This window comes from Rhinopithecus roxellana, chromosome 12 (genome assembly GCF_007565055.1).
Source record: "Rhinopithecus roxellana isolate Shanxi Qingling chromosome 12, ASM756505v1, whole genome shotgun sequence".
Classification (NCBI taxonomy): domain Eukaryota; kingdom Metazoa; phylum Chordata; class Mammalia; order Primates; family Cercopithecidae; genus Rhinopithecus; species Rhinopithecus roxellana.
Genome location: NC_044560.1, coordinates 121,490,666 through 121,558,534, shown reverse-complemented (window position 1 = coordinate 121,558,534; position 67,869 = coordinate 121,490,666). Strand labels below are relative to the sequence as shown.

The 67,869-nt window shown below is 50.4% G+C and overlaps 4 protein-coding genes and 1 long non-coding RNA gene across 6 annotated transcripts in view; 1 reads left to right on the top strand and 4 right to left on the bottom strand.

The window, feature by feature from the left end:
* Positions 1 to 2,037, bottom strand: part of ZNF446 (zinc finger protein 446) — a 7,268-nt gene extending 5,231 nt beyond the window's left edge. The window contains exon 1 of one of the 2 annotated variants that reach the window (XM_030941946.1): positions 343 to 2,037. The gene's annotated coding sequence lies outside the window, so the exon portion shown is untranslated. Of the gene's footprint in view, positions 173 to 342 lie in introns of those variants that run through there. The other variant, XM_030941945.1, reaches the window with a different exon arrangement.
* A 714-nt stretch (positions 2,038 to 2,751) lies between these two features.
* Positions 2,752 to 9,292, bottom strand: LOC104680870 (zinc finger protein 324A). The gene is given in 5 exon segments (XM_010386951.2): positions 2,752 to 4,368; positions 4,370 to 5,652; positions 6,540 to 6,656; positions 7,076 to 7,202; positions 9,168 to 9,292. Coding segments are annotated over 4 exon segments (1,776 nt in total). The 5' UTR covers positions 7,197 to 7,202; positions 9,168 to 9,292; the 3' UTR covers positions 2,752 to 4,113.
* Positions 9,293 to 17,408: 8,116 nt separating this feature from the next.
* Positions 17,409 to 23,595, bottom strand: ZNF324B (zinc finger protein 324B). The gene is made up of 4 exons (XM_010386953.2): positions 23,486 to 23,595; positions 21,382 to 21,508; positions 20,863 to 20,979; positions 17,409 to 20,019 (listed from the first exon to the last, which is right to left on the bottom strand). The coding sequence occupies exons 2-4, from the start codon at positions 21,500 to 21,502 to the stop codon at positions 18,623 to 18,625; spliced, it is 1,635 nt and encodes a 544-aa protein (XP_010385255.1). The 5' UTR covers positions 21,503 to 21,508; positions 23,486 to 23,595; the 3' UTR covers positions 17,409 to 18,622.
* Positions 23,596 to 39,447: 15,852 nt separating this feature from the next.
* Positions 39,448 to 48,960, bottom strand: LOC115892394. The gene is made up of 3 exons (XR_004052285.1): positions 48,372 to 48,960; positions 40,244 to 40,515; positions 39,448 to 40,111 (listed from the first exon to the last, which is right to left on the bottom strand). It is a non-coding gene; the product is annotated as an uncharacterized LOC115892394 (long non-coding RNA).
* Positions 48,961 to 49,183: 223 nt separating this feature from the next.
* On the top strand, positions 49,184 to 57,180 carry ZNF132 (zinc finger protein 132). The gene is made up of 3 exons (XM_010387066.2): positions 49,184 to 49,594; positions 52,147 to 52,315; positions 54,731 to 57,180. Exons 1-3 carry the CDS (start codon positions 49,532 to 49,534, stop codon positions 56,620 to 56,622), a joined length of 2,124 nt encoding a protein of 707 aa, XP_010385368.2. The 5' UTR covers positions 49,184 to 49,531; the 3' UTR covers positions 56,623 to 57,180.
* Positions 57,181 to 67,869: the final 10,689 nt, after the last annotated feature.

Here is a 67,869-nt window from a genome sequence, read left to right as displayed (position 1 = left end):
TGAGCGTCCGCAAGACAGGCGCGGCCGTGGCCCGCGGACTAGCAGTTGCCGCAGCCTGAGGCCTGAGAGGCGCTCTGTTCCTCTAGGAGGTGCCGGAGAGTCCGCGTTATATGGGCTCCCTCCGCCCTGGGAGCAGCTCTCCCCATGCTCTAAACCCGCGCGTCTGTACAGTGGACCGGTTCCTATTGGCAGGTGAGGGGAGAGGCGGGAGGTTTTACCCAATCAGAGGGGGCGCTTGCTTGGCGCCGCCCCCCCCCCCCCCCCCGCTCCCACGCCATTTCCCGCGGGCAGCCCCCAGAAAACAGGGCATATCCGCCCGGCTCCAGCTGTTCCCATGGCAACCTTCAGGCGCGTTGCCTCGACTTCCGAAGAGGCTGGAAGTGGCCCAGTGGTTTCCAGGGTCGAGTAGCTCGCTGGCGCTTGCTTCCAAGTGGTCCCGGGAGAGGCGGTGGAAGACCACCCTGAGCCTGGGCTTTCTCCCGGCGGGAGGGTGCGAGGGCCTTCTTTGACCTGTTAAGCGCCCTGAGGAGGTACCAACGGTTGTGACCGCAGTCTCTGACGTCTTCAGATGTCAGTCCAACAAAGTCGGGGGCGGAAGTTTCCCTCCAGGCTGATGGGACGTGCTCAACTGTTTACCTTTAATTTGGGGAGCAGAACTAGACAGGGTGACACTAGCGTCTCCCAATAAGCAGTGTTTTCTGTATCTGTGGGGTCAGTTTTGCTTCCACACTTTAGTGGCCGAGCCACGAATTATTCAGTCCTAAATTACACCGCCTGTTTTGGTTTCTTTGGATACCTGGGAATCCCTGCTGCCTGCTCCGGATGAAAAGCAATGGCCTTAATCGCTGACTGGAAGCACTGAGCATGTGCGTGGGTCAGACCTGTCAACTCGGAGCTTTCCAGAGGCCGCCTCAGGTTGATTTTTGGGGATGAGGTGCTTAGGTCTTTTCTCTGGGACTATGCGGAGTCTCAGAAAACAAAAAAACTTTCACCCTCCACCAGGTGGGGAGAGCAGTGGGGCGTTAAGGGCTTCTCAATAGCTGTTCCCCAGGCAGCTTTGTTATAGGTCTCCCGTCTCTGGGCTGCTGGTTCTCAGCCTTCTGCAGTTCTGGAGTCAGCCTGTGGGAACTCTCTCCACTTCCCCAAGTCGCCACGCAGTATTTGGCCTTCCCTAATGTAGTGACAGCTCTCATCCATGTCTAGCTTAGGCATGCCCTTGCTCCTGACTCCTCTTTCACCATCCTCATACTTGTGGGTTTGTGTGTTTTAAATACTCCCCTCTGTGGTTTCAGTGGATTTCTGAGCGCACTGAGATACAGGTGTTCAGTCTGACCTTTTGACCTAGAAGCCCAGGGATACTTTTACAGTCACTACCTACTCAAAAGTAAGAGCAGAGGGGGAGGTTGGAGGGAGGTCAGCTGAGGGGCCAAGACCTGCGTGGAGGCGGGAGCCTAGGCTGGGGGCCACTGACCAGTCATGGGTTTGGGGAGGGGGAAATTGGAAGAGGGTGGACAAACTGAGGGACAACAGGGGAACAAGCAGATGTGGAAAGGAGCCTGATGGAGGGAGGAGGCTGGTGGGACGACAAGGTAGGGCACTGAGCCCAGCCTGAGGGGTCAGGCGGGCTCAGGGCAGACACTTTGTTCAAGAAGCATCTATCAAAGGCACAGAAATGATTTCATGTGACTCTCTGGGTATCTACTTGTTTGACAGATGCTTTTGCTCCTGCCTCCCATGGGCTCCCCAGAAAAGTGCTCCTTCAGGCAGGGAAGGGTTATTGTCTGCATTTCACAGCTCTGCAGACTTAGTGGAGGACAATGGTTCCAGGGACCTACTGGGATTCTGGTGGCCCAAGTCTTGCAGGCTCCGGGGGAGCTGGGTCCTGTGTGTCTCCACTCCCTGCAAGAACCTGTGAGGTCGGCCGGGCGCGGTGGCTCAAGCCTGTAATCCCAGCACTTTGGGAGGCCGAGACGGGCGGATCACAAGGTCAGGAGATTGAGACCATCCTGGCTAACACGCTGAAACCCCGTCTCTACTAAAAAATACAAAAAACTAGCTGGGTGAGGTGGCAGGCGCCTGTAGTCCCAGCTACTCAGGAGGCTGAGGCAGGAGAATGGCGTAAACCTGGGAGGCGGAGCTTGCAGTGAGCTGAGATCCGGCCACTGCACTCCAGCCTGGGCGACAGAGCGAGACTCCGTCTCAAAAAAAAACCTGTGAGGTTTCACAGGTAGAAGAATCTGGCCCCAATATCAAGTAAGTGGAGCCTGAGTCTCTGCTCCTTGTGTATAGGGCAGGATAGCTGCAAGATTTTGGAAGCCATGGGATGGAGTGCCCACTGGTCTGGAGGCAGCGTTGCAGGGTCACCACATGGCCACGCCCTCTATCTCAGCAGCAGAAGGGACACAGCCCTGCTTTGGTGTCTCCACCTACCATCCTCCCATTGCCAGGATCCACCAGGACTCGTCTCCTAGCCGAGCTGCTGCTCCAGCCAGCCCCACTCTATCCCATTTCATCCAGCTCCTGGCTCCCCCAGCCCACCTCTGGCCCTGAAAAGGATACAGGTATCCCACTCCCTCCCGGGGTCGCAGACAGGCTGCATCTCTACTCTGTGGCCTCTTGAGGGTACCCAGGTTGAAGCCAAGTCCAGGAACTTCTGTGATGAGAAACGCTGATGGCATGTCGGTATGTTCAATACCATCTGCATTGTATGAGGGTGAAATGGGTGTCAGGTTGCTATTGTTCACACAAATGTTTAAAAAGAAACCTTTATCAGAGAAGCTCTTTGAACTGTTATTAAAAACTGAACCATGCTCTGGAGGTCCCAACTGCTGTACAGGAAACTGCAACACCTATTCCGAGTTGCAGAAGCTAGTCGTTTTTTTTTGTTTGTTTTCATTAAGGAGAACATGAATTTGCTTGGAGGTGAGGCTCCAGGTAGGGACACAGCCTGGTCTGCTGAAGGCCACAGGAAGCAAATGGCCCCCCAGTCCACCCTTCTGTCCCTGCCATGCAGGGCCATTACACTGGGGTGGGGAGGTCCGCAGGAGGGTGTCACACATTGCCTTAGGTAATAGCAAGTCCTTCCTATTCAGCTCTCTGTCCAGCCTCCAAATGAGGAGGGATAACAGGGGATGGGGGGGAAGTGGCCACCAAACCCAGCAAAAATGAGCAGCTCCATCTTGTCTGAAGTTAACATCATCCCCCTCGGGTGTAAAGGGGGACCTTGGTAAACGAGTCAGTGACAGGCCTTGGCCAAGCTGAGACTTGGGCGAACACCTGAACAAGTGCCACTGGAAAGCCATCATCCTAGCTCTGTCCTTCCAAAGCTGAGAGTCACATGTTCCCCCATGGGCATCCCTCTCCTGAGTCGGCTATGTGTGTGAAGCCAGGCCAGGCCCTCATACCTGACCAACCAGAGTGCAGCCCCGGAGATGAGGCATCTGGATGCTGGATCAGTCCACCCGGACTTGGGTGCCAACTCCACTGTGTGCCATGGGAAACTCACCTTCCCCTGTGTCTCAGTTTCCTCATCTTCCAAGTCAGGATACCAGTGACAGCAGCCATCTCACAGGGCTTCAGGAGAAATTTCCCAGCACTCAGGACAGGAGCTGGCAGTGAGCACTTGTTGGCTCTCATTAGGACCCCACCTGTCAGCGTCTGCAAACATGATGTTCAGTGGACCCAAACCTTTTCTTTTTCCCAGAGGAGGTGGCTGACACTGAGAGCCCACACCCTGATTCCCAGTCCCTTGTGGTCTCTTGTCTGCTAGGCTGGCCTCTAGGAAGCCTTGGATGAACAGAGGCAGTGGTGGGTTGAGAATACCCTCAGTGGGCATCTATCCAGCGGCCAGTTTGTGTGCCGCTGTCATAAGTTTCTCTAGGCCACCCCCAACCCATGCCCGCATCCCCTCACCTTAGCACCCACTGTCAACACATGAAGCAGCACCACAGTGCAGTGCTGTGACTGTCCGCCTCCTACTGGCTCTGAATAGTCTCGGCCCACTAGAGTTCAGCCACCACATCCTCCCCAGGATGCTTCTGCAGTGCTACCTCTTTGGGGATGGGTGTGATCTGTGGGTGAACTGGCAAATCCTGTCCCCAAGTGCAAATGAAATCACAGCCAAAGCCCTAACAAGCACGGGGCTTTTTCTCTGCTGTGGATCTGCAGAGGACATACGCCCTTTAGCTGTGGACGGGATTCACACAAGGCCAGGGCTGCACCTGTGACCTCAGACCTCCCCTGGCTCCGAGACGGCGGCTGGGCCCGAGGCGGGAGTGGGCTCGGTTTCCTTCCCCGGCGCACCTTCTGATGAAGTCGCGGAAACAGACCTGGCCTGGGTGTGCAAGCTGGCCCTGGATCGCCGGACGGGCTTCTCGCCGGTGTGGATCCTCTGGTGGTGGAAGAGGGCCGGGCGCTCACGGAAGGCGCGGCCACACTGCGTGCACACGAAGGGCTTCTCGCCCGTGTGAATGCGCCGGTGGCTCAGCAGCACAGCGCCCTTGGCAAAGGCCTTGCCACAGTCCCCACAGCGGAAGGGCCGCTCGCCCGTGTGCAGGAGCTGGTGCTGGGTGAGGTTGGAGCTGTGGCTAAAGGCGCGGCCGCACTGTGGGCAGGCGAAGGGCTTCTCGCCTGTGTGCACGCGCTGGTGCTTAAAGAGCGAGGAGCCCTGGCTGAAGGCGGCACCGCAGAGCGCACACACGAAGGGCTTCTCGCCCGTGTGCGTACGCTCGTGCTGGATCAGGTGCGAGTTGCGGCAGAAGCGGCGGCCACACTGTGCGCAGGCATAGGGACGCCCGCCCGCGTGGATCTTGCGGTGCTGACTGAGGTTGGAGCCGTGGCTGAAGGCCTTGCCGCACTCGGAGCAGCTGAAGGACTTCTCCGCCGTGTGGATGCGCTGGTGCCGCACCAGTGAGGAGCTGTGCCGGAAGGCCTTGCCGCACACGGGGCAGGCGTAGGGCGTCTCGCCGCTGTGGATGCGCTGGTGCTGCGTCAGGTGCGACGTCTGGCTGAAGGCCTTGCCGCACTGGGCGCACTCGTAGGGCCGCTCCCCGGTGTGGGTGCGTAGGTGCTTGAGGAGGTCGGAGCTCTTCACGAACACTTTGCTGCACGCCCTGCATTCGAAGGACTTCTCCCCAGCGGGGAGAGCCTCGCCCAGCTCATCCCAGGTCGAGGGCTCCTGGCCACCGAGGAGTCTCTGAGGATCCTGCCAAGTTGGACCCATTCCATGATGCCCCCGGCCGCTGGCGGCCTCCAGATCCGGGGCATTCCCGAAGGCTCTCCCAGGGACCTCCTGTGCACATGGTTTCTGCCGCTCAGGGGTCCTGGGCTGCCTCCCAGGCACCGAGTGCTCTGTGAGCGTCTTTTCCCTAGGCTGGCCGCCCTCGGGAGGCCTAAGTGGGGAGGTCAGTCGCAGGCTGACGCTGGCTTGCCCACTGCCCGAGCCTAGCAGGAGTCTCTCCCAGTAGATCACCGACACCCCTGTGGGTTTTCTCTCCCGACATGGGGAGGCACCCCGTTGTCGCTGCAGGCTTTTTACACTGTGGCAGGCACCGGCAACTGGGAAGACGCTAGTAGTCATCCCAGGTGTGGTATCTGGGAAAGCTGGTGGCCATTCTCCAGAAACATCTCCATCCTCTGCCAAACTCCAGGAACCTAAAGGCAGAGAAACAGTGGTTGCCGGGGGCATCCTGATTAGGAGAGGACCAGGGCAGGTTGAGTGAACAGGCAAGAAGGAACCAGGGGGAGGCTGACACAAAACTTAGGGGAAAAGTAGAGGCGAGGCCGGCCCTCCAGGAGAGGGCTGGGGTTTGGAGGAACCATCTGCCCTGACAGGTGTGGCACTGACTACACTGGGGACTCCCATGAGCAAGACGGCAGCCCCCAGACACCCAGGATGTGAAGCTGAGGAAAACTGAGCGGCTGCTGTATGCCATATACATCTCCGCACTGGCTATTCCGCCCACTTCCTGTCCATTGCTCACCCATGGTCCCCCCCCCCCCCCCCACCGCCCTCAGGCACCCACTCCTCAACCTGCTCTTGCAATGACTTCCATCCAGTGCTCTAGACTATACTCCTGAATCCTGCTTACTGCCTCCCTCTCCCACCACACCATGAGCCCCAGAAAAGCAGGACCAGGATCATCCTGATTGAGCCTGTGCCTACATTGCCTGGAATGGGCCTGACCACTGTGAGCACTCAGGAAACGTTTGCTGAACACAAAGATGAATGATGGGTGAAAGATATGACCTATTAATTATGGCAGTGACTAGCCATGAAGGGTTTGGGGCCAGCCCAGGTGATGGCAGGACTCTGAGATGGTCTCACCACAGCCTGAGTACCCTTCTGTGTCAACCCAGCTCCTGTGCCCTTCCTTCAAGGGCGGCTAAGGCTGCAGCCTCCAGGAGGGGCTGATGATAGAAGGCAAGGGAATCAGGTGGGAGGCAGGTGAGGAGGGTGCTTCTGGGGAGTCTGGGAAGCAGGCACAGAGGCGTGGCCACAGGTTGGTCCCGAGTTCACCCCACCCTGAGCTCCCACTCACCAGGGTTGCGCCTCCTGTAGGTGTTCCTGGACAGGACCGTGTCCGTTCCACTGGGAACCCAGGGCTCCTCGCCACGCTCAAGTTGGATGACCACACGAGGTCGAGAGGTGGAGAGTCCTGTGAGGAGGAGGTACAGGTTAGAGTCCAGCCCCAGCTCAAGACAACCGACCTCCAAACAGAGGGCAGGAGTCAGGGCTTCATGGAAACAGAAAATGTCATCTGTGCAACAGGAGAATCTAAAGATGGCACAGGGCAAGGGGCTCACAGGAATAGCTCATTCACCCCAGGGCAGCAACTGTGCCCAGAGCACCAAAGGAAGGGGACTGAGCCCAGGCTTGGAGAAGCCACAGCTGGACAGGGCCAAAGGAAGTGGTTGAGCCAACCAGACTGCATGTCTACAGGACCAGACTCCTATTCCACATGACCCCCGGCTGCAAGGTATGGGCCTGCTCGTCAGCCACCAGGGAGGTGAGGGGCAGTCCCGGCCAGTCAGCTTCTCATCAACAGCCTGTTTCATGGAGTATCCAGGACCTTACCCAGCGAGGCCACAAGTGCAAAGTTGTCCAGCATCACACGGCGGTACAGGGCCCTCTGGGCTGTGTCCAGGAGCCCCCACTCCTCCTGGGAGAAGTACACAGCCACATCCTCGAAGGCCATCTGGTCCTAAAAGAGCAGGGAGGAGGAGACAGGCATGGTCTAAGGCTGGGTTATCCAATCTTTTGGCTTCCCTGGGCCACACTGGAAGAATTGTCTTGGGCAACACATAAAATACACTAATGACAGCTGATGAGCTAGAAAAAAAAATTTGGAAAAACATCTCATGTTTTAAGAAAGTTTACGAACTTGTTCTGGGCTGCATTCAAAGCCATCCTGGGCCGTGGGTTGGACAAGCTTGGTTTAAGGTATGGCTGTGAGCCAGGACCAAGCTCCCCATCCCAACAGCCACCTCCCATGATGTCCCTCAGACATTCACCCTCCTTCCCTGGGTTCTGCCCCCACCATCTTCAGATGGCATTTCCCTCACATGTCTGGGAACCCTCCCCTCTGCCCTCCCTAATCAGACCCCAGATGCCTTCTTGGCCTACCCACTGGCCACGCCATACACAAGCAAACTAGAGCAAGCCCTGGCTAAGCCCTCAGCTGCCACACCAAGGGCAGCCCCAGGTATCCACTCATGACTCAGCATGACCAGATGCGCCTTTCCTGCTCTTGGAACAAGAAACTCTGTAAGTCCCAGCTGGGGCTTCCCAGGCATACCCATCACTGGGACCCTCCCCTGCTGAGCCTGCTTGCCAGACATTTCCAGGCTGCTCATCCAACCTGAGGGACTGGATGATTTTCACCAGTCACCACAGGGGAGCAGCCCCAAAAACCTGTGAACACAGAGGAACTCTATCTCTTCCTCTTTCCACGGTGTCCCCTCTTTCCTCCCCTCTGTTGCTACCCTCCCCTCCTCAGCTCGGTGCTAGGCTCTTCCCAGTAGCCCCAGTCATCCCAGCTGGTCTTCTTCACGCTCAAGCCATAACTGCCCACACCTGGCTGAGTCCCTACCCATTCCTCAGTCCAGTTCATAGGCCCTGTCCTCAGCCCAGGTCACCAACAACGTCAGGTCCAGTGACATGACCAACCTGGGACATCCCAGACTCCTGATCTTTTCCCCAAAGGAAACCTGCTTTCCCTTCAAGTCTCCTTTCTGTCTACAGCAGCTCCCTTCTTCCAGGCGCTCAGGCTGAACAACATGAAGCAGTTCGTTCTTCAAACAGCCCACACCTGATGCATCCGCAGATCCACCAGAATTCACCTGGCCGCTCACCTCCACTGCTGCCCAGACTGTGGCAGTCGGTTCTTCCCTTCATGCCGACACCCCTGCATGTCTGTTCTCCACGCAACAAACGGTGGCACCGTTTTAAAGTCCCAGCTCAGAGGATGTCCTGATTCTGTTCAAAACCCGACGCCCTCGAGATAAAGCCCACCTCCTCGCCTGCTACTGCAGCCATACACGTCCCCTCTCCCTCAGCTCCACATCGAGAGCGCTCAGGCCCAGAAGCGCCTGGGCTCCGGCTCCCCTCCCAGGTTTTGCATACGAAGGACTCTCCCCTCGGAGCTTCCTTCAGGACCTCAGCCCCCTGACTGCCGGAAGTCGGGAGCCCACCGGTGCCCTGGACACAGGGGTTTGCATTGACCCCCGCAACCCCCCAGAGCGGGGAGAGGAAAGACGACGAGGCGAGGTCTAGGAAGCGGCCTCCCTCCGTGGGGGCGCGGTCTGAGGGAGCAGGGGCTCCCCTGCCTCCCCGGCGCGGGCTTGTCAGCGCCGCCGCCGCCAGCGGAACCCGCAGCTGGGAGGAAAGAAAGGAGTGAACCACCCGGCACCGCCATCCCCGCCCGCAGCGTCCCAGGGCCGCCCCGCGCCTCAGCCTCCCCGCCAGTCATGGACGTGGAACGCCCAGCGCGCAGCCTCCTGGGCTGCCGCACGGTGGGAGAGCGCATGGCTCCCGCCGCGGCCCGACAGTCCCCGGGACGCCCACAACGCACTCTGAGAAACAGAGGCTTGGGGGCGCGGCCGGCGGCCGGCGCCCTTGGTCACGACGCGTGCGCAGGGCAGGCCCGACGCGTGCCCTCAGCCAGTACCTTCCTCGCCGCCAGCCTCGGGCCCCGGGAACCTCCTGGAAACTGGCCCCGACCCGCGGGCCCCAGCCCAGACCACCGGTATGGCCTGACGCGAGCGGCCAATGACAGTCCCACCGCCGGAACTCCAGCCCTTCGCTTCTCATTGGCCCAATGCGCGCCGCGGACGCTTGCGCACAGCCTTCCGGGTCATGTGGCTCCCGCCTGTTTCCCTGCGTGGAGGCGGGGCCACTGCCGGTCTCCTTGGCAACGTCCAAGCCCCCGCCGCGCGCGGTGTTGGGAAATGGAGTCGCGCGGCGGCCTCGGGTTTTCGAGGGTTTGGTGGCGCTGGTGCACTCGCCCGGTGTGTAGTCCTGCCTTCGGCATTCCCAGTGTCCTCCCAAGCAGCCCGAGACTAAACCCTGCAGGTGCAAAAGCAGAAACTGCCGAGGTTCCAGAAGGCAACACCAGCAGGCAGCACGCAGGAGAAAACGCACCGGGTAGGGCAGGTGTAGGTGGAGGCGCCAAAGCCTGGAGCTCAGGGTTCCCTTCCCAGCTCCGCCTCTCACTGACTGTGCGTCCTGGGCGCGGGTTCGACCTCTCTATGTCAGTGTCCCGTAAAGGTTTAAGGTCAGGTTTTCAACCTTTACACCAAGAATTCTCAGCCCGTAACCCTACATTTGTCTCAAGTCTGTGATTGTTCTTGGACTCTTGCCCAAAGCATCTGTTTTCCTTGTAATTTGGATGGGCCGAAGGTACTTCCCTAGCCTTGCTTGTCCTTAGACCATCTAGTTCTTGTCTTGCCCCACACATCGCAATATTGATTCTTTTTTCCTTTTTTCTTGGGACCCATTTAAGTGTTTTTTGTTTTTTGTTTTTTTTTGACAGGGTCTTATTCTGTTGCCCATGCTGGAGTGCAGTGGCACGATCTCGGCTCACTGCAACCTCTGCCTCCAGGTTGAAGTGATCCTCCCGCCTCACCCTCCCTAGTAGCTGGGACCACAGGTGCGCGCCACCACGCCTGGCTAATTTTTTTATTTTTAGTAGAGACGGAATTTCACCATGTTGGCCAGGCTGGTCTTGAACTCCTAACCTTAGGTGATCCGCCCGCCTCGGTTTCCCAAAGTGCTGGGATTACAGGCCAATTTAAGTGTCTTTGACACATAAAAACGAAAGGCAGAGCAGTCTCAATAGACTGTCCCTCTTGGCAGAGAATAAAAGGTTCTCTCTGTCTTGTTTTTGGAACCTGTAGACAGTTCTCAGGTGTCCAGTTCCTTAACTCTTTTTGCCTCCCTCCCTCTATACCTACCTCCATCTATAACTATCTCTCTGTCAAATGTCAGCTATAACTGTCCACCTAATTGATTCTACTTGTAAATCCTTGTAGAGCAAGGGAGCTCATCATGTTTCGAATGTTTTAATATAAATTTTGCTACTTTGAAAGAATTTAAGAACATTTCAGGACTAGGTGCAGTGGCTCACACCTGGAATCTGAGCACTTTGGATGGCCAAGGTTAGCGATCACTTGAGCCTAGGAGTTTGAGACCAGCCTGAGCAACAAAATGAGGCCCCATCTGTATAAAAAAATAGAAAAATTAGCTGAGCATGGTCTTGCAAACCTGTAATACCAGCTACATGGGAGACTGAGGTGGGAGGATTGCTTGAGCTCAGGAGTTGGAGTGTTCAGTGAGCGATGATGGAGCCACTGCACTCCAGCCTGGGTAAGAGAGAGACCCTTTCTCAGGAAAAAAACAAACAAAAACCCTGAAGAAAAAAAAAAACCCAACACTTAGAAGTATTAAAGTTGTGATTTAATCAAATGCTTAGAGGCATTATTACCATTTCAAGCAGTGTATGCATGTTTGGAGGCATTTTAACTCTTCAAACGTTTCATTTTTTAATTTTTTATTTAATTATTTATTTGAGACAGCATCTTGCTCTGTCACCCAGGCTGGAGCAGAGTGGCACAATCTCGGCTCACTGCCATCTCTGCCTCCTGGGCTCAAGAGATTTGTGTGCCTCAGCCTCCCGAATAGTTGGAATTACAGGTGCATGCCACCACACCCATCTAATTTTTTGTATTTTTAGTAAAGACAAGGTTTCACCATGTTGGTTGGGCTGGTCTCGAACTCCTGACCTCAAGTGATCCACCTGCCTTGACCTCCCAAAGTGCTGGGATTATAAGTGTGAGCCACTGCACCTGGCCTGAGTGTTATTTTGATATTTTCTTTTTTAGTTTTTTTTTTTTTTTTTTTTTTTTTTTTTTGATGGAGTCTTGCTCTGTGGCCCAGAATGGAGTGCAATGGCATGATCTCTGCTCACTGCAACCTTTGCCTCCCAGGTTCAAGTGATTCTCCTGCCTCAGCCTCCCAGGTAGCTGGGATTACAGGTGCCTGCAACCATGCCAGACTAATTTTTGTATTTTTACTAGAGACAGGGTTTCACCATGTTGACCAAGCTGGTGTTTAATTCCTGACCTCAGGTGATCCACCCGCCTTGGCCTCCCAAAGTGCTGGGATTACAGGCATGAGCCACTGTGCCCGACCGCCTGAGTGATATTTTCTAACACATTTTCTACTTCTCATGCTGGTGTGACCTATAAGATGACTGGTATATGGTATGCTATCAGTCATAATGATGATTATTGAGTTCTTGGCCACAAAAAATAAAATGGCCAATTTTTTTTTTTTTTTTTTTTTGACAATCACATCTTTAACCATGCCATTTTAAGTTTTGTCCTCTTCCTTCTTGGGGAATGGGACTGCCTCAGTTGGAGATCTGGAATGATTGAAGATGTCTACTCAAGCAGGGCGGCATTTTTTAAAAATGAAAAATCTGCGAGTCAATGCTTTTGAGTTTAGCTTGCACAAGGATTGGTTAAGAATACCTGATATAGGCCGGGCGCAGTGGCTCACGCCTGTAATCCCAGCACTTTGGGAGGCTGAGGCGGGCGGGTCACGAGGTCAGGAGATCGAGACCATCCTGGCTAACATGGTGAAACGCCATCTCTACTAAAAATACAAAAAAATTAGCCGGGCGTGGTGGCGGCGCCTGTAGTCCCAGCTACTCGGGAGGCTGAGGCAGGAGAATGGCGTGAACCCAGGAGGTGGAGCTTGCAGTGAGCCCAGATCGCGCCACGGCACTCCAGCCTGAGGGACAGAGCGAGACTCCGCCTCAAAAACAAAAAAAAAAAAGAATACCTGATGTGCCTCCCCCAACTTTTTTTTATTTTGAGACAGGGTCTGGCTCTTCTGCCCAGGCTGGAGTACAGTGGCACAATCCACCTCACTGCAACCTCTGCCTCCTGGGCTCAAGTCATCCTCCCACCTCAGCCTCCCCAGTAGCTGGGACTACAAGTGCATGCCAGCTAATTTTTGCTTTTTTTGTTGTTATTGTTGAGATGGGGTTTCATCATGTTGCCCAGGTTGGAGTTCTCTTCAACATGGTTGTAGGGAGTCCTTTATTAGATGGCATTTCTCATAAACAGAATCTCCAGGTTGGAGCCCTTGATCTTTGATATTTTGTCTCCCCGGAGCTCACATTAAGGAGAGTTGGTTTGTAGGCTCCTTCATTCAGGACCATTGGAAAAGCCTTAGGCCACGGAGGGTTAAAAGTTTCTGTAAGCTTTGTAAATTGATTTTTTAATTACCTTATTTGTACATTCCAGCAATCTGGAAGACTGAGAGTAGTATGCAAAATCGGAATTCTAAATAACCAGTCATATGTTAAAGTAGATTGAATTGTTTCATCAGTGAAATAGATTCCTTGGTTGCTGTGAAGCTTCAAAGGAACTCCCCAAGAAGGAAGAGGACAAAACTTTTTTTTAAATTTAATTTCTTTTTTTGAGACAGAGTCTCGCTCTGTCACCCAGGCTGGAGTGCAGTGATGTGATCTCGGCTCACTGCAAGCTCCGCCTCCCGGGTTCACGCCATTCTCCTGCCTCAGCCTCCCAAGTAGCTGGGACTACAGGTGCCCGCCACCCTACCCGGCTAATTTTTTTGTATTTTTAGTAGAGACGGGGTTTCACCGTGTTAGCCAGGATGGTCTCGATTTCCTGACCTTGTGATCCACCCGTCTCGGTCTCCCAAAGTGCTGGGATTACAGGCGTGCACGCCCAGCCAACTTTGTGTGTGTGTGTGAGAGTTTTCCTCTTATTGCCCAGACTGGAGTGCAATGGCTGGATCTCGGCTCACTGCAAACTCCACCTCCTGGGTTCAAGTGAGTCTTCTGCCTCAGCCTCCTGAGTAGCTGAGGTTACAGGCATGGGCCACCACGCCTGGCTGATTTTGTATTTTTAGTAGAGATAGGGTTTCTCCATGTTGGTCAGGCTGGTCTCGAACTCCTGACCCCACATGATCTGCCTGCCCCGGCCTCTCAAAGTGCTGGGATTACAGGCATGAGCCACTGTGCCCGGCTGAGGACAAAACTTAAAATGGCCATGGTTAAAGATGTAATTGTCAAAAAAATTTTGGTCAATTTTTTGTGGCCTAAAAGTCAACATAGGCCAGGTACGGTGGCTCACGCCTGTAATCCCAGCACTTTGGAAGGCTGAGGTAGGCAGATCACAAGGTCTGGAGTTTGAGACCAGCCTGACCAACATAGAGAAACCCCATCTATGTAAAAAACTGGCACAGTTGAAAGGCAGAGCATCTAGAGCTTTAAAAAATTAAGAATTCCAGGCTGGGCGCGGTGGCTCACTCCTGTAATCCCAGCACTTTGGGAGGCTGAGGCTGGCAGGTCACGAGGTCAGGAGATCGAGACCATTCTGGCTAACACGGTGAAACGCCATCTCTACTAAAAACACACACACACAAATTAGCCGGGCATGGTGGCGGGCGCCTATAGTCCCAGCTACTTGGGAGGCTGAGGGAGGAGAATGTTGTGAACCGGCGGGGTGGAGCCGAAATCGCGCCACTGCACTCCAGCCTGGGTGACAGAGCAAGAGTCGGTCTCAAAAAAAAAAAAAAAAAAAAAAAAGTCAAGGATTCCACTTTTAAATGGAATCTTGAGGCTCCCACAAGATGGAAATACCAAAGGACAGGTCTGTGTTTCCACAGCACACCTCACAGCACACCTGGACATTCCCTGAAGCTGGTGGGAGACCCAACACCCATTAGCCCACTCTGTGATCAGCCCATCTCCCACAGGATTCTTATCCCTTGACGGCCACCAGCCACCACCAAAACCCAGCCCTTGCCAGGAACTTGCCAGCCACTGCACACCCAAAGATCATGTTCTTTCATAGAACAAAGTAACCCCCGGCATCCCCCAAGCCAAAAGGTCGGAGAACTCAGTGTAAAAGAGATCAGAGCTTTAGACCTAAGATAAACTGCCTGATATTCTTAGGACTCCATGAGGAAGACAGAACTCCATCAAAGGTATATGTGACACTTTTTTCTGTGTTCCTCAAAGGGTCTCAGAGACATCAGAAGACTCTTCTAGATTTCTTTATGTGGTACCAAAGATAGCTAAAGGAAGAAAGAGTGGAAGAAAATGGGAGAACTCTAAGCCAATTTGGAAAGATTTTAAGTTTTTCAGAAGGCCAATAAAATTTTACATCATACTAACAAGAAAAGAAGCAAACAAAGGGATCAGACATATTTAAAGAGGAGTTTCAGTCAACTGAAAAAAAAAAATTCCCAGAAACAGGATCCAAATGAGAAAAAGCAGAAAGGTATTTTTTCTTTAAAAGAAAAAAAAAAAAAAAAAAAGCCTGAATATCAGCTTTTAATTAAGCTGACATCTGACCAAAGAGTTCATTTTATTTACTTACTCTTGTGACGGACTCTTACTCTGTCACCCAGGCTGGAGTTTGCTGTAGTTTGATAGTTCACTGCAACCTCTGCCTCCCAGGTTCAAGTGCTTCTCCTGCCTCAGCCTCCCAAGTAGCTGGAACTACAGGTGCACGCCACCATGCCTGGCTAATTTTTGTATTTTTAGTAGAGATGGGATTTTGCCATGTTGATCAGGCTGGTCTCGAACTCCTGACCTCAGGTGATCCGCCCGCCTTGGCCTCCCAAAGCGCTGGGATTACAGGCATGAGCCACTGAGCCTGGCCTATAGAGCTCTTTTTAAAAAACCTTTAAATATTATCAGAGTATAGCCTGCACAAACAGAAAGTAGGGCTCCCATCCAATTTGCCTGATTTTAGAACAAACATATTAGTTTCCTATTTTGCACACAAATATATTAATTTAGGAATTTCAAAAGATCTCCATTTTGGCCACTGCGTTTTAGGGTCATCTCGAGTGACCTGGGTCCATTTACCTAAGTATTTGCAAATTGGAGCTCCACAGGTATTATACACACATCCAGGTGATGTTTCGAAGGGTGGGTGGTTTGCTCCTCAAAGGAAAGCTCAGTTTTGATGAGCAGTTTCCCATAATTGTAGAAATACCTTTTCAAAAGTGACCAAGGTTAGTACAGTGTATTCAGACGATGTGTGTTGCTTTGTGAGCATCACTCTTCAAGGAGTCACCAGTGAGTCGTGATTTACTCTTTGATGTGTCTTGGAATCTATGATCACCTGTGTTGGCAGAGTGCTCAGGGTGCCAGATGACCAACCTTTATGTGAACCTTCTGGCTGAGCTGAAAGTCCCTGAAGGTGTTCTTCTTGAGGAAGAAGTAGGGAGACCCTATGAGGCCACTACACATCATGAACAAACATCCCGACACCTTCAGAAATCTCTAGTCACCTAGAATTGGGTTCAGAGGGAGCAAATGCCTCTTCACTTAGGGACAAGAGAACTGATATGGTGTGGATGTGTGCCTCCTCCAAATCTCATGTTGAAATGTGATCTCCAATGTTGGAGGTGGGGCCTCGTGGGAGGTGTTGGATCATGAGGTATATTAGGCCATTCCTGCATTACTATAAAGAAATACCTGAGGCTGTGTAATTTATGAAGAAAAGAGCTTTAATTGGATCACTGTTCTGAGGGCTGTACAAGCATGGCTTCCGAATCTGCTTCTTGCGAGGTTCTCTAGAAGCTTACAATTGGCTGGGTACGGTGGCTCACACCTGTAATCCCAGCAGTTTGGGAGGCCGAGGCAGGTGGATCATGAAGTCAGGAGATCGAGACCATCCTGGCTAACACCCGTCTCTACTAAAAATACAAAAAATTAGCCAGATGTGGTGGTGGGCACCTGTAGTCCGAGCTACTCGGGAGACTGAGGCAGGAGAATAGCGTGAACCCGGGAGGCGGAGGTAGCAATGAGCTGAGATCGTGCCACTGCACTCCACTCTGGGCGACAGAGCAAGACTCCTTCTCAAAAAAAAAAAGTGATACTTCCCCCTTCTCTCTCTTGCTTCCTGTCTTGCCATGTGATATGCCAGCTCTTCCTTCATGTTCCATCATGATTGCAAGCTTCCTGAGGTCCCACCAAAAGCCATGCAGACGCTGGTGCCGTGACTGTACATCCTGCAGAACCATGAGCCAATTAATCCTCTTTTCTTTATAAATTACCCAGCCTTAGGTGTTCCTTTATAATGACACAAAACAGACTAATACAAGAACTCACCCTCATGCACCTTTCAGTTTGAAACAGAAATTGGTTACCATTGAAAAAACAAGACTGAGTTACAAGCAATAGGAAACAGCTGCAACTTTAAAATCATGGTATGTAGGCAGGTGTGGTGGGTCACGCCTGTAATCCCAGCACTTTGGGAGGCCGAGGTGGGTTGCTCACTTGAGGTCGGGAGTTTGAGACCAACCTGGCCAACATGGTGAAACCCCGTCTCTACTAAAAATATAAAAATTAGCCAGGTGTGGTGGCGCAAGCCTGTAATCCCAGCTTACTGGAGGGGCTGAGGCAGGAGAATGCCTTGAACCCAGGAGGCAAAAGGGAGTCGCTCCACTGCACTCCAGCCTGGGCAACAGACTGAAATGCTGTATCAAAAAACAAACACAGTGGTTCATGCCCCTAATCCCAGCACTTTGGGAGGCCAAGGTGGGCTGATCACTTGAGGTCAGGAGTTTGAGACCAGCCTGGCCCAACATGGTGAAACCCTGTCTCTACTAAAAATACAAAATTAGCTGGGCATGGTGGCGGGTGCCTGTAATCCCAGCTACTCAGGAGGCTGAGGCAGGAGAATCGCTTGAACCTGGGAGATGGAGGTTGTGGTGAGCTGAGATTGCGCCATTGCACTCCACCCTGGGCAACAAGAGTTGCCTTGAGACTCTGTCTCAAAAACAAACAACTGAACCATGCCCTGGAATACAGACCCGTGGAGGTCCACACGGCTGTAAAGGAAACTACATCTATTTTAAATTGCAAATGCTAGTTGTTTTTTTTTCTCCCCCATTGAAAAGACCATTAATTTCCTCGGAGGTGAGGTCCCAGGTAGGGATGGGGCCTAGTAGGCTGAAGGCCACAGGAAGTAAATGACCCCCAGTCTACCCTTTTGTCTCTGCCATACAGGCCCATCACACTGGGGTGGGGCAGTCACACATTGCCTTAGGTAATGGCAAGTCCTTCCTATGCAGCGCTGTCCAGCCACTAATTGAGGAGGCATAACAAGGGAAAGGTTAGATAGAGGGGGTGGGGGTGGGGAATGGCCACCTAGACCCAGCGGAAATGAGCAGCTCCACCTTATCTGCTCTGAAGCTATCACTGTCCCCACAGGTGTAAGGTCTGCTCCTCACATCGACTTTGGTAAACGAGTCAGTGACAGGCATTGGCCAAGCTGAGACTTGGACAAAAACCTGAACGAGTGCCACTGGAAAGCCTTCATCCTAGATTTGTCCTTCCAGTGCTGAGAACCACGGGCATCCCTCTCCTGAGTCGGCTGTGTGTGTGACCACAGGCCGGGCCCTCACACGTGGCTGACCAGAGCACAGCCCAGGAGCTGAGCACACATTGACTCTCATTAGGAACTCACCCAGCATCTGCAAACATGACGCTGAGTTGACCCAAAGCGTTTCCGTTTCCCAGAGGAGGAAGCTGACACTCACAGGCCACACCCTGATCCCCAGTCCCTGGTAGTCTCCTGTCTGCTGAGAGGGCTTCCAGGAAGCCTTGAACAGAGGCCTCAGGGGGAAAATGTCCTCAGAGTCCGTCCAGCAGCCAGTTTGTATGCAGATGTGGTAAGTTTCTCTGGGCCACCCCTACCCCATGTCCGCATCCCCCTCAGCTCAGCATCCACTCTCGTAACACATGAAGTAGCACCACCATGCAGTGCTGCCTTTGTCGGCCTCCTATGGCCCCAACTGCAACCTCAGCCCCACCACAGTTCCAGCTGACATGTCCTCCCTCTGATGTTTCTGCAGTGTTACCTCTTTGGGGATGGAGGTGTGAGCTATGGCTAAACTGGCAAATCCTGTCCCCACCTGCAAATGGAACCACAGCCAAAGGGTCTCCCTCGTCCCTGACTCTCAGGCACAGGGTTTTTTCCCATCGTGGATCTGAAGAACACACGGACCCTTTAGCTGTGGAAGGGATTCACAGAAGGCCAGGAAAGGGTGGGGCTGCGACCTAGGACCTCAGACCTTCGCTGGCTTCAGGACTGGGCTTGGCATCCCTCCCCGGCGCACCTTCCGATGACGCCCCTGAAGGAAACCTGGCCCGGGGGTGCAGTCTGGTGCTGCCGCATGGGTCTTCTCTGTGGTGTGGATCCTCTGGTGGTGCAGGAGGGCCGGGCGCTCACGGAAGGCGCGGCCACACTGCGTGCACACGAAGGGCTTCTCGCCCGTGTGAATGCGCCGGTGGCTCAGCAGCACAGCGCCCTTGGCGAAACCCTTGCCACAGTCCCCACAGCGGAAGGGCCGCTCGCCCGTGTGCAGGAGCTGGTGCTGGGTGAGGTTGGAGCTGCGGCTAAAGGCGCGGCCGCACTGGGTGCAGGCGAAGGGCTTCTCGCCTGTGTGCACGCGCTGGTGCAAAAAGAGCGAGGAGCCCTGGCTGAAGGCGGCACCGCAGAGCGCACACACGAAGGGCTTCTCGCCCGTGTGCGTACGCTCGTGCTGGATCAGGTGCGAGTTGCGGCAGAAGCGGCGGCCACACTGTGCGCAGGCATAGGGACGCCCGCCCGCGTGGATCTTGCGGTGCTGACTGAGGTTGGAGCCGTGGCTGAAGGCCTTGCCGCACTCGGAGCAGCTGAAGGACTTCTCCGCCGTGTGGATGCGCTGGTGCCGCACCAGTGAGGAGCTGTGCCGGAAGGCCTTGCCGCACACGGGGCAGGCGTAGGGCGTCTCGCCGCTGTGGATGCGCTGGTGCTGCGTCAGGTGCGACGTCTGGCTGAAGGCCTTGCCGCACTGGGCGCACTCGTAGGGCCGCTCCCCGGTGTGGGTGCGTAGGTGCTTGAGGAGGTCGGAGCTCTTCACGAACACTTTGCTGCACGCCCTGCATTCGAAGGACTTCTCCCCAGCGGGGAGAGCCTCGCCCAGCTCATCCCAGGTCGAGGGCTCCTGGCCACCGAGGAGTCTCTGAGGCTCCTGCCAAGCCGCACCCATTCTGCGATCCCCGCCACCACTGACGGCCTTCAGGTCCGGGGCATTCCCGAAGGCTCTCCCAGGGACCTCCTGTGCACATGGCTTCTGCCGCTCAGGCGTCCTGGGCTGCCTCCCAGGCACCAGGTGCTCTGTGAGGGTCTTTTTCCTAGGCCGGCTGCTCTTGGGGGCCCTGAGTGGTGAGGTCAGTTGCAGGCTGATGCTGGCCTGGTCACTGCCCGAGCCTAGCAGGAGTCTCTCCCAGTAGATCACCGACACCCCTGTGGGTTTTCTCTCCCGACATGGGGAGGCACCCCGTTGTCGCTGCAGGCTTTTTACACTGTGGCAGGCACCGGCAACTGGGAAGACGCTAGTAGTCATCCCAGGTGTGGTATCTGGGAAAGCTGGTGGCCATTCTCCAGAAACATCTCCATCCTCTGCCAAACTCCAGGAACCTAAAGGCAGAGAAACAGTGGTTGCCGGGGGCATCCTGATTAGGAGAGGACTAGGGCAGGCTGAGAGAAAAGGCAAGAAGGAACCCGGGAGCTGACACAAAAGCTTAGGGGAAAAGTAGAGGTGAGGCCGGCCCTGCAGGAGGGGCTGGGGTTTTGAGGAAGTATCTGCCCTGACACGTATGGCACTGACTGCAGTGGGGACTCCCATGATCAAGGTGGCAGCCCCCAGACACCCAGGATGTGAAGCTGAGAAAAACTGAGCAGCTGCTGCATGCCACCCAGGTCTCCACACTGGCTGTTCCACCCCCTCCCTTTCCATAGCTCACTGCCTTCTCCCTTGGTGCCCTGTCTCAGGCACCCACTCCCAAACCTGCTCTTGCAATGACCTCCATCCAATGCTCTAGACTGTACTCCTGAACCCTACTTACTCACTGCCTCTCCCCGTGGCACCATCAGCCCCACGAAGGCAGGACCATGAGTGTCCTGGTCAAGGCTGTGTCTACAGTGCCTGCATGCCCTCAACAAACATTTGATGAATACAAAGATGAATGATGGGATAAATAAATGACCTATCAGTAATGGCCGCTAGTAGTGGAGGGTTCAAGGCCACACAGCCCAGCTGAGGGTAGGCCCTTCTGTGTGAACCCAGCTCCTGTGCCCTTGGAGCTCTCCCTTCAAGGGCACCTACTAAGGCAGCAGCCTCCAGGAGAGGCGGATGATGGAAGAGAAGGGAGTCAAGTGGGAGGCAGGAGAGGAGGATGTGTTTCCAGAGTTAGAAATGCAGGGACACGGGCTTGGCCACAGGTTGGTCCTGAGTTCACCCCACCCTGAGCTCCCACTCACCAGCATTGAGCCTCCTGTAGGTGTTCCTGGCCAGGGTCATGTCCTTTCCACTGGGAACCCAGGGCTCCTCGCCACGCTCAAGCTGGATGACCACATGAGGTCGGGACGTGGAGAGTCCTGTAAGGAGGAGCCCCAGGTGAAGACAGCCCACCTCCCAACAGAGAGCAGGAGTCGGGGCTTCATGGAAATAGACAGTTATCTGTGCAACTGGGAGAATCTAAAGATGGCACAGGGCAAGGGGCTCATAGGAATAGCTCATGCGTCCTCAGAGCAGCAACTGTGCCCAGAGCACCAAAGGAAGGGGACTGAGCCCAGGCATGGGAGAGGCCATGGCTGGACAGGGCCGCAGGGAGTGGTTGACCCAACCAAACTGCATGTCTACAGGACCAGACCCCTGCTCCACATGGCCCCAGCCAGAAGATTTGATCCTGCTCATCAATCAGGAGGGAAGTGAAGAGGCAGTCCTGGCAGGTCAGATGGTCACCAAGTGCACTTTTCATGGAGCACCCAGGGTCTTACCAAGTGAGGTCACAAGTGTGAAGTTGTCCAGCATCACATGGCGGTACAGGGCCCTTTGCGCTGTGTCCAGGAGCCCCCACTCCTCCTGGGAGAAGTACACAGCCACATCCTCGAAGGCCATCAGATCCTAAAATAGCAGGGAGGTGGAGGTAGGCATGGTCTAAGGTATGGCTGTGAGCCAGGGCCAAGCTCCCCATACCAACAGTCACCTCCCCTGGTGTCCCACCTTCCCTGGGTTCCACCCCGGGGTTATATTCAGGTGGCACTTCCCTCACCTGTCTGGGACCCTTCCCCTCTGCCCTCCTGATCCAGGCCCCAGATGGCTTCTTGACTTCCCCACTGGCCACCCCTACACAAGCGGGCTAGAGCAAGCCCTGGCTGGGCCCTTAGCCGCCACACCAAGGGCAGCCACAAGTATCCACTCATGACTCAGCATGACCATTCAGGACCCTCCCCATGGCCCTTCTTGCTTTTGTAATAAGTAACGGTGTAAGTCCCAGCTGTGGACACCCCAGGCATGCCCATGACTGAGACCTTCCCCTGCTGTGCTTGCCTGACATTTCCAGGCTGCTCATCCAGCCTGAGGGACTGGATGATCCCCACCAGTCGTCATAGGGGAGGAGCCCCAAGAACCCGTGAACACAGAAGAACTCAATCCCTTCCTCCCTCCACATGGCGCCCCCTCAATTTCTTCCTTTTTTTAGAGACGGAGTCTTGCTCTGTCTCCCAGGCTGGAGTGCAGTGGCGCGATCTCGGCTCACTGCAAGCTCTGCCTCATGGGTTCACTCCATTCTCCTGCCTCAGCCTCCCAAGTAGCTAGGACCACAGGCACCTGCCACCACACCCGGCTAATTTTTTTGTATTTTTAATAGAGACGGGGTTTCACCATGTGAGCGAGGATGGTCCTGATCTCGGCGCCCCCTCAATTTCTTTCCCACATTGCCGCCACCCTCTCCTACTCAGTCACCTGCCGAACTCCTCCCCGATAGCCTCAGGCACCCCAGCCAGTTTTTCTTACCCTCAAGCTGTAACTGCCCACGCCTGACTGCTCATCGGTTCATCACCTTCCTCAGTCCAGTTCACAGGCCCTGTCCTCAGCCCAGGACACCAACACACCAACAACGTCAGGTCCAGTGACATGACCAACCTGGAACATCCCAGACCCCTGATCTTTCCCCTGAAGGAAACCTGCTTTCCCTTCAAGTCTCCTTTCTGTCTACAGCAGCTCCCTTCTTCCAGGCGCTCAGGCTGAACAACATGGAGCAGTTCGTTCTTCAAACAGCCCACACCTGATGCATCCGCAGATCCACCAGAATTCACCTGGCCGCTCACCTCCACTGCTGCCCAGACTGTGGCAGTCGGTTCTTCCCTTCATGCCAACACCCCTGCATGTCTGTTCTCCACGCAACAAACGGTGGAACCGTTTTAAAGTCCCAGCTCAGAGGATGTCCTGATTCTGTTCAAAACTTCTGTCTCCCGACGCCCTCGAGATAAAGCCCACCTCCTCGCCTGCTACCTGCAGCCACACACGTCCCCTCTCCCCCAGCTCCACATCGAGAGCGCTCAGGCCCAGAAGCGCCTGGGCTCCGGCTCCCCTCCCAGGTTTTGCATACGAAGGACTCTCCCCTCGGAGCTTCCTTTAGGACCTCAGCCCCCTGACTGCCGGAAGTCGGGAGCCCACCGGTGCCCTGGACACAGGGGTTTGCATTGACCCCCGCAACCCCCTAGAGCGGGGAGAGGAAAGACGACGAGGCGAGGTCTAGGAAGCGGCCTCCCTCCGTGGGGGCGCGGTCTGAGGGAGCAGGGGCTCCCCTGCCTCCCCGACGCGGGTCTGTCAGCGCTGCCACCGAATCCCGCAGCTGGGCGGGGAGAGAGGCGTGGACCACCCGGCACCGCCATCCCCGTCCGCAGCGTCCCGCGGCTGTCCCGCGTCTCAGCCTCCCCCGCAGTCATGGGCGCAGAATGCCCAGTGCGCTGCCTCCGGGGCTTCCGCAAGGCGGGAGAATGCGTGGTTCCCGCCGGGGCCCGACCGCCCCCAGGCCGCCCACGTCATACTCGAAGATACCGAGGCTTGGGGGCGCGGCCAGCTGTTCGCGGTCAGTACCTTCCTCGCCGCCAGTCTCGGGCCCCAACCCGCGCGCCACAGCCCAGACCACCGGTGTGGCCTGACGCGAGCAGCCAAGTGACAGTCGCAGCGCCGGAAGTCCAGCCCCCAGAGCTCACATTGGCCCAATACGCGCGCGGACACTTGCGCACAGCCTTCTGGGTTATGTGGTTCCTGCCTGCTTTTCGGCGTGGAGGCGGGGACATTACCAGTCTCCATGGCAACGGCCAAGCGCCGCGGCGCGGGGCGCCTGGAAGTGGAGTAGCGCAGCTGCAGCGGGTTTCCAAGGGCCCCGTAGCACTGGTGGAGTCGCCCACCGGGTTGTTCAGCGTTAGGGATTCCCAGTTCCTGGCGCCCACCTAAGCAGCCCCGGAGACTAAACCCTGGAGGCGTGAAAGCAGAAACTGCCGAGGTTCCAGAAGGCAACACCAGCAGGGAGCACGAAGGAGAAAACGCACCGGGTAGGGCAGGTGTAGGTGGAGGAGCCGATGCCTGGAGCTCCGGGTTACCTTCCCAGCTCAGCCTCTCACTGATGTGGATCCTGGGCGCGGGTTTGACCTCTCTGTGTGTCAGTGTCCCGTAAAGGTTTAAGATCCGTTTTTCAACCTCTACACCAAGAATTCTCAGCCCGTAATGATGCTGTCCGCTTGTCATTTGTCTTGAGTCTGTGTGTCCTTGGACGCTCGCCCAAAACCTCTGTTTTCCTTGTAACTTGGATGAGCAGAAGGTAATTCTCCAGCCCTGCTTGTCCTTAGACCATCTAGTTCTTGCTTTGCCCCACACATCACAACATTGATGCTTTGTTCCTTTTTTCTCTGGACCAATCTAAGTGTCTTTGACACAAAACAACGAAAGGCAGGGCAGTCTCAATGTAGACTGACCATGTTGTTGGCAGAGAATAAACGGCTCTCTCTTTGTTGCTCCCCTGTGAGGGTCTTGTTTTTAGGACCCTTAGTTCCCAGATATCAAGTACGTTAATTCATTTTGCCTTCCTCTAAATCCACCTCCATCTATAATTATCTGTATACTGTCAGCTGTAACTGTCCACAGAATTGATTCTATTTGTAGATCCTTGTAGTGTAAGATAGCTTGACAATTTTTGAATGTTTTTATTTAAAATTTTCCTACTTTGAAAGAATTTAAGAACACTTAAGGTACTATTGTGATTTAATCAAATCCTTAGAGACGTTATTAACATTTCAAGCAATTTTTTTTATTTTTTATTTTTTATTTTTTGAGACAGGGTCTCACTCTGTCACCCAGGATGGAGTGCAGTGGTGCATACTCGGGTCACTGCAACCTCTGCCTCCCATGCTCAAGCAATCCTCCAACCTCAACCTCCCAAGTAGCTGGGACTACAGGCAGGAGCCATGATGCCTGGTGTATTAGTCTGTTTTCACGTTGCTGATAAAGACATATCTGAGACTGGGTAATTTATAAAGAAAAAGAGGTTCAGTGGACTCACTGTTCCACGTGGCTGGAGAGGCCTCACAATCATGGCAGAAGGTAAAAGGCATGTCTTAGATCTCGTGAGACTTATTCACTACCACAAGAAGAGTATGGGGGAAACTGTCCCCATGATTCAATTACCTCTGACTGGGGCCCCTTCCACAATACATGGGAATTACGAAAGCTACAATTCAAAATGAGATTTGGGTAGGGACACAGCCAAACCATATCATTCTGCTCTTGGCCCCTCCCAAATCTCATGTGCTCACATTTCAGAACCAATCATGCCTTCCCAACAGTTCCCCAAAGTCTACTTATATCAGCATTAGCTCAAAAGTCCACAGTCCAAAATCTCGCCTGAGACAAGGCAATTCCCTTCTTCCTATGAGCCTGTAAAATCAAAAGCAAGTTAGTTACTTCCTAGATACAATTGGGGTACAGCCATTGGATAAATACACCCATTCCAAATGGGAGAAGTTGGCCAAAACAAAGGGGCTAAAGGTCCCATGAAAGTCTGAAATCCAGCAGGACAGTCAAATCTTAAAATTCCAAAATAATCTCCTTTGACTCCATGTCTAACATCCAGGTCACGCTGATGTAGGCAGTGGGTTCCCATGGTCTTGGGCAGCTGCAGCTCTGTGGCTTTGCAGGGTACAGCCTCCCTCCTGGCTGCTTTCACAGACTGGTGTTGAGTGTCTGTAGCTTTTCCAGGTGCATGGTCCAAGCTGTTGGTGTATCTACCATTCTGGAGTCTGGAGGACCTTGGTCCTCTTCTCGCAGCTCCACTAGGCAGTACCCTAGTGGGTCTCAGTGTGGGGTCTTCAACCCCACATTTCCCTTCAGCATTGCCCTACCAGAGGTTCTCTGCTCCTGCAGTAAACTTTTGCCTGGTCCAAATCCAGATATTTCCATACATTTTCTGAAATCTAGGTGGAGGTTCCCAAACCTCAATTCTTGAATTCTGTGCACCCACAGGCTCAACACCACGTGGGAGCTACCAAGGCTTGAGGCTTGCATCCTCTGAAGCCATGTCCTAAGCTGTACCTTGGCTCCTTTTAGCCATGGATGGAGCAGCTGGGATGCAGGGCACCAAGTCTCTAAGCTGCACACAGCAGGGGGAGCCCATGAAACCATTTTTTCCTCCTAGGCCTCTGGGCCTGTGAATGGGAAGGGCTGCTACAAAGGTCTCTGACATGTCCTGGAGACATTTTTCCCCATTGTCTTGGCGATTAACATTCGACTCCTGGTTACTTATGCAAATTTCTTGAATTTCTCCTCAGAAAATGGGTTTTTCTTTTCTGTTGCATGGTCAGGCTGCAAATTTTCTGAACTTTTGTGTTATATTTCCCTTTTAAAACTGAATGCTTTTAACAGCACTGAAGCCACCTCTTGAAAGCTCTGCTGCTTAGAAATTTCTTCCACCAGATACTTTATTTTTATTTTTATTTTCATTTTTTTTGAGATGGAGTCTCGCTCTGTCGCCCAGGCTGGAGTGCAGTGGTGCAATCTTGGCTCACGGCAAGTTCCACCTCCTGGGTTCACACCATTCTTCTGCCTCAGCCTCCCGAGTAGCTCGGACTACAGGCGCCCACCACCACGCTTGGCTAATTTTTTTTTTACTTTTTTAGTAGAAATGGGGTTTCACTGTGTTAGCCAGGATGGTCTTGATCTCCTGACCTCGTGATCCGCCCACCTTGGCCTTCCAAAGTGCTGGGATTACAGGCGTGAGCCACCGTGCCCGGCCCAGACACTTTAAGTCATCTCCCACAAGTCCAAAGTTCCACAAATCTCTAGGGCAGGGGCAAAATGCCACCAGTCTCTTTGCTAAAACATAGCAAGCATCACCTTTACTACAGTTCCCAACAACTTCCTCATCTCCATCTGAGACCACCTCAGCCTAGAGTTCATTGTCCATATCATTATCAGCATTTTGGTCAAAGCCATTCAGCAAGTCTCTAGGAAGTTCCAAACATTCCTACATTTTCCTATCTTCTTCTGAGGCTTCCAAACTGTTCCATCCTCTGCGTGTTACCCAATTCCAAAGTTGCTTTCAAATTTTCGGGTATCTTTATAGCAGTGCCCCACTCTACTAGTACCAATTTACTGTATTAGTCTATTTTCACATTGCTGATAAGGACTTACTCGAGACTGGGTAATTAATGAAGACAAAGAGGTTTAATGGACTCACGGTTCCATGTGGCTGGGAGGCCTCACAATCATGGCAGAGGGTGAAAGCCATGTCTTATGTGGTGGCAGGTAAGAGCAAATGAGAGTCAAGCAAAAGAGGAAACCCCTTATAAAACCATCAAGTCTCTTGAGACTTATTCACTACCACGAGAACAGTGTGGGGGAAACTGCCCCCATGATTCAATTACCTCCCACCCGGTCCCTCCCACAACATGTGGGAATTATGGGAGCTACAATTCAAGATGAGATTTGGGTGGGGACACAGTCAAACCATATCACCTGACTAATTTTATGTACTTTTTTGTAGAAACGGGGTTTTACCATGTTTCTCAGGCTGGTCTTGAACTCCTGTACTCAAGCAATCAACCCGCCTCAGCCTCCCAAAGTGCTAGGATTACAGCCATGACCCATCATGCCCAATCTCAAGCACTGTTTAATGTTTGGAGACATTTAACTTCTTAAACACTTTATTTTTACATTATTCATCTAATGTGTAATTCTTTAGGCAAATGTTAATTACTTAATACTTAGAAAAATGCTAACTGTTTGAAACATTCTTTTTTTTTTTTTTTTTTTGAGACGGAGTCTCGCTCTGTCGCCCAGGCTGGAGTGCAGTGGCCAGATCTCGGCTCGCTGCAAGCTCCGCCTCCCGGGTTTACGCCATTCTCCTGTCTCAGCCTCCCGAGTAGCTGGGACTACAGGCGCCCACCACCTCGCCTGGCTAGTTTTTTTGTATTTTTTACTAGAGACAGGGTTTCACTGTGTTAGCCAGGATGGTCTCGATCTCCTGACCTTGTGATCCACCTGTCTCGGCCTCCCAAAGTGCTGGGATTACAGGCTTGAGACACTGCACCCAGCCAAAACATTCTTAATGAATTGGGCATGAAATAAAAATAGCACCAAATTGCCTTCTGTACACACAAGAGCCTCCTCTTTTTTTTTTTTTTTTTTTTTTTTGAGACGGAGTCTCGCTCTGTCGCCCAGGCTGGAGTGCAGTGGCCGGATCTCAGCTCACTGCAAGCTCTGCCTCCCGGGTTTACGCCATTCTCCTGCCTCAGCCTCCCGAGTAGCTGGGACTATAGTTGCCTGCCACCTTGCCCGGCTAGTTTTTTGTATTTTTTAGTAGAGATGGGGTTTCACCGGGTTAGCCAGGATGGTCTCGATATCCTGACGTCGTGATCCGCCCGTCTTGGCTTCCCAAAGTGCTGGGATTACAGGCTTGAGCCACCATGCCCAGCCAAGAGCCTCCTCTTTTTGGCTCAGACCCCTAACCTGCACAGGACTGCACTAAGGGTGGTCACATGGGGCAGCTGATTTAACCTAGCCAAACTTGTCCTTTGGTTAAGCTCCTGCATTGTCAGCCAGGCACGTGGCTCACACCTGTAACCCCAGCACTTCGGGAGGCAGAGGCGGGTGGATCACCTGAGGTCAGGAGTTCGAGACCAGCCTGGCCAACATGATGAAACCCCGGCTCTACTAAAACTACAAAAAAATTAGCCGGGCGCAGTGGTGGGCGCCTGTAATCCCAGCTACTCGGGAGGCTGAGGGAGGAGAATTGCTTGAACCTGAGAACTGGAGGTTGCAGTGAGCCGAGATTGCACCACTGCACTCCAGCCTGGGCAACAAAAGTGAAACTCCGTCACACACACACACAAAATCTCCTGCATTGTTGTCTGTAGAACAGAGATAGTACTAAATTCTTGCAAGATTCTGAAGTGTGCCAGGCTCAGCTCTGTGTTCTTTACACTTATCACTGGGAAAGTCATGCCATTATGCATCCATTCTAATATTAGACAAACTGGAGACACATGCTGTAGAGCACAGAGGTGATTGTCAGCCAGCGTAGGATGTGAACCTGCAGAGTCTAACTCGAGTCTATGCCTTTAACCATGTCGCTGTCTCTAGGACTCATCTGCAGAACTGTTGTGAACTTTAAACCAAATAAAGGTTTAAGTTGAAACCACAATGCCTGAGATTTACTTAGCTCTCAATAAGTGTTAGCTGTACCAACAAAGACCTGGAAGCTGGACATTAGGGTGGGAGACAGGTCATGTCTGGCCAGTGGGGCTTCCTGAGTGGGAGGGTCAGCCTAGGCAGGGGAGTGAGGGAACAGGCTAGAGCCTGAGGAAGAGGTTTCTGGACACCTTTGGATTTTATCCTAGAGCCAGGGAAAATCAAGAAACCAGGGGTTACCCTCCCTGGTCCCACGTGCAGGTGAGGAGACTCAAAGAGGCACCCAACAAAGAGACCAGGGCAAACTGCCCCACGAGACCAACCTCCAGGAGGTCCATTGCTGTGCTTCTCACAGTCTACAGCAGACCATGTGCAGGGCTGCTGAGAAATCACCCAGCTTCTAGATCGTGGCAATGGACTGGACCTATTGAAACTGGCCTGATTTTTTCCTCATAAAACTGAAGCTTGAGAAATTTACATTAGTCATATGTGAGTTCCTTTCTCAGGAAACCAACCTATGTGGGGAACTGATGCTTTTGAGATCACATTTGGACAGTGAGATGCACCTGCTACCCATGTTGACCAACTCCTCTTCCTTGCCCCTCCCGTTTTCCTTCCCTGCTATATAACCTCTAACTTTAGTCAGTAGGGAGGGGTGGATTTGAGACTTGTCTTTCTTCTCCGGCTATATGCATTGTCTCAGTGATTGAATTTCAGTGTGGCAAACAATGAGACCTAGGCTGAAACACTGATGTTTGGCAACGCTCCTAAGTGTTATTTATTTTTAATAAGCTGTCTGGAAAATTTTGATCCAGTCTAACACCTCTGGCTTGAGCTGGACTCCCAGGCCATCCTAGTTGGAGGTGAGGCCCCAGGACAGAAAAGAGCCAGGACCTGAGGGCAATGAACACCACAAGCCAGAGTGCCAGCTTCCTTCTGGGGAAGGTCCCTCATAGAGAAGAGTCAGGGACGACTCCTTGAACATGGGGGCACTAATGTGAAGGGGGATGATCTCACATGGCAGGAATTACAGTTGCTCTTCCGGCTTTCAGTCTACGGTCAGTTGGTGCAAATGCAGGGAAAATGGGTGCATTTAGTCATAACTGCAGAGAAGGTGCAATCATAATGAGACTTCTTTTCACTAAAAGGAGTGTCAATTGCTGTGGTCACCTGAGCCCCCAGAAGACAGAAAAGAGGACTGATCCAGAGGTCCTGAAATGCAGAGAATCAAGGGGAGCTCGATCAACATCCAACAAAGATGCCACCTTTATACCCCCGATCACAGTTGCCAGTTTACATTTGCTAGTGTGATTTGATTAATGTTGTCAACACACTGCTGACAGAGTAAAGGTTCAGTCAGTAAAGAGACAATAAGCCCCATACGGATTTAGATGGTTTATGATTTACATAGGCATTAAAAAGTAGCCAAAGGTGCCAGCTCTCTGGTCCTGTCCCACACACCCAAAAAGGACAATAAAATGAAGGGGGCCAGAGAACTGCAACACGAGTTGGGGGACATCCCTTTGCTGAGAGCCCAATTCCAGACTCCAGCTAAGCAGCTGTATTGTCTGCACCTGTACCCTGAGGGCAAGGGAAAGGCAGGTATCCTCACGCCTCATCAGAAGGTTGGGGGCAAACAGAAACAGTCACATGATAGCCTCACAGTCACAAAGAGGCAAGCAGGAGATGGCCTTGTAGCAGCTCCTCCTAAGCTTCCCATTCTCTCCTGTTCTGGGAGGATCAGGAGGCAACTGCTAAGTCTAGTAAGTCATGACTCAGACCTTTGGTGGCCTGGTCCTCGTGGGTACCTGGGAGGTGGAGCTGTTCTACACATGCTTACCTCTCTCACTGAAAGTCAGCTTCCTGCAGAAGGACACTTGTGCATTTTGTTCGCTGATGAGCCAGTCCATTGCCCACCACAGTGGGGCTGAGGCAGCACGTGTTAGGTAAGTGAACATGTGCAAGATACTTGCTTGGGTGCAGCAGGATATAGGGCATTTCAATCACCCCTCACAGTTCCCTTGTGCTTCCCTGCAGTCAACAACTCCACCTCTGCCCCATCAGAAAACTGGTTTGGGAGCCAGGTTCAAATCTATTTTAGCTTCTTGTCAGTATGGATTAGTTTTGACTTTTCTAGAACTTCTAATAGATGCAATCACAGAAGTACAAACTCTTCTGTGCCTGGTTTCTTTTGCTCATCATTTTGTTGATAGAGTTATCCATGATCCCCTTTATTGTGAAGTAGGATTCCATTATATGGATGTAGGACAGTTGATTTTTCCATCATCCTGTGGTTGGACATTTTGGTTGTTCTCAGATTTTTTAGCTATTGAATGAAATTACTATGAACATTGTGTAAAATTTTGGTTTGGGACACAGGTTTTCATTTTTCTTAGGTGAAAACTAGAAGTAAGCAATGATATGTTTAACTTCATAAGAAACCAAGGAACTATTTTCCAAAGCTATTTTATTACTTATAGTCCCACCAGCAATGTATAAGTGTTCCAGTGGCTCTGCATTGTTTCCAACACTTAAAATATTTTTAAATTATTTTATTTTTTTTAGACAGAGTCTCATTCTGTCACCCAGGCTGGAGTGCAGTGGCATGATCTTGGCTCACTGCAACCTCCACCTCCTGGGTTTAAGCGATTCTGCCTCAGCCTCCCCAGGAGCCGGGATTACAGGTGCACACCATCATGCTTGGCTAATTTTTTTTTTTTTTTTTGGATTTTTAGTAGAGACAGGGTTTCGCCATGTTGCCTAGGCTGGTCTCGAACTCCTGGACTCAAATGATCCACCCGCCTCAGCTGCCCAAAGTGCTGGGATTACAGGCATGAGTCATCGTGCCCGGCCCAAACTATTAATTTTAATTGTGGTAAAATACACACAAAATTTACTATCTTAACCATTTTAAAGTATACCTATTAACCAATAACTTCCCATTCCCCCTCCATACCCCTGACAAACACCATTCTACTTTCTTTCCCTATGGATTTGGCTACTCTAGGTACCTTATATAAGTGAATTCATTTGCCAACACTTTTCAACTGTTATAGTGGGTGTGTGGCAGGACCTCACTGTGATCTTAATTTTCATTTCTCTGATGATTGCTGATATTGGGGATCTTTTCATGTACTTGTTGACCATTGGTGCTATCTGAGCTTCCTGAATCTGTGCTGTTTGTCATGAATTTTAGAAAATTCTTGCCATCATTTTTTGGTTACTCTTTTTTCCTGTGTGCATTTTAGCTTCAGAAGTTTCCATTGGCCATGCACAGTGGTTCTCACCTGTAATCCCAGCACTTCAGGAGGACAGGGTAGGAAGATCACTTGAAGCCATGAGTTTGAGACCAGCCTGGGCAGCAAAAGTGAGACCCTATCTGTACAAAAAATAATTTTTTTTTTTTAGATTATCCAAGCATGGGGCCGGACGTGGTGGCTCACGCCTGTAATCCCAGCACTTTGGGAGGCGGAGGTGGTCAGATCACCTGAGGTCACAATTCAAGACCAGCCTGGCCAACATGGTTAAACCCCGTCTCTACTTTTTTTTTTTTTTTTGAGACGGAGTCTCGCTCTGTCGCCCAGGCTGGAGTGCACTGGCCGGATTTCAGCTCACTGCAAGCTCCGCCTCCCGGGTTCATGCCATTCTCCTGCCTCAGCCTCCGGAGTAGCTGGGACTACAGGCGCCCGCCACCTCGCCCGGCTAGTTTTTTGTATTTTTTTAGTAGAGACGGGGTTTCACCGTATTAGCCAGGATGGTCTCGATCTCCTGACCTCGTGATCCGCCCGTCTCGGCCTCCCAACGTGCTGGGATTACAGGCTTGAGCCACTACGCCCGGCCCCGTCTCTACTAAAAATACAAAAATTAGCCAGGCGTGGTGGTGGGCGCCTGTAATCCCAGCTATTCAGAAGGCTGAAGCAGGAGAATCGCCTAAACCCGGGAGGCAGAGGTTACAGTGAGCCAAGATCGTGCCATTGCACTCCAGCCTGGGCAACAAAAACGAAACCCCGTCTCAAACAAACAAATTATCCAAGCATGGCGGCACATGCCTGTAGTCCCAGCTACTTGAGAGGCTGAAGTGGGAGGCTCCCTTGAGCTCAGGAGGTTGAGGCTTCAGGGAGCTAGAATCATGCCAATGCACTTCAACCTGGGTAACAGAGTAAGACTCTGTCTCCAGGAAGATGGAGAAGGAGAAGGAGAAGGAGGAGAAGAAGGGGAGGGGAGGAGGAGGGAAGAAGAAGAACTCTGACAGCTCAACAACTAAAGGACAAATAATCCAATTAAAAATGAGGCAAATTACTTGAATAGATATTTCACCAAGCAAAATATACAAATGGCCAACAAGCACATGAAGAGATGCTGAATATCATTAGTCATTAGAGTAATGCAAATCAAAACCACAGTGAGATACCACCTCACACCTACTAGGATGGCATAAAAAATAATAATAATTGGCCAGGCGCGGTGGCTCAAGCCTGGAATCCCAGCACTTTGGGAGGCCGAGACGGGCGGATCACGAGGTCAGGAGATCGAGACCATCCTGGCTAACCCGGTGAAACCCCGTCTCTACTAAAAAATACAAAAAACTAGCCAGGCGAGGTGGCGGGCGCCTGTAGTCCCAGCTACTCAGGAGGCTGAGGCAGGAGAATGGCATAAACTTGGGAGGCGGAGCTTGCAGTGAGCTGAGATCCGGCCACTGCACTCCAGCCTGGGTGACAGAGCGAGACTCCGTCTCAAAAAAAAAAAAAAAAGAACAAAATTATCAACATATATCCCAGCAAGTTATTTTGTGGATAGCAACAAACTGATCTAAAGTTCATATATATATTTTTTTTTTTTTTTTTTTTTTTTTTTTTTTTTTTGAGACGGAGTCTCGCTCTGTCGCCCAGTCTGGAGTGCAGTGGCCGGATCTCAGCTCACTACAAGCTCCGCCTCCCGGGTTTTTACGCCATTCTCCTGCCTCAGCCTCCCGAGTAGCTGGGACTACAGGCGCCCGCCACCTCGCCCGGCTAGTTTTTTGTATTTTTTAGTAGAGACGGGGTTTCACAGTGTTAGCCAGGATGGTCTCGATCTCCTGACCTCGTGATCCGCCCGTCTCGGCCTCCCAAAGTGCTGGGATTACAGGCTTGAGCCACCGCGCCCGGCCTAAAGTTCATATATATTAATAGATGCATTGGAAAAAAATAATAAAGTTCATATAGAGAAGCAAAAAACCCAAATAGGCAACACAATATTAAGAAAAATGTTGGAGGACTGATACTATCTGATTTCAAGACATAATAGAAAGCTACAGCAATCAAGATAGTGTGGTATAGGGAGGCCGAGGTGGGCAGATCACGAGGTCAGGAGTTCAAGACCAGCCTGGCCAACATGGTGAAACCCCGTCTCTACTAAAAATACAAAAATTATCCAGGTGTAGTGGCGGGTGCTTGTAATCCTAGCTACTCCGGAGGCTGAGGCAGGAGAATCGCTTGAACCCGGAGGCAGAGGTTGCAGTGAGCCGAGATCTTGCCACTGCACTCCAGCCTGGGCAACAGGGCGAGACTCCGTCTCAAAAAGAAAAAAAAAAAAGTTAGTGTAGTACCGGCAAAAGACAAGACAAATGGATCAATAGAGAGCCCAGAAACAGACAAAAATACGTATAGCCAACTGATCTTTGTAAAAGGAACAAAGGCAATACAGTGGAACAAATATATTTTTTCAACAAATGGTCCTGGAAAAACTAAACATACACATACAAAAAATAAATAAATCTAGACATAGACTTACATCCTTTCCGAAACTTAGCTCTGCCCTGGTCTCTCAGCAGGTCAGAAAATACACCAAAGTTCCTGGAAGCTTTCCCATGCTTGACACTCCCAGAATATCCCTCCACTGGAGACAGATATGTGATTTCACATCTGGCTGAGGGAAATTTCAGAAATGCTCATAGTGTCTCTCACATGCAATTCATTTTTTTTCTTTTTTCCAAGGTTCATTTTAAGTTCAGGGGTTGCCTGTGCAGGTTTGTTACATGGGTAAATTGCATGTTGCTGGAGTTTGGTTTACTAATGATGTCACCCAGATCGTGAGCATAGTAACCTCTTCCTCAAGGTTTTTGTTTCTGATCCTCATCCTCCACCCTCCACTTCAAGTAGGCCTGGGTGTCTATTGTTCTGTTGTGTCCATGTGTACTCAATGCTTACCTTCCACTTAATGAGTGAATATGTGCAATATCTGGTTTTACGTTCTTGTATTTTTTTTATTTTTAATTTTTTTTTGAGACAGAGTCTCACTCTGTTGCCCAGGTTAGAGTGCAGTGGCAGGATCTCGGCTCACTGCAACCTCTGCCTCCCGGTTTCAAGCGATTCTCCTGCCTCACCCTCCCGAGTAGCTGGGACTACAGGCACCCACCACCATGCCTGGCTAACTTTTGTATTTTTAGTAGAGATGGGGTTTCACAATATTGGCCAGGCTGGTCTCAAACTCCTGACCTTGTGATCTACCTGCCTTGGCCTCCCAAAGTGTTGGAATTACAGGTAATTTGCTTAAGTTAATGGCCTCCAGCTGCACCATGTTGCTGCAAAGGACATAATTGCATTCTTGTTTAATCCATGTGTAGTATTCCATGGTGTATGTGTACATTTTAAAAAATCCAATCCATTGCTGATGGGCATGGAATCTAGACTGATTCTATGTCTTTTTTTTTTTTTTTTTTTTTTTTTTTAGATCTCAGCTCACTGCAAGCTCTGCCTCCCGGGTTTACGCCATTCTCCTGCCTCAGCCTCCTGAGTAGCTGGGACTACAGGCGCCAGCCACCTTGCCCGGCTAGCTTTTTTTTTTTTTTTTTCTTTTTTTTGAGACGGAGTCTTGCTCTGTCGCCCAGGCTGGAGTGCAGTGGCCAGATCTCAGCTCACTGCAAGCTCCGCCTCCCGGGTTTACGCCATTCTCCTGCCTCAGCCTCCTGAGTAGCTGGGACTACAGGCGCCAGCCACCTTGCCCGGCTAGCTTTTTTTTTTTTTTCTTTTTTTGAGACGGAGTCTTGCTCTGTCGCCCAGGCTGGAGTGCAGTGACCGGATCTCAGCTCACTGCAAGCTCCGCCTCCCGGGTTCACGCTATTCTCCTGCCTCAGCCTCCGGAGTACCTGGGACTACAGGCGCCCGCCACCTCGCCCGGCTAGTTTTTTTGTATTTTTTAGTAGAGACGGGGTTTCACCTTGTTAGCCAGGATGGTCTCGATCTCCTGACCTCGTGATCCGCCCGTCTCGGCCTCCCAAAGTGCTGGGATTACAGGCTTGAGCCACCGCGCCCGGCCCCGGCTAGCTTTTTGTATTTTTTAGTAGAGACGGGGTTTCATCGTGTTAGCCAGGATGGTCTCGAACTCCTGACCTCGTGATCCGCCCGGCTCGGCCTCCCAAAGTGCTGGGATTACAGGCTTGAGCCACCGCGCCCGGCCGACTGATTCTATGTCTTTGCCATTGTGAATAGTGCTGCAATGAACGTACAAATGCATGTCTTTTTGGTAGAACAATTTATATTCCTTTGGGTATATGCCTGTAATGGGATTGCTGGGTCGAATGGTAGTTAAGTTTTTGTTTGCTTGTTTTGTTGTTGTTTTTGAGACAGAGTCTTGCTCTGTCGCCCAGGCTGGAGTGCAGTGGTGCGATCTTGGATCACTGCAAGCTCCGCCTCTTGGGTTCACGCCATCCTCCTGCCTCATCCTCCTGAGTAGCTGGGACTACAGGTGCCCGCCACCACACCTGCCTAATTTTTTTGTATTTTCAGTAGAGACGGGGTTTCACTGTGTTAGCCAGGATGGTCTCCATCTCCCGACCTCGTGATCCGCCCGCCTCAGCCTCCCAAAGTGCTGGGATTACAGGCTTGAGCCACGGTGCCAGGCCCAAGTTCTTTGAGAAATCATCAAATGGCTTTCCACAGTGGCTGAACTAATTTACATTCCCACGAGCAGTGTGCAAGTGTTCCCTTTTCTCCACAGCCTTGCCAGCATCTATTATTTGTTGACTTTTTAATAATTGCCATTCTGACTGGTATGAGGTGGTATCTCATTGTGGTTTTGATTTGCATTTCTCTAATGATTAATGAACTTGAGCATTTTTTCATGTTTGTTTCATAAATGTACGTCTTCTTTTGAGAAGTGTCTGTTCATGTCTTTTGCTCATATGTTAATGTTTTTGTTATTGCTTGTTAAATTCCTTATAGATTCTGGATATTAGAACTTTGTCAGGTGCATAGTTTGCAAATATTTTCTCTCATTCTGTAGGTTGTCTGTTTACTCTGTTAATAGTTTATTTTGCTGTGCAGAAGCTCCTTCGTTTTTTTTTGTTTGTTTGTTTGTTTTTTTGCAATTGCTTTTGGAGACTTTGTCATGAAATCTTTGTCAACGCCCCCATCCAGGATGGTATTTCCTAGGTTTTCTGTAGTTTTAGGTCTTATATTTGTCATTAATCCATCTTGAGTTGATTTTTTGTACATGGAATAAGGAAGTTCAGTTTCAATCTTCTGCATATGGCTAGCCAGTTATCCCAGTACCATTTATTGAATAGGGAGTCCTTTCCCCCTTGGTTTGTTCCCCATTTGGTTCAGCTTTGTAGAAGACAAAATAGATGTAGGATGTGCAGCTTTATTGCTGGGTTCTCGAACATGTTGCATTGGTGTATGCGTCTGTTTTTATGCCAGGACTATGCTGTTTTAGTTACTGTAGCCTTCTAGTGTAAGTTTGAAGTCGGGTAGTGTGAGGCCTCTGGCTTTGTTCTTTTTTCTTAGGGTTGCTTTGGCTATTCAGGCTCTTTTTGGTTCCATGTGAATTTTAGAATAATTTTTTCTAATTTTGTGAAAAATGACATTGGTAGTTTGATAGGAATAGCATTGAATCTGTAAATTGCTGTGGACAGTATGACCATTTTAACAATATCAATTCTTCCTATCCATGAGCATGGAACGTTTTTCCATTTGTTTGTGTCATCTCTGATTTCTTTCAGCAGTGTTCTGTAGTTCTCATTGGACAAATCTTTCGCCCCCTGGTTAGCTGTATTCTTAAGTATTTTATTCTTTTTGTAGTTATTGTGAATGAGATTGAATTGTTGATTTGACTCTCAGCTAGGATATTATTGGTGTATAGAAATGCTACTGATTTTTGGCCAGGCGCGGTGGCTCAAGCCTGTAATCCCAGCACTTTGGGAGGCCGAGGCGGGCGGATCACAAGGTCAGGAGATGGAGACCATCCTCGGCGAACATGGTGAAACCCCGTCTCTACTAAAAATACAAAACACTAGCCGGGCGAGGTGGCGGGCGCCTGTAGTCTCAGCTACTCGGGAGGTTGAGGCAGGAGAATGGCGTAAACCCAGGAGGCGGAGCTTGCAGTGAGCCGAGATCGCGCCACTGCACTCCAGCCTGGGTGACAGAGCAAGACTCTGTCTCAAAAAAATAAAAAATAATAATAATAATAATAATAATAGTATTGATGTTACTAACATCATGCCTATTCCTTTTATTTGGTCAATGTACATTGGTTTTTCTAGGTCATAAGGTATGGAACAAGTATGTCCATCCTAACATAGCATGTGAACTAAGGCCTGGAGACTAACAGCCTGGGCCTCTAGATAGGCATCTTCTGTGGATTGAGTGGGCTGAGCTGCTAAAACAAGGGGTTAAAGGGAAGGACTGGAGCTTGGAGGGCCTTCCCCGACCCCCTTTCGGGTTTGGACTTCAGTGAAGAGAACTGGAAACCAAAAGGTAACACTCTGCACTCTCAGGGGCAGGATGGGTGGCAAATGAAGGTCCAGGTCTTGGGTAGAACCGAAGCGATTTGCAGAGCCAGCTCCACCTCCAGGGGGCGCTGCAATGGACATGGCAGCCACTGTGGCTGGCTTCCTCAGATGCCTCACAGAAGCCTCAGATTCAGTCCCCTGCTGTGCAATCATCTGACTTTTAGGTAATGGTGTCTTAGACTCTTGACTATTTCACAAAAATTAGCTGGGTGTAGGCCAGGTGCGGCGGCTCACGCCTGTAATCCCAGTACTTTGGGAGGCCGAGGTGGGCGGATCATGAGGTGAGGAGTTTGAGACCAGCCTGGCCAACATAGTGAAACCCCATCTCTACTAAAAATACAAAAATTAGCCAGGTGTGGTTGCATGAGCCTATAGTCCCAGCTAGCTACGTGGGAGGCTGAGGCAGGAGAATCACTTCAACCTGGGAGGCAGAGGTTGGAGTGAGCCAAGACCACACCATTGCACTCCAGCCTGGGTGACAGAGTGAGACCGCATCTCAAAAAAAAAAAAAAAAAAAAAAAAAAAAAAAAAAAAAAAAATTAGCCAGGTGTGGCAGGACATGCCTATAATCCTAGGTACTAGCGAGGCTGTGGCAGAAGAATTGCTGGAACCCAGGGGGCAGAGTCTGCAGTGAGCTGAGATAGCTCCACTGCACTCCATCGTGGGCAACAGAGTGAGACTCTGTCTCAAAAAAAAAGGAATCCTGAGTATTTCACAAGCCCTTTGGGGAGCCTCAAAAGCAACTGTTACCTTGGAGCTGGATTTCCCAGACAGCCTTGGATCAGGAGAAAGCCTGGGAGGTGGAGATGGGTCAGGTCCTAAGAGAATGGGTAATTACTGGGCTTGGTAGTGGTGGGGATAAAGACAGAGACTGGGGCATTCACAATACCTGTGTCAAAGGTTTTCCAGAGACAACTTGGCAGATGACTGCAGTCAGGCCTGAGTCTAGGCATCAAGGCAGGGAGTGGGGAAAACAATATCTCCTTTTAGGGAACCACAGAGGCTTGTGGGTAGAGGAACAGTATTGGGAGAGTCAGGGGTTGTCGATGTGGCCCCTGGCACTGAAGTCTGCAGGCAAAGGTGCTCAGTGGATTCCATATCCAGGAATCTTGGTGTCCCCCTAAGGCCAGCATGGAGGCTACAGTAAGCGTTCACAGCATCTCTGGACTTCTGGACAGGTCAAAGGATAAAGTCAGCAGGCTGTGGCATGGGCTCTTCTGGCATCACCATGGAAACATCCCCACTGCATTGACCCCCAGCATGGCTGTTACCTAATGGCCCAAGTGGAGAGATTAGAGCACAGAATGGGAGCAAGGTGTTCAAGATCTAACCATGGCTGCCCAAGCAATGTACAATTAAGCTCTGATGGCCCATGCCACTCTCCCACCCTTCATGCAGCTTACCTGGACATTTACTCGGGCTCCACTGACCTCTGTCTCCAGTAGTGTTGACAGAAACTTCAGAAGGTATGTTTTTCAGGGCACATACTTTTTGGGGTGGATGTCATTTCTTCTTCTAGATGGGTAGGTTTTAAGCAATCTGAGTGGTCCAGAGGACTTCTGGAATTATCAGGGAGGTGTCAACTTGGCTTACTGTGTTTTTGCCAACAAGGACACTGGACAGGGTATATATGTCCTTCCATGGGTGATGTCATCTCCTTCCTCTCTTCATGGTGCTAGGTAGGGCAGACAGGCACAAGGGCATGAGAGACAGCAGCAGTTGCCACTCACTCAGTGACACAGTATGGGGCAACTTGGGCCTCTCCATCCTTCTCAGGCCAGCCCTTTTGAGGGTGGGGTGCGTTTAGGGGGTTTAACCCTTATCTGGAAGTCATAGCGTAGCCCGGGGATCATTCATGGACTATACATTGGTTTTGCTGAATAGAACTTTTTCCTAACTCCTTAAGTGTTTTGTAAATAGGTAGGAACTTTTACAAACAAGGTGATTTCCACATACAGTTACATATCTCCCATTCCTTTTGGAAGTCTGGAGAAGCCAACAGTCTTGTGTTACCTTGCCCATCCTCTTCTTCCCATTCCTTGTTGGGGTTAGCCCTGCCTCAGTGAGAGTGTAACCAGAAAGGAATGAAGACCACAGCTGCTAGAGTCCACCAGGAAGCCTCGCTGAGTCTCGCCTTTCTAACAGTCCTAGAGTTCCTGACCACATAGTGATGCCCAAAAGGTGCCTGGTCCAAGGGAGCATGACAGGAAGGTATAAAAATTATTCTGGCGGCCGGGCACAGTGGCTCACACTTGTAATCCCAGCACTTTGGGAGGCCGAGGCGAGCGGATCATCTGAGACCGGGAGTACGAAACCATCCTGACCAACATGGAGAAACCCTGTCTCTACTAAAAATACAATATATATATATATATTGGTTCTGTAAAAGGCCAGGAGCAGTGGCTCATGCCTGTAATCCCAGCACTTTGGGAGGCAAGGCAGGTAGATCACGAGGTCAAGAGCTTGCGACCAGCCTGACCAACATGGTGAAACCTCATCTCTACTAAAAATACAAAAATTAGTTAGGCGTAGTAGTGTGCACCTATAATCCCAGCTACTCAGGAGGCTGGGGCAGGACAATCGGTTGAACCTGGGAGGTGGAAGTTGCAGTGAGCTGAGATCGCACCACTGCACTCCAGCCTGGGTGACAGGGCGAGACTCTGTCTCAAAAAAAAAAAAAAAAAAAAAAACCTTTTGGCATTTGTATGGCTTTGATAGATGTGCAAGTCTGCAGGTCCTGAGAACCTTACCCTGCATGGACTCAACCATCAGATCAAAGTCGTGGCTGTCCCTATGGACTGGATACAGTTCCTTCAGGTCACTGGTCTCCCTCACTCCCTAATTCCTCACACCTGTATTTCCTTACCATTTAGTATACCGACTTGGCCACTGTATGAATACAAGGAAGTGACACTGCCTAACACAGTCTGGCATCCAGATGGCAAATGTTCATAACAGCATTATTTATAATAGCCAAAAACTGAAAACAATCCAAAAGTCCATCAACTGGTGAATAAATAAAATGTGGCATATCCATGCAATGAAATGCTATTCAGCAACACAATAAATAAAATAGTGATTTATAACATGTATGAACCTCAAAAACATTCCAGTAAGTGATAAAAGCTGGACACAAAAGGCCACATATTACATTATTCCATCTACATGAGATATCCAGAAAAGACATGAAAAGGATTAGTGGTTGCCAGCGGCTGGGGGCGGATCTTAGCTGCAAAGGCTGTAAAGGAACTTTTAAGTCTGATAGGAATGGGCTAAGATGATGTTTGTACAACAGTATAAATTTACTTAAAGTCATTAAATTGTACACTTATAATGGGTGAACTTTATATGTATATTATTTGACAGTTCAATTAAACTGTTTTTTAAAAAGGAGGTATAGAGGATGTTTGTCACAGTCCTGGAGTTCCTGACCACATGGTGGTAACTAAAAGTACCCAGCCCACTAGGAAATGACAGGAATTCATAAAACCTTTTGTTATGAGTAGAGCTGTGGGAGATAAACGGGTGGACAAGCCTCAAGACATTGCACATCCTCATTCTGCAAGGGTTCAGTCACCAAGCAGTTTGCTAGGCTCCCCATGCTCTATTTCCTCACATCCAGTGTTTCCTTATCCACCTATGATACTTGACCTAGTGCTTGTATGAATACCAGAAGGTAATATACTACCAAGGTGTGGCCTCCAGAGGGCTTGCTTTCGACATTGCTGGGGGAGACATTCCTTGGAAGAGAGGCCACTTTCTTGCTTCTTCCAGACCAACCACTCCCCTCTCCAGGCAAACTCCAGGTCGGAAGCTTCAGAACACAGCCTTTCATTCTTCCCCAGGGGCAGCCACAACGAGACAGAGAGATGCTCCCTGCTGCTGTGCCCTGGAGTCAAGTGCACAGGGGCTCCTGGTGGCCAGTCTGAGAACACCTCCATGCTCAATTCACTCCATCCTCTAAACAGGACTCCGATATCAAAGGTGAACCAATGAGTGATGAATGCATTATCACACAGTCCAGTGTACTCTCTGAGGTAAGGTCACCAGGGCTAGGTGATGACAAGAATGCATAAAACCTCTGTTATAAGTACTTAATGAAGCTCAATGAAGACATCATGGATGTCAAATGCACACTTTACAACGTCTGTGGAAAATGGGAAACTTACCCACAAGTCCCTCAGAAACTGTCCAATTAGGGCTGGGCGCAGTGGCTCACGCCAGTAATCCCAGCACTTTGGGAGGCCGAGGTGGGTGGATCACTTGAGGTCAGGAGTTTGAGAACAGCCTGGCCAATATATGGTGAAACTCCATCTCTAGTAAAAATACAAAAATTAGGCAGGTATGGTGGCACCACCCTGTAATTCAAGCTACTTGGGAGGCTGAGGCAGGAGAATTGCTTGAACCTGGGAGACAGAGGTTGCAGTGAGCCGAGATCACACCACTGCACTCCAGCCTGAGCAAGAGTGAGACTCTGCCTCAAAAAAAATAGAAAGAGAGAAGAGAAAAGAGAAGAGAAGAGAAGAGAAAGGAGAGGAGAGGAAAGGAGAAAAGAAGAGAAGAGAAGAGAAGGGAAGGGAAGGGAAGAGAAGAGAAGAGAAGAGAAGAGAAGAGAAGAGAAGAGAAGAGAAGAGAAGAGAAGAGAAAAGAAAAGAAAAGAAAAGAAAAGAAAAGAAAAGAAAAAAGAAAAAAAGAAAAACAGAGAGGCCGGGCACGGTGGCTCACACCTGTAATCCCAGCACTTTGGGAGGCCGAGGCGAGTGGATCACGAGGTCAGGAGATCGAGACCATCTTGGCCAACATGGTGAAACCCTGTCTCTACTAAACTATAAAACATTAGCTGGGCGAGGTGGCACATACCTGTAAGCCCAGGTACTTGGGAGGCTGAGGCAGGGGAACACTTAAACCTGGGAGGCAGAGGTTGCAGTGAGCTGAGATCGCACCACTGCACTTCAGCTTGGCGACAGAGAAAGACTCTGTCTCAAAAAAAAAAAAAGAGAGAAAGAAATTATCCAATTAGGCTCCTTACTTGGAATGGGGTCATGTCCATATCAAAGCCCATCACGAGTGAGCATGATACCACCCCAATGCATGCAAGGCCCCTACCATCCCTCCAAGGTAGTATAAGCAGGAAACAGGGAGTGACTTACATTGAGCAACTGGGAAGTCACCATCAAACCCAGATGGGCTTCCAACACAGGACCCCGTGGTGTCATAGCTTTGCCAAGGTCCCTCAGTGAGCTGCAGAACATGGGTTCTGTCGGCTTCTCCACATGCAGGGCCATCATGGAGTGTCTCCTCAGGGAGGAATCCTCTACACAAGGTTTAGCTGTGGCTGAAGGCTACTCATGTAGGGTCTGTTTTTTTTTTTTGTTTGTTGTTGTTGTTGTTTTGAGATGGAGTCTCACTCTGTTGCCCAGGCTGGAGTGCAGTGGCGTGATCTTGGCTCACTGCAATGTCCACCTCCCGAGGTCAAGTGATTCTCCTGCCTCAGCCTCCTGAGTAGCTGGCATTACAGGCGCCTGCCACCACGCCCCGCTAATTTTTCTGTTTTTAGTAGAGACGGGGTTTCACTATGCTGGCCAGGCCAGTCTCGAACTCCTGACCTCAAGTGATCTGCCTGCCTCGGCCTCCCAAAGTGCTGGGATTACAGGCATGAGCCACCGTGCCCCGTTGTGTCTTTTTTTTTTTTTTTGGTGGGGGAGACAGGGTCTTGCTCTGTCACCCAGGCTGGGGTGCAGTGGCTCCAACTCAGCTCACTACAACCTCGGCCTCCTGATGTCAAGCGATTCTCCTGCCTCAGTCTCTGGCATAGCTGGGATTACAGATGCGTGCCACCACGCCCAGCTGATTTTTGTATTTTTTGTAGAGAGGGGGTTTTGCCATGTTGGCCAGGCTGGTCTCGAACTCCTGACCTGAGGTGATCCCCCTGCCTCAGCCTCCCAAAGTGCTGGGATTACAGGCATGGGCCACCGCGCCCGGCCAGTGTGAATTCTTTTATATTAAATAAAGGAGCTGAAGACTTTCCTACATTTACTGTAATAAAAAGGCTTTTCTCCAGGGTGAAGTTTCTGGTGCCGAGCAAGGCAGGAGCTGTGGCTGATGCTCTCCCACACTGGCTGCACTCATAGTGGTTTTTTCCAGTGTGAATCACTTGTGGACATCAAGGCAGAAGCTGCAATTTTTTGCTCTCCTACATGCTACACTCACACTGCTGTAAAGTAGCTGGTGCTAAATAGGATTAAAACTGTGAGAAGAGGCTTTCCAACATTAGCTGCATGCACTGGACCTTTTCTCTGGTGAGAATTCTGCAGGATGAAGTTTCATACTTCACTGAAAGCTTTCATGCAGTTATTGCATTTGTACAACCATTCTCTGGTGTTAATTTGTTTTTGCTAATGAAAGCAGAGCTCTGAATATAACATTTATGAACCTCAAGTCAGGTACCAGGGAAGCCACCAGGACAGCTGGCACTGCCCCACCCTCCCTGAACTTAAGAGTCCTTCATAGGGTATGACCATTTTGGTGCAGAAGAGAGTTTTGCAAAATTTTGCTCACGGCTGGGCCACACTCCTTGCGCTTATGGGGACTTTCTCTGGGGTGAATATTTTGGTGTTCAAAGGAGGTAGAGTTCTGGCTGGAGGATTCCCCATGTTACTACACTTGTAAGGCCCTTCAGAGATGTGCGTGTACTCCTGCTTTCTCAGGATGAAGACAAAAGTGAAGGCCTTCCCATGCTCATAACACACTTGCAATTTTTCCCACTGTGAAGTTTTTTGGTAGGACAAAAGGTTTGCTTCTCCTCAAACACCTTTCCATATGCTATGTATTTATCAGATATCTCTTCAGTGTCAGTTCTCTGTAGGTTCTGCAAATACGGAGCTGCAGGGCCCCCGTGTCTGGTGACAGGCCAGTATCATGCAGTGAGCGAAGCCCAGGTCTTGAACCATTGACACCTATGCCCACACTCCTCAAATGGAACAAGCCAGTCTCATGGAAGAACAGGTTTTCAAAAACTATGTATTTATGTTCTATTTATTTTAGAGATAGGATCTCGCTATGTTGCCCAAGCTGGACTCAAACTCCTGGACTCAAGCGCTCCTCCTGCCTCAGCATCCCAAGTAGGTGGAACTATAGGTATGAGCCACCATGTGCAGATAACAACTATTTAAAGATACATTATCAGTTCAAGACACATTACAGGGAGGCCAATGGTAGGAGATCTGGCCATTGGAGGGGAGGAGGGGAGAAGGGGAAAGAATGAGTCTTGGAAGACAGAGAGGAGGCCATCCAGGGAACAGGAGTCAGGGGAAAGTAGGATAGAATGTCAGAAGAACGTCAGGAAAATTTTTTAAAAAGGCACGGCTGGCCAGGCACGGTGGCTCACGCCTGTAATCCCAGCACTTTGGGAGGCTGAAGTGGGCAGATCACCTGAGGTCAGGAGTTTGAGACCAGCCTGACCAACATGGAGAAACCCCGTCTCTACTAAAAATACAAAATTAGCCAGGTGTGGTGGCACATGCCTGTAATCCCAGCTACTCGGGAGGCTGAGGCAGGGGAATTGCTTGAACCCGGGAGGTGGAGGTTGCAGTGAGCCGAGATCATGCCATTGCACTCCAGCCTAGGCAACAAGAGTGAAACTCTTGTCTCAAAAAAAAAATTTAAAAAGGCACGGCTACACATCCTGTTGCCAGGACAACAGAGGGCACAACTCAGGTACCAGGTGAGCCACCAGGGCACTGCCAACAGCTCTCCCACAGCTGTCTTCCATTCAACAGAACTGGTGCACCATGGGGCCTCTCTGTCCATGGCCTAATTCAAGCCACCCTGTCCACCAGCCAGGTCTCTTCATTAGTTCTAGTTAGGTGATCACATGGCAGGGGTGGCAGCAGTGATCCTATAGAGCTCTGATCAAGTGGTTTGTGAGAAGGCAGCCCACGTCAAGGTGATCCACCCCATGACAAACCACCGTAGGCGAAGATCACCTGTGCAGGTATATAGCTGGGAAGAACTGAACCTCACAAAGTCAATGCTCAGTGACCCCACAATCAAAGACCATATCAGTGCCCACTGGGACTCGCAAGGGACAGCTGGCAGAAAACTTCTACTAGAGTGAGGCGATGTGGCAGAAGGGACAGAAAAGTCACAGATCCTGACAGCGTAACCTAGCCAGGAAACGACCCAGCTGCATGTGATATGCTACGCAGGTTTTGAGACTTATGATTCCAGGCGGGCGTTGAGGGGCGGGACTTCCGGCACCGCCATAGTGGTCCTCATTTTGCGGCTGGTGGGTTCGGCTACAGGAGACCTCGGGAGCCGGACAAGGGCGCGGGAGTGGGTGCAGGGGCCGTCACTGTAGCTTCACAAGGTTGTCAAGGTCCCAGGGCAGAAGGTGTGGGGGTTTATGAAGCAGCCAGGGATAAGTAGCAGAACACTGGCCAGTGCCAGGGCCAGCAGCGCCTCCCACAGGGAACAAGGGAAAGGCGGAGGAAAACCTAGATTTCATGTGTAGGGGAAAGAGGAGACACAGTAGCCTTACCTAGTGAGCACAGGAGTACAAAGCTCTGTAGCATCACGTCACTGTAGAAGCCCCCCTGGACCTCACTAAGGAGCCCCACATTTTTGGAAGATGTATTGACCCTGCCCTCAAAGGTCACTAAGCCCTGCAACACCAAGTCAGTGGGCAGACAGATGTGATCTAAGCACGGGGCATGAGCCCTAGCCACTGGTCCTTCGTCTCAACACTTCACCTCGAGGGCCCATTTGTAATTCCAACCTAAAACCCTCCTTCCCAAATCCTATCCTCAGGCCCTTCCCTGGTCCAGGCCACCAACATAATGCAGTCTGGACGTCCGGAAGCCACACCAGAATTCTATACATCCAGAGGCCCATTTGACTCCTCCACTCACAGGCCTCCAGACAATTCAGACCTTATACCTACAAAATCCATCACTAATCTTCCAAAAAACATCCTCCTCCTGCCAACTGCCAACCTCTATTCTCCACAGGAGGCATCCTAATTCTTCCTAACTACTTGGGATGGTCCTTTACCCCTACTCATGCTTATTCCACTTATCTAAGGTAGCAAAAAATTCCATTAGCTCTATCTTGAAGATCTATTGGGAATCTGATCACTTCTCCCATCTCTCTTGCTTCCGTTCTGAACAGGCCACTATCAACTGTCTGGAACAATACTGCAATAACCTCCCCACAGTCTCCCTGCTTCCAGCCCCGCTACAACCACCTTCTCCAGTAGTGTGTTCATTCAGCAGCCACTGGAATACTTTCCAAATTCTAAGTCAGGTCATGTCCATCCCTTTTCTGTCCAACACCTTTCATGGCTCCCAGTGCCCTCAGTGTGCCAGGAGAGGCAGGACTCCTCTTACCCTCTCCAGTCGCTGCCTAGGGGGCACGAGAGCCTTCCTGAACGCTCAGGTCAGTCTCACGTCCAAGTCTTCGCATATGCAGATCCCTCCTCCTGTACCCTTCATGTCTCAACAAACTGGATTCTGAAATGGTGACCCCCCCTACCTGTGAACGCTCTACACTGTCCGGTGGCGCTGCAGAGGACCTGGGGCAGGTACTTCTCAATCGGAGACTTAGGGCAATGGTGCTGAGTCCAGCCGAGTGGGTGCCAGGAGACCCTTGGCACACGCCCCAAGCCTGCAGCCGGGCGCACGCTGGGTCAAGACCTCCCAATGCGTGGCTTTTCTTGGCCTCGGCCTCGCGCTCCGTAAAGCCGACACAACGCCAAGGGCGACGACTCCCGGGAGCCGCGGACACCTCCGCGCGGTGCGACCTGAGGTCCCACTGGGCCGGCTTCATCTACGGCCGGGGGGAACACTGGGGCTTGGGGGGCGATATTCGCCGCGGTCGGGGCGCTTATATGTCACGGAGGCGGAACTTCCCCGACTCTCGTGCCTTCCTCCTGTTTCCATGGGCCCAGGGAGCCTCCAAGATTCCGTCCCTCGCCTGACAACGCGGTCCCTTCAGATGCAGACAAAATCGTGAAATGCCGAAGTGATGGTCCGAGGACGACGACAGAAGTCCCGCTTGCAGACTGATTGGCCCGCGTCTTCCACCCCGCCCGGAAGTGCCCTTCTCCTGGGCTGCCAATGGCCAGCCCTGAGGCACGGCGAGGTTCCTTCTGGATAATGTAGTTTGCGTTGCGTGAGCGGCGACGCGACAAACGCCTTTCCTCAATCACCTTGGCAACGGCCTAGCGGCAGCGTGACGGGCATAGAAAAATAGCGTCATAGTCGGCGGGGAGCCTTGAGCCAATGAAGGCTCGGACCAGGAGCAAGTCCGAGCCGGCATTGAGGGGCGGGGCTTCCGGCGCCGCCATTGCGGTCCTCTTTTGCGGCTGGTGGGTTGGGCTACAGGAGGCATCTGGAACCAGATAAGGGCGCGGGAGTGGGTGCAGGGCCCGACACCGCGCCTTCGCACGCACCATAACCCGCGGCTAATTACTCTGCTTTTATGAGCCAAGGTGTTCCCGAAAGTGGAGCCAGCGCCATGCGTCTCAGGGGTCTCCATACCCAGCCTTCGTCCCTGCGGTGACCGGAGGCCTTGCGCGCATTTTGTATTAGGGAAGACAGGTCCTGAGTACGACCGTCACCCAGCGTTCGCGCCACTCAGTGGAAGTGTGAGGGTTCGGCTGAGCGGCAGGGCTAGCCCTAGCGCCTCCTAGTATGGCCCTGCCCAGCCCACAGGTTCCAATGGGGTTGCCAGCGTCGCTGATGGGCCCGGCGCAGGTGAGTGGAGTGTGCCCCAGGCCCTCACCCGCTGGGATTCCGGCCCTTAGGATCCTGAAGCCCAGATAGAGGGGATGTTGGTGTCCTGAGGCTCTTAGCCGTGTTCTGTCCTCACACGTGGATCTTGGGCCCTGCCCTGGGAGTCACTTACCTTTACCATCCTGAATCCAGGCCAGGAGTTATATCGAGGGATTCCCATTTCTGGAATCCTATGGAATGAGATCTGGAAGGCTGTCCCAGGCACAGGGACCAGCATGTGCACCTTGCTTAGTGGTGATGAAATGGAAGCATTCCAGGGACTGCAGGTCTCCATTTAGTCTGGTGGAAACAGAGCAGGGAAACCAGAGTTAGGCCTGGAATGGCAGCCTGAGGAGCTGGGCCTGTATTCTGATGGTGGTGGGAGCCATGGAAGGTTTGGAGCAGAGGAAGGAGGTGCTCTGACTCCAGTCTTAACAGACTCCCTATAGATGCCTAGTAGGCAGCAGACTGGAGGGATGGTGAGGGTGGAGCAGGAAGGCCAGTGAGGAGCTGACAGACGTGGTCTAGATGTGTGCTTTGGGTAGCTGGACAGAGGGGTGCCCATGGAGGTAGGACAGATGGTTGGCTTCTGAATCTGCCCAAATTGGGCCATAGATTACCGGATGTGGGACAGTGAAAGAGAGTGAAATGTTAAGATTGACCTTAGGCTGAGCGCAGTGGCTCACACCTGTAATCCCAGCACTTCGGGAGGCCGAGGTGGCCGGATCACTTGAGGTCAGGAGTTCAAGACCAGCCTGGCCAACATGGTGAAACCCCGTCTCTACTAAAAATACAAAAAAATTAGCCAAGGCATGGTAGTGCGTGCCTGTAATCCCAGCAACTTGGGAGACTGAGGCAGAAGAATCGTTTGAATCTGGGAGATGGAAGTTGCAGTGAGCTGAGATCATGCCACTGCGCTCCAGCCTGAACGACAGAGCGAGACTCTGTTTTTAAAAAGGAAAAAAAAAAGATTTCCAGGCCCGGTGGCTCACGCCTGTAATCCCAGCACTTTGAGAGGCTGAGGCGGGTGGATCACAAGGTCAGGAGATCAAGACCATCCTGGCTAACACTGTGAACCCTTTCTCTACTAAAAACACAAAAAATTAGCCAGGCGTGGTGGCAGGTGCCTGTAGTCCCAGCTACTTGGGAGGCTGAGGCAGGAGAATGGCATGAACCCGGGAGGCGGAGCTTGCAGTGAACCGAGATCGCGTCCCTGCACTCCAGCCTGGGTGACAGAGTGAGACTTCATCTCAAAAAAAAAAAAAAAAAAAAAAATTGACCTTAGATCTTTCAGATGTGGAAGTTGGTGTGAGGAGTAGATTTCAGGGGGAAGATAAAGAGTTGGATTTTGGCCATGTTGTATTTGAGATGTCCCCGACACTACCAAATTGAGTTGCCAAGTAGACCCCTAAACATGCGATTATGAAATTATGTCGGGTTTAGGCTGGAAACATCCAAGGGATGGATGCTTGTGGGTGGACACTGCATGCAGTTGTGGGTTGGGTTCAAGATAGTGGCCGAGCCTCATAACCACAGAGTAGGTCTAGGACAAAAATGAAGCATAGCGGCAGAAGTAGGATGAGAGTTGGGCTTTGGTTTAGGTTGATTTATCTCTCTACAGCTCACTACATTGTTGTGGCCATCCTTCTTGTGGTCAGGGCATGTTACCTCCTCTTAAGTAGGGTCCTGGGGTTTTTGTCAGGCTGGTGGAGTGGCAGGATCAGAAAGGATCAGCCTAAGCTGAGTCCCCAAGCCAAGGTGGGGGCCAGTGGGTCTTGGATTTGAGGGTTAGGAAGAGCAAGGACAGCTATGACTGGGGAGGAGACAACACATATAAAGGCAGAGATATAAGAGGGAAGAGATATTTGAGATCTGCTTATGGTTCTGGGCAGCTGATGGTTGAAGGAACAGGGAAAGGACGGGAGGCATTGACTTGAGGGGCTATGGCTGCCTCTGGCAGTGGGGTTTTTGGAGCTCTGTTGCTGGCTTGGACCAGGATTGGATCCTGGTTGCGTCTGTCAAGTATGCTATGTGCATGGTGAAATGCTAGGGAGAATACCTACAGTGTAAACAGGGATGGGGTGGAAATATAAGAAATGTATGGTCTCAGGAGTGACATGTAAAGGTGAGGGAATGTGAACCATTGGGCCCATGGCCCTGGTACAAGAGTCTTAAGAGAAAGGGAAGCCCAAATTTTCTTATGGTTGGGAGGTATGAGCCAGAAGTCACAAGGAAAATTGACCAGCAGGAGGGAGGAGGCAGCATCCATCTGCCCACCTGCTTGTTGTTCCTCTAGGTTGGGTTGGCCTGAATACAGTGACCAGTGGGACTACTAGGAGAGAGGGGCACCATTAATTCCAGGGCATGTTAGGCGGGGACCCTGAGGAAGAAGATAAGCTGCGGATGGGTGAGTAGTGGATGGACTGAGAGGATCATAAGAAAAAGAGATGTTAGTGGTAGATGTGGCAGGATTCTGAGTCACACGGCAAGGGCCTGCATATTTCCATTTGACCTATTGTTTGTTTCTCTGTCAGCATACCTCTTGGCCCTGTGGCTCAGCTGTCCCCGCATTGAAGAGCCTGGTAACCTTTGAAGATGTGGCTGTATATTTCTCCCAGGAGGAGTGGGAGCTCCTTGATGCAGCCCAGAGGCACTTGTACCACAGTGTGATGCTGGAAAACCTTGAGCTCGTGACCTCACTTGGTAATGCCCTGTCCCAGCATGGTGATGACCGGCTTATGCCCTGTGTCTTTTCCTCATCCCAAAGCCAGATGGCAGGTACTGCTTCCTTCTCAGGTCTCCTGTTGTAGGTGCTGGGGTGCTGAGACTCTGCTGTGTGTACTTCCCCTTTCGCTCTCTGAGCAGCCTCATGAGCTTTCCTAATAGCTGTTGCCCAGAAGCCTTGTGGAGGCAAAGGTTGGGGATCAGACATCTCCAGTCTGCCTAACAGATCCCACTGAGCTTCACCAATCCCTGGTTGGGTTACCCAGTATGAAGCCATGCCCAGATTCTGTCTCTTTTCCAGTGAGATTTTTTTTTTTTTTTTTTTTTTTTTTTGAGACGGAGTCAAGCTCTGTCACCCAGGCTGGAGTGCAGTGACCAGATCTTGGCTCACTGCAAGCTCCGCCTCCTGGGTTTACGCCATTCTCCTGCCTCAGCCTTCCCAGTAGCTGGGACTACAGGCACCCGCCACCTCGCCTGGCTAGTTTTTTTGTATTTTTTAGTAGAGACGGGGTTTCACTGTGTTAGCCAGGATGGTCTCGATCTCCTGACCTCGTGATCCGCCCGTCTCGGCCTCCCAAAGTGCTGGGATTACAGGCTTGAGGATTTTTTTTTTTTTTTAGACGAACTCTAGCTCTGTCGCCCAGGCTATAGTGCAGTGGTGCGATCTCGGCTCACTGCAAGCTCCACCTCCCAGGTTCATGCCATTCTTCTGCCTCAGCCTCCCAAGTAGCTGGGACTACAGGCGTCCGCCACCACACCTGGCTAATTTTTTTGTATTTTTAGTAGAGACAGGGTTTCACCGTGTCAGCCAGGATGGTCTCCATCTCCTGACCTCTTGATCCGCCTGCCTCAGCCTCCCAAACTGCTGGGATTACAGGTGTGAGCCACTGTGCACAGCCTTCAATGAGATATTTTTTCAAAACAGCTTTATTAAGATAAACCATACAATTCACCTTTTAAAGTACACAGTTTAGTGATTTCTGTATGTTTTCACATGGTATAATCATTGCTGTAATGTAGTTTTAGCATGTTTTCATCATCTAAAGAGAAACTGGGCCGGGCGCGGTGGCTCAAGCCTGTAATCCCAGCACTTTGGGAGGCCGAGACGGGCGGATCACGAGGTCAGGAGATCAAGACCATCCTGGCTAACATGGTGAAACCCCGTCTCTACTAAAAAAAATACAAAAAACTAGCCGGGCGACCTGGCGGGCGCCTGTAGTCCCAGCTACTTGGGAGGCTGAGGCAGGAGAATGGCGTAAACCCGGGAGGCGGAGCTTGCAGTGAGCTGAGATCCGGCCACTGCACTCCAGCCTGGGCGACAGAGCGAGACTCCGTCTCAAAAAAAAAAAAAAAAAAAAAGAGAAACTATATGTCTCCTCAGCAGTCCCATTAGTTGTCACTCCCCATCTTTCCTTATCCCTTTCCTCCTGGTTCTAGGCAACCACTACTTTCTAACTACACAGATTTACGTTTCCTAGACATTTTATAGAATACTATGTGTTTTTCTGTGACTGGCTTTCTCTTAGCATGTTTTTGAAGTTCATCAGTGTTGTAGCATGTATCAGTATTTCATTCTTTTTTATAGCCAAATATTCCAGTGTGTAGATGGACTACAGTTTGTTTATCCATTTATCAGTTGATGAGCATTCGGCTTGTTTCCATTTTTTAGGTGTTAGAAAAAAATGCCGCTATAGAAGCTGGGCGAGGTGCCTATAATCTGGCTACTCAGGAGGCTGAGGCAGGAGGATCACTTGAGCCTTGAGCCCAGAGGTTTGAGACCAACCTGGGCAATGTAGCAAGACCCTATCTCAGTTTTTTAAAAAATACTGCTATGAACGAACAGTCTTGTACACATTTTTGTGTGGATATGTTTTTAGTTCTCTTGTGTAGCTCTGTAGGAGCAGACTTGCCAAACTGTTTTCCAAATTGGCTGCACCATTTCACATCCCTATCTGGAGTGTATAAGTGCTCCAGTTTTCCTACTTCATCTTCATGTGTTGTTTATTTTTTTATTATTATTATAGCTATGCTAGTGAGTATGAAGTGATATCTCATTGTGGTTTTGGGTTGCATACTCCTCATGATTGAGGATGCTGAACTTCTTTTCATATGCTTATTGGCCATTTGTGTATATATCTTCTTTTGCAGAAATGTCTAAGTCCTTTGACCCATTTCTGTGTCCTTGCCCCTGGTGTGGTCTCCCTTATTCTGTTGCTTGGCTGGTCCCTATCCTGCCAGTAGTAGTGGGCCCTTCTTCACCCTGATGGCCCCACTGGCCTATCAGCAATCCCTGGGACCTCTTCTTGAGTGTGAATTCCTGGGTAACATTTCTAATGAAGTCATCCATTCCCACCAAGTGGAATACTTAGTTAACTGGCATTTCTCTACTTTCAGATTGTTGGCATGCAGTAGAGGGTGAGGAGGCCCATCCCAAGCAGAATATTTCTGTAGAAGAGGTGTTACCGGTCAGGATCCCCAGTGCAGATTCTTCCACCAAGAAAGCTAACTCCTGTGACATGTGTGGGCCATTCTTGAAAGACATTTTGCACCTGGCTGAGCATCAGGGAACACACTGTGAGGAGAAACCCTACCCATGTGGAGCATGTGGGAGAGACTTTTGGTTGAATACAAACCTTCACCAGCACCAGAAGGAGCGTAGTGGAGGGAAGCCCTTCAGATGGTACAAGGACAGGAACACACTTATGAAGAGCTCTAAAGTCCACCTGTCAGAGAACCCCTTCACTTGCAGGGAAGGTGGGAAGGTCATCCTGGACAGCCGGGACCTCCTCCAGCTTCAAGCTGTTGACAGCGGGCAGAAGCTGTATTCCAATCTTGGGCAGCTTCCAGAAGTCTGTACCACACAGAAACTCTTCAAGTGCAGTAACTGTGGAAGAGCCTTCCTGAAGAGCTGCACTCTCCTCAGCCATCTGAGAACTCACTCTGAAGAGACACCATTTACATGCCCAAAAGGTGGAAATTTCTTAGAGGACAAATCAACCCTTGGTAATCAAAAATTTCACACTGGGGAAATACCCCATGTGTGTAAGGAGTGTGGGAAGACCTTTAGTCACCCATCTAAGCTGAGGAAGCACCAGAAATTTCACACTGAAGTAAGATATTATGAGTGCATTGCATGTCGGAAAACCTTCAATCACAAACTCACATTTGTTCATCATCAGAGAAATCACTCAGGAGAAAAACCTCATGAGTGCAGTGAATGTGGGAAAGCCTTCAGTAACAGATCACACCTCATTCGGCATGAGAAAGTTCACACTGGAGAAAGGCCTTTTGAGTGCCTGAAATGTGGAAGAGCCTTCAGCCAAAGCTCCAATTTCCTTCGGCACCAGAAAGTTCACACACAAGTAAGACCTTATGAGTGCAGTCAATGTGGTAAATCCTTCAGCCGAAGCTCTGCTCTCATTCAGCACTGGAGAGTTCACACTGGAGAAAGACCATATGAATGCAGTGAGTGTGGAAGAGCTTTTAACAATAACTCCAACCTTGCTCAGCACCAGAAAGTTCACACTGGAGAACGGCCTTTTGAGTGCAGTGAATGTGGAAGAGACTTCAGCCAAAGCTCCCATCTCCTTCGACATCAGAAAGTTCACACTGGAGAACGGCCTTTTGAATGCAGCGATTGTGGTAAAGCCTTCGGTAATAGCTCCACCCTCATCCAGCACCAGAAAGTACATACCGGGCAAAGGCCTTATGAGTGCAGCGAATGTAGGAAATCCTTCAGCCGCAGCTCCAGCCTGATCCAGCACTGGAGAATTCACACTGGAGAAAAGCCTTATGAGTGTAGTGAGTGTGGGAAAGCCTTTGCTCACAGCTCCACTCTCATTGAACACTGGAGAGTTCACACGAAAGAAAGGCCTTATGAGTGCAATGAATGTGGGAAATTCTTTAGCCAAAACTCCATTCTCATTAAGCATCAGAAAGTTCATACTGGAGAAAAGCCTTATAAGTGCAGTGAATGTGGGAAATTCTTTAGCCGAAAATCTAGCCTTATTTGTCATTGGAGAGTTCACACTGGAGAAAGGCCTTATGAATGCAGTGAATGTGGGAGAGCCTTTAGCAGTAACTCCCACCTGGTTCGTCATCACAGAGTTCACACACAAGAAAGGCCCTATGAATGCATCCAGTGTGGAAAAGCCTTTAGTGAAAGATCTACACTTGTTCGGCACCAGAAAGTTCACACCAGAGAAAGGACTTATGAGTGTAGCCAGTGTGGGAAACTCTTCAGCCATCTTTGTAACCTTGCTCAGCATAAAAAGATTCATATCTGAGTGGAGCCTTATAGAAGTGGTCTTTGTGAGAAAATCTTCAGCCAAGTCAAACTTTATGCAGCAGTATCCCCATACCAGAAAAATTACCTACATGTACTGCTAATGTGGAAAAGCCTTCAGAAGCTACTCTGTTTCTGACCAACCCAGGAACCTTTGCAGGGCCATCTCACCCATGCAGCATAAGGCAGAAGCCATAGCCACTTTCCATCTTGCCTGGATCCAAAAATTTGCAGCAGTCCTGTGCTCATGCATGGGGAAAACAGTACCCTGAGCCTCCCTTCACCTGTCCTGTAGGGATTCAGGACTGTCAGCTCACTGGAATGGTTTAATTCCCATTGCCTCTGAGAGGGTTAGGCAGTGAACTGAACCCATGCTGGCTGAGGGGACTTGAGGGAAATCTAATTTGAGCTCAGGAGGATGCACATTCCTCGTGGATGTGGTCAAGTCTGTGTTTAACCCCTAAGATGTGTCCACTGAGACCACAAATCACCTGCCACTGGAATCACCTACCTTGTCTGCACCATACGGCTGATAATAAAGACCTTATTGATCAGGTCACCTTTAATCTTAGGGGTTCTGTTGGGGTAGGTTGAGAAAATGAATGGATAGAGTGGGGAGTGCCTTTTCGGGGCACAAAATCTGCCTGAGGGCACAGTAGAAGAGTGGGTAGTTGCTCTGTCCTGTTGTAGCCTACTTTGCATTGCTATTTGGAAGACTGAAAGGCTCTGGATTGAACATAGTGGCCTATGTTTCAGTTACCACAGTGCCCAGAGCTTACCCTGAGGAAAAATAAATCCGTCTACAACACTAAAATGTCACAGGGTCACCAAGGCAAAGACCTAGAGGGGTCCAGGGAGGACTCTGTGCATAGAGAAACACTGGATGTGAGGTAGTAACTAGGGATTTTGGGAGACTGGTGAACTAGGGCACATGTCATCATGGACAAAGAAGTAGCCATGGCCGGGTGCGGTGGCCCAAGCCTGTAATCCCAGCACTTTGGGAGGCCGAGATGGGCGGATCACAAGGTCAGGAGATCGAGACCATCCTGGCTAACCCGGTGAAACCCCGTCTCTACTAAAAAATACAAAAAACTAGCCGGGCGAGGTGGCGGGCGCCTGTAGTCCCAGCTACTCAGGAGGCTGAGGCAGGAGAATGGCGTAAACCTGGGAGGCGGAGCTTGCAGTGAGCTGAGATCCGGCCACTGCACTCCAGCCTGGGCGACAGAGCGAGACTCCGTCTCAAAAAAAAAAAAAAAGCCATAGTTCCCCATCAACTGGGACTCTGCAGGGTGAGGGTGTACAGAACAACTCCAGAGCTGGAGACCTTTGTATTTGCCATGTTAAAGTTTTTGCTACAGTTAAAGCAGATAAATGCAATGTTGTTTACATTCACTTCACCTCTCTCAAACTGTATCTTGGCACCCATCACTCCCCAGGTAGGAACTGGGGACTGAGAGAAGTGATAGCCTGACGTCCAGGAAAGTGTTTTTTATAGTCTGGCCAGGGTTTCTGGTCACTAACACACACTTCATGCCTTCACAGTCTTGCTGACCAACAGAGTGGGCACAGGCAAATGGCATTTAACACAGTTGACAGAGCTGGTATTTTAGAAGCAGATTGAGATTTGGAACCTTGTAGAATATGGTGTTTGGCACCTATTTTAAAAAGCTTGTTTACCATGTAATTTCATCATCATTGCATGTGAGCTGTTGCTGTTTCTTTGACCTCCCCCATACAAGGAAGTACTCATGAGAGCACTGGCTGGGATATGAACAGGAGTCCCCATAAAGGAGAGACCTGGCCAGGTGCAGTGGTGCACACCTATAGTCCTGGCTGCTCGAGAGGCTGAGGCAGGAGGATCTCTTGAGCCCAGGAGGTTGAGTCCATCCTGGACAACATAGCAAGGCCCCATCTCTAAAAAAGAAAAGAGTGGCCTGGGCTCACATCACTGAACAGCAGTTTCAGTAGCCACCACTGCTGCCACATCTGTCCTAGATCCCTCTCTGTTCTCCCTGCCCATGTGAATGTCACCTAACAGGCTCAGCAGTGGGGTATGTGACAGGACCAGTACTCCATGACTGGTCATTCCTCACCCTGACCATGGCACCCTTGCCCTGCCAAAGATTGTACTCCTGGCTGAACATTAGGTAGTATACTCCAGATAGAAACCTCACACAGAGGAGTGGATCAAACCTTCACCAACAACAGACCATTTATGGTGGAGACCACATTTTCAGATGTGACATGGCTCACAGCCTCATTTGTAAAGAGCACTTTTCAGTTCATGCACACCAGGATTCACAAGTGAGAGGACTTGAGGGCCAGGCATTTGTGAAGGCTTTCCAGGGTAACTACTCACTTCTGGCACTGGAGTACCTGAATAGTGAGAAGCTCAAAAGAGAATGTGGAAAGGCCTTCCTTTCTCCATCACCAGCGCACTCATGGCCGTGGAAAGGCCTTCCTTTCTCCATCACCAGAGCACTCATGGCACAGGGAAGCCATGAAAAGTTGAGTGGGAAGATGCTGCCACACAGCTCCAACATCAGATAATACCAGGCAGGCCATGATAGAAGCCCTTCAAGAGCAGTGGCTATGGGAAGACATGAAGACTTTTGCCCTCTTCAACCACCTAAGAACCCACACTGAAGAGAAATCTTTAAACACTTGGTATGAAGAAAGGCCCTCAAGAAGAAATCAAGCCTTATTTATAACCAAAAAATTCACAGTAGAGAAAACCCCCGCATGTAAGGAATGTGGGATGGTCTTCGGTCGCCTCTCCTGTGTGAGAAAGCAATATAAAGTTCCTGTGGGGAAAAGGCATTACAAGTGCAGTGAAAATGGGAAAGCCTTCAGCTGTAGACACCCCCTTTAAAGAAAAATCACCAGAGAATTTATGACAGAGTTATGGGCAACAAATGTGGGAAAGTCACAGCTCCCAGAATCTTAGGCAGCACTGTATTACTGCTATTGCAGAAACCATCTGTATTAATTACCTATTGCTGTGTAACAAATTACTCAAAACCTAGTGGCTTAAAACAATAGTTGTTATCTCACAGTCTCTATAGGTCAGGAACTTTGGTGCAGCTAGCTGACTCCTCTTCAGGGTTTCTCACAAGGCTAGCATCAAGATGTCAGCTGGGGGTGTGGTCATCTGAAGGCTTGCCTGGGGAAGGCAAGCAAACTCACATAATTGGCAGCATTCAGTTTTTTTGTGGGCTGCTGGACTTAGGGCCTGTCTGTTGGTCTGAGACCTCCTCCAGTTCTCTGCCACATGGGCCTCTCCAAAATGGCAGCTTGTAGATCAAAGCTTGTAAGCTGATAATGCAATGGAGAATACCAACAAGTCAGTCATTTGTAATCTAATAACGGAAGTGAGATCCCATCATCTTTGCTATGTTTTATTTGTTAGAAGCAAGTCACCTGGTCCAGCCCACAGTCAAGGGGAGAGGATTACACAAAAGCATGAATACCAGAGGGCAGAGATCACTGGAAGCCATGTCAAAAACTGCCTACCACACTGTCTTATCTCTGCCACCTGGCAAGATCTCATGATATGTGTCAGTCACCCTCACTGTGCTAAGGGAAGGCAGCCTACCTTTTCCATTCTCTAAAGAGAACTACATATAGTCTGAGCCCTTTGAGTACCCTCATTTTCTTTCCCACTGATGGCTTTAGATTTTGGTATGACACAGTTCTTGCTAAGAGTTGAGCTGGTGTCTTCTGGAGCTTTCCAGAAAAGGTTTCTTGCCTGGGCATGGTGGCTCACGCCTATAATCCCAGCACTTTGGGAGGCCAGGCAGGCAGATCATGAGGTCAGGAGATTGAGACCATTCTGGCTAACATGGTGAAACCCCGTCTCTACTAAAAATACAAAAAATTAGCTGGGCATGGTGGCGGGTGCCTGTAGTCCCAGCTACTTGGGAGGCTGAGCAGGAGACTGGTGTGAACCTGGGAGGCGGGATGTGCAGTGAGCCGAGATTGAGCCACTGCACTCCAGCCTGGGTGACAGAGTGAGACTCTGTCTCAAAAAAAAAAAAAAAAAAAAAGTTTCTCTTTGTGGACACATTGTTTGCATCTACATGTGACACTTGGGAATGATTTGTTTAGTCTCAATCACCCAGTCCTGGATCTGCCTGTCTCTCACTGAGATAATAAAGGCCTTAATGTTTAGCCACTTGCATCAGAGGTGGTGAGGTGAGTTGAAACAAGTCATCCTAATAAAAAGAACAGCTTTTGTAGGGGGCACTGAGTGTCTCAAACAGCCGCATGGGCAGGAAGAACGCTCAGTCCAGTTTTGGTTGAATTTGCCTTGTTGCCCTAAGGCCTCCTGTGAAAAAACTGACAGGCTCGGACTGAATCTTGTGCTTTGGACACCAAGGGTCACCTGTGAGCCCAGAGCTGGCTCTGAAGAATGGGGTAGTTTCTTTGAGAACCTCCACAGCTAAAATTTGGTCCTCTGTTCCCAGTGCATGTCCTACTTTACTAGCTATGTCTCCCAGTACCTGCCCATGGCTCATGACTCATGAAATATAGAACTCGGTAGGCAGGTATAACTGGTTCAGACCTGCCACGGCTATGTGGAAACTATCATTGGTGCAAAAACTCTAGGTGTGCAGAAGACTGTGGTAGACAAGAGGGGACATGTCTGTTGTAAAGGCGCATCAGAAACTTCCAATGACTATAAAGCCAAGTGAGATAAGGGTGTATAGAACTTCTCAGGACATGCAGACCTATGTGTCACTCATAACTGAAATTCAAATAAATGTTTTGTGGATTTCCTGTAGACTCCCTGGGCTGTTCATCTCATGGCCATCCCTGCACAGGTAGGAACCTCCAGACAGAGAAGACAGAAACCACGGTCTGGAGGGGCTTACGTGAGTAGCCAGGGTTTCTTGAGACTCACATGGCCGTGGCCTTCATCATTCCACTTCTGGTGGCCACCAAGCAGGTCTGTCCCTCTTAAGGGGTGGGGAAACAATATGGTGGAGTCAGTACAGATTTCCCATATCTCCTGCTTTTCCAAGAAGAGCCAAATATTCAGATTTTTATGTGGCATGTGATTTTATAAATGTTAAAAATCATTTCCAAAAACATTTCAATGCAAACTCAGTTCACCAAAACTATAGGTTGGCTTTAGATATTTCCCTGGGTCCTCCTGAGGCCTAGAGGAAAAAAGACCAGAAATCCTCTGACATGAGAATCTTTGGCCTGTGGTGTCCATACTGTATGATGGATCAGAGGCCACTGCAGCTGCCATCTCTCCCAGAAGCCCCTGAGGGGATGGACAATGATAACCACATTGTGAGCAGAAGCCACAACAGTTTTGCAGTTAGCAGAGTTTACAGCAGGGCTTCTCAAATACTCCCCAGCACAGTGAGGTGTCTGGGGGATCCCTACCCTGCTCGGGCCTTCCTTCCTGAGTGTAATGTCTCCAATACGGAAGACGCATGTGGGATCAGAATTAAAGGTCAGCTGAGCCACATGGGGCTCAGGCTTCTAAGCTAATAAAGTTAGGGTAGACACATCATCAGAGCTCAGTCCTCTGTGTGAGTGGCCAGGATTAGATCTGATAAGATGGTGCTGGGCATGATGGTGGCATGCATGTTCCCAGCTACTTGGGAGACTGAGGCAGGAGGATCACTGGATCCCAGGAATTCAAGACTGCAGTGAGCTATGTTTGCACCACTGCACTCCAGCCTGAGTAACAGAATGAGACCTTGTTTCTAAACAGGAAAAAAGTCCGGGCGCGGTAGCTCACGTCTGTAATCCCAGCACTTTGGGAGGCCGACACGGGTGGATCACCTGAGGTTGGGAGTTTGAGACCAGCCTAACATGGAGAAACCCTGTCTCTACTTAAAAAATAAATAAATAAATAAAAGCCAGGCATTGTGGCACATGCCTGTAATCCCAGCTACTCAGGAGGCAGGAGAATTGCTTGAGCCTGGGAGGTGGAGGTTGTGGTGAGCTGAGATCGCGCCATTGCACTCTAGCCTGGGCAACAAGAGTGAAACTCTGTCTCAAAAAAAAATAAAAAATAAAAATAAAAAAGGGAAAAAAACGTTCCTAAAACATGAGTAGAGTCCTACATGTTTCTACTGAACCTGCCTTCTGATCTCCGATTGGGTCTCAGTATACAGCAGCCAACCTGTTAAGGGAAGAGAGAGAGAGATGTTTGCCAATGATGCCAGAGTGTTCCAGGCAAAGTCCTAATGGCTCTGACCTTTGAGCTGCCCAGGTTACCAGCTTTTGTGGGATTCAGTGGTTCCATTGCTTTCAGACTATGCTCAACCCAAAAGGTAGTTGCCTTCAGCCCCTTGATGCAGTGTACTGACTACCCTGTTATTGTACACTCCACTGTATGCAATGGTAGTTCTCTTCTGGAATCTACTGGGCAGTTCCATGCCCCTGGGCCTTTGCTTGTGCCCTCCCACATCAGGGACACCCTTGAAAGGCTTCTCAACCTCTCCCAATCATACCTCCAGATCAGCTGCAATCTCTCCTCCATGGTGGTGTCAGCATCTGTTGATTGCCTCATCTCCAACTCCCAAGCTTTGAGTGAACTATCTGGAACATGAGGGCTGTGAAATCTGAAGAGTAGCAGATTAAGGCCAAGGGTGCCAAAACACTCAGTAACCTTCTCTGGCTTGGCTCAACTTGGACTCCTACTGCTAATAAATTATGTGATCTGGGGCACAGACTCCCAAGTTTCAGTTGTCTCTTCTATAAATCCATGAAATCTGTCTTGTAGTGTCACCAGAATTTCTGTCAACACAGAAAGCTCTCCATCAATATGAAGCCCTTTACACCTACAGTGGGAATCACTACATTCCCCTTAGGCCACACCCACTAACCAGAGCTTCAGCCATTATACCCGGATGGCAGACAATGTTGTCCTACCACGCCATCCTCTCACCTTGGACCCCAATTTTGACATTTCCAGACTTGCCTCTTGTGAAACCCAGATCCTCTAACCCCAGCCCCAGCCTGCTTTTGGCACTCAGAGAAGTCAGCCAACCTTCGATTGTGTGATGGGTGAGGCATGGCCTGACAACCAATGACTCAGAGCTACCAGTCTCTGGCCTCTCCAAAATGCCAAGAACTCATCTGCAGACCTTGTAACCCTCAAGGAATCACTATTCCCTCAATGGGTATGAAAATAGACACCACTGTGATTCAAGAAGGTGATCCCAGAAAGGAGCACAAGTGAAAATTTATAACCAAGACATTTCAACATGAGAGGGTGGAAATATAGAGGTAGGGAGAGGTGAGTAAACAGTGGAAACATTAGACCCAGTTCACCTGCCTTGAAATCCCAGCTCTCTTTCTTACTAAATCCTACCTACCATGTGACCTTTGCGTTAGGCTGTTTTTGTGTTACTATAAAGAAATATCTCAGGCTGGGCACAGTGGCTCACGCCTGTAATCCCAGCACTTTGGGAGGCTGAGGCAGGCAGATCACCTGAGGTTGGGAGTTCGAGACCAGCCTGGCCAACATGGTGAAACCGCGTCTCTACTAAAAATACAAAAACTTAGCCAGGCATGGTGGCGGCGATTGTAATCCTAGTTACTCGGGAGGCTGAGGCAGGAGAAATGCTTGAACCCGGGAGGCAGAGGTTGCAGTGAGCTGAGATCACGGCATTGCACTCCAGCCTGGGCCACAAGAGCAAAATTCTGTCTCAAAAAATAAATAAAAATAAAAGAAAGAAAGAAAAGAAATATCTAAGTCTAGATAGTTTATAAAGAAAAGAGGTTTGGTCATGCACGATGGCTCATGCCTGTAATCCCAGCACTTCGGTAGGCAAAGGCAGGAGGATCACTTGAGCCCAGCAGTTTAAGACCAGCCTGGGCAACAAAGCAAGACCCCCCCCCCTTTTTTTTTTTTTTTTTTTTTGAGACAGAGTCTTGCTCTGTCACCCAGGCTGGAGTGAAATGGCTCCATCTTGGCTCACTGCAAGCTCCGCTTCCTGGGTTCAAGCAACTCCCCTGCCTCAGCCTCCTGAGTAGCTGGAACTACAGGCACACGCCACCATGCCCGGCTAATTTTTTTGTAGTTTTAGTAAAGATAGGGTTTCGCCACGTTGGCCATGCTGGCCTGAAACTCCTGATCTCATGATCCACCTGCCTTGGCCTCCCAAAGTGGTGGGATTATAGCCATGAGCCACAGTGCCTGGCCAAATTGTTTCTAACTTTTGACTATCTCAAATGAAGCCGCTATAAACATTCGTATACAAGTCCTTGTGTGAATGTATCCTTTGAACTATCTTGGGTAGATACCTAGAAGTGGAATTTTGGGGGTATATGGTAGGTGTACGTTTAATTGTTTTGTTTTTTGTTTTGAGACGGGGTCTGGCTATGTTGCCCAGGCTGGACTTGAGCTCCTGGGCTCAAGAGATCCTCCCGCCCAATGTAGCTGGGACTACCGGTGCACTCCACCATACCCAGCTTTTATATTATGTTTAACATTTTAAGAACTGTCAAACTGTTTTCAAAAAAAATTACGACACTTATATTAGAACTCACTGAGAGTTCTAGTTGCTCCACATTCTTGCCATATCTCTGTATGTTTGTCTTTTTCATTTTAATAATTCTAATAAATGTGTAGTGGTATCTCATCATAGTTTAAATTTGCATTTCCTGAATGACTAGTGATATTGAACTTTTCAAGTGTTTATTTGATAACCATGTATCTTCTTTCAAAGAATGTTTGTTCAGATCTTTTGCCCATTTTTTTTTTTTTTTGAGACGGAGTCTCGCTCTGCCACCCAGGCTGGAGTGCAGTGGCGCGATCTCGGCTCACTGCAAGCTCTGCCTCCCGGGTTCATGCCATTCTCCTGCCTCAGCCTCCCGAGTAGCTGGGACTACAGGTGCCCGCCACCTCGCCCGGCTAATTTTTTTTTTTTTTTTTTTTTGTATTTTTAGTAGAGACGGGGTTTCACCGTGTTAGCCAGGATGGTCTTGATCTCCTGACCTCGTGAGCCGCCCACCTCGGCCTCCCAAAGTGCTGGGATTACAGGCGTGAGCCACCGCGCCCGGCCTTTTGCCCATTTTTAACTTGGGATGATTATCAACTTATAATCGACTTGTGTTATTTATATATTTGAGATAAATGATGTCAAATACATTTAGCAAATATTTTCTCCCAACATGAGTTTTTCCTTTTCCTTTTGCTTGTTTGTTGTTGTTGTTGTTTGTTTTGTTTTGTTCTTTTGAGACTGAGGTTCACTCTTGTTGAACATATTGAGACTTCCAGTTCATGAACATGGTAAATGTCCTCATTTACTTAGGTGCTCTTCAATCAGTCTCTCTGAGTCAAGCCATTCTCCTGCCTCAGCCTACCAAGTAGCTGGGACTACAGGCGTGGTGGCAGGTGCCTGTAGTCCCAGCTACTCGGGAGACTGAGGCAGAATGATGGGAACCCAGGAGGCGGAGCTTGCAGTGAGCCAAGATCACGCCACTGCACTCCAGCCTGAGTGACAAAGCAAGACTCTGTCTCATAATAATAATAATAATAAAATAAATCCAGTGTTCATTAATTTCCTATCTAGATGGTCTATCTAATGCTGAGAGTGGAGCATTAAAATTCCTATTACTGTATCAGTCTACCTCTCTCTTTAGATAGAATATTTGCTTTATATATCTGGATCCTCCTGTGTTGGGTACATATATATATATATATATATATTTTTTTTTTTTTTTTTTTTTTTTTTTTTTGTTGTTGAGACGGAGTCTTGCTCTGTCGCCCGGGCTGGAGTGCAGTGGCCGGATCTCAGCTCACTGCAAGCTCCGCCTCCCAGGTTTACGCCATTTTCCTGCCTCAGCCTCCGGAGTAGCTGGGACTACAGGCGCCCGCCACCTCGCCCGGCTAGTTTTTTGTATTTTTAGTAGAGACGGGGTTTCACCGTGTTAGCCAGGATGGTCTCGATCTCCTGACCTCGTGATCCGCCCGTCTCAGCCTCCCAAAGTGCTCGGATTACAGGCTTGAGGGTACATATATATTGAGAATTGTTATATCCTCCTGCTAAGTTGATCTCTTTATCATTTATAATGATGTTCACTGTCTTTTTCTTTTCTTTTTGTAGAGACAGGGGTCTATGTTGCTCAGGCTGGTCTAATTCCTGGCTTCAAGTAATCTTCTCACCTAAGCCTCCAAAGTGCTGGGAATTTAGGTGTGTACCATCATACCAGGCCTATTGAATTAAAGTAGGTTTTATCTTAGTTCCTCTCGCTCCATTTTACTCCATTTTCTATCTGCATGGAGTACTTTTTTCCATCGTGTTACTTTCGGTCTTTATGTGTCTTTACAGGTGAAATCAGGCAGGCTAATTCTTAGGCCTACAGGTGGCTTGCTCAGGTGCCAGCAGTGGCAGAGGTGGGCCAAACAGGGTCCTTGGGCCCCTAGGAAGCATGTGTGGCATGGGCAATGGCAGCACCAGTGGTGGGACAATCCTCAAGTTCCCAGGCAGCATGCACAGGCATTACCATTGTCTACAACAAGCAGAGCTGACCAGTCTCCAGAACCCCAGGTGGCAGGTATGGGAGGGTGCTGGTTGTGGCAACAGACTGGGTGGGCAAATCCTCAGGCCCCCAGGAGGAGTGCACAGATGCCAGCAGTGGAGGACAGGGAAGGGCGATCTCCAGGGCCCCAGGCAGTGCGGATACCACTCAAGCACACTGCTGGAGTCCTAGGAACCACCGGTGCTTCCCTGTCCACCACTGCTGGCATCTGTGCCAGGGAGAACCTGTCCTCAGGATGTGTGCAAGTGTGTGGTGGCTCTGATACTGTGAGGGGAGTAGCGTGCTGTTGATGGCAGCAGCCCCAGGCAAGCAGCTCTCAGGCTCTGGGGAGTACACACTTTGGCTCCCCTTGTCCCCGGGGCAACCTCCCAGGTGCACTACACTGCCTTGGATGTGGAACATTGTTATGTGCTAGAGTGCAGGGGACCCTACCACACTGCTGGGTCCAACCCCTGTAGAGCCACTGCAGCCTTAAAGATGGATGTAGGGGGATGTCAGAGGGGCTCCAGGGTTGTGTAGGTGCAGGGTCGTTGGGTCCCAAGGCACAATACAGTCTGTTGGGGGCCTGGTGTCTCAAAATATGGCCATGCAGCATCTGACCTTAGGTCCAGCAGTGAAAGGGGTGGGGCGCGGGGGGAGGCGGGACACCACATGAGCTCCCTATATGGAATAATGTCATTATGCAAACTCTAGACAAATCCCTATGCTAGTCTCAGGGGCTGTGAAGATTAAG

What these genes read in the sequence shown, in the direction of transcription:
- ZNF324B (XM_010386953.2), bottom strand. Translation starts at nt 21,502, where the DNA reads ATGGCCTTCGAGGATGTGGCTGTGTACTTCTCCCAGGAGGAGTGGGGG. An exon ending in CACACTTGTGACCTCACTTG is followed by an intron (nt 20,980 to 21,381) that starts GTAAGACCCTGG and finishes TCCTCCTTACAG; the next exon opens with GACTCTCCACGTCCCGACCT. An exon ending in CTACAGGAGGCTCAATGCTG is followed by an intron (nt 20,020 to 20,862) that starts GTGAGTGGGAGC and finishes CTCTGCCTTTAG; the next exon opens with GTTCCTGGAGTTTGGCAGAG.
- ZNF132 (XM_010387066.2), top strand. Translation starts at nt 49,532, where the DNA reads ATGGCCCTGCCCAGCCCACAGGTTCCAATGGGGTTGCCAGCGTCGCTG. An exon ending in CGCTGATGGGCCCGGCGCAG is followed by an intron (nt 49,595 to 52,146) that starts GTGAGTGGAGTG and finishes TTTCTCTGTCAG; the next exon opens with CATACCTCTTGGCCCTGTGG. An exon ending in TGAGCTCGTGACCTCACTTG is followed by an intron (nt 52,316 to 54,730) that starts GTAATGCCCTGT and finishes CTCTACTTTCAG; the next exon opens with ATTGTTGGCATGCAGTAGAG.